Raw genomic sequence first — 72,089 nt, 5'->3', positions numbered from 1 at the left:
TTCTATGTACCTCTTAGTGTTGGGCAACAGCAGAGCAGGTGTATCATGAATCAGTTTAACATCAGCACTACCACTCTAGGTGCCTTCAGGCTTTATGCTTTAGTCTTTTCTTTCTTAGAAGGGTGTGGTGGGTTGACCCTGGCTGGACACCAGTTGCCCACCAAGCCACTCTATCACTCCCCTCCTCAGCAGGACAGGGGAGAAGAAAATAAAATGGAAGAAACTCGTGGGTCAAGATAAAGGAAGTTTAATGAAGGAGAAGCAAAGGTTGCGCACAGAAGCAAAAAAAAAAAAAAACCCAAATATTTATTCTCTATTTCCCATCAGTAGGCAATGTCCAGCCACTTCCTGGGAAGTAGGCCTTCAGTATGCATAGCAGTTGCTCCAGAAGATAAATCTTGTAATAATGAATGCCACACACACACACACACACACACTTTAACTTTTATTGTTGAACAGACATCATATGGTATGGAACATCCCTTTGGTCAGTTTGGGTCAGCTGACCCAATATTTAGTATTCCAGAGTAAGGATATGGTATTTAACATGAAGCTACACCTGTAATGTTTTGCTTTCCTGCTGCTAACTGTCCTATGACTTGCCAAGATGAAAGTTTGCATATGCCCTCTGTAACGGCCTTGGACCATGGAAGACTGAATGTTGAAACATAATGCAATATGAGTAAGGTTGTCTCAGTACTTTCAGAGATGTTGAATGCTTTATCTCTGCTTCTCAATTTTATTTAGAAGAGTAATATTTATTCTGTAATTAAGCTTCTTAAACAGAGCTATCTGGGCACTTTATATCAGTAAAAACTGAAGATTAGTACAACTACTTTCTTGCTAATAAACAAAAGTCAGTTGCCTTTCACCTAAGGTTATTAAATAGTAAAGGCAATTGGGGGGGGACAGGAGGAGAAGAAACACACCATCCACTTTGTTCTCTTACTGAATGAAATTATTATAACTTGGCAAAGTGGTTTAGATTGTCTCAGTCACTGATATACTGCTAGGTCTCTTTGCTTTAGGGCACCTTTTATAAAACAGCCAGTGTTCAGGTCATTCAAACCATGATGCAGGAACACCAGCTGTACTGTTCCTACTTACCGCTGCTAAACGAATAGCACTGTTTTCTACAGCACTTCTATACAAGTATTATCTTTGCCAGAATCTTTTTAACTGATGACACCAGAAATTAAAGTAGCATGACTAAAAGGTATACTAAAGTATGCCTGTCCCTCAAGTTGTTTTCCAAGATAATGCTTCTGGACAACTTGGATCTATATGGTTGACTATACAGTTCTGTAAAAAAACGTACTAATTCAGATACATTTGGAAATATGCATGTTCATTGCTATTGCTCCTTTTGGTTTTTAATTTGCATTTTGCTTATATCTGCTAAAGAACAAATGAATTTTATCTCAATTCTGTCTTCAGTTTGTTGACTGATAGTGCTGTAAAACCTTGAATTTGGCAGATGGTAATCATAGCTTAAAATGTTCAAACTCATTAAATTGCACTGACATAAATAATAGATGACTGAATATTGTGCTCAGAACTTCTCAGGGTCATATCCTAATTACAAAAAGCCCAAGATAGTTTATTTTTCATAGAAGTTTTCCAGAAATAATTTTTGCAACAGGATTCAACTGAAGATACTGTGGTGAAAATTTATTTAATTGATTACTGCTTATGAAAAAGCCTTTGTCTTTAATTAGGGATTGCTTAACTTGGACAGGGAGCTCAAGGACTTCTTTAATGAGCAGGTGGTGCTTGTCTTGAGCCCACTCCCCCCCCCCCCCCCCCCCCCCAACAAGCAAGACATGCACAGGACCATCCAGACAATAATATTGTGTGCAGCTGTGTCATGATGGTAACTCTACCACACTCGGGCATCTGGCCAACATCCCTGGCATGTGTGAATCTTATGAATAATGAGATAGCACACGCCTGCACTTAGCCTAAACTTAAAAGTTTCCATACACTAGGCGTGTAAACTATTTTTGTTTTTCACTGAGTATAAAGGCAGGCAAGCTGTGGGACTGGGCCAGAAGCCTCACCTACAGGTGGATACAACGCGCGCGCGTAGGAATTCTCCCAGTTTCCCAGTTACCGAGAGACTCCTGGCACTGGCTGCAACGGGGTTTCCCAGCTACAGTGTGGGCCTGGATGGTGTTAAGGTGGTAATTGGTGATGTATCCTTTTCTTAATCTCTATAGCGCTTTGCAGTAATGATTTGATGCTTCGCTCCTATTACTTTTTTATCATAATGTGCCTAATAACTAGTACTGTTTTCTTTTATCATATTGCATGCTATTTTCCCTTTATTATATTGTAAAATAATAAACTGCATTTATTCTTATATTTGATTTGGAATTCATTTTTGCTTGGTATCCAGTCAATCAGCAAAACAAACAGTTATAATGAAAAGGAGGGAGCGGGGGAGAGGAATTAAATCCAAAGGGAAGGAAGAAAAGAAAACAAATGATGCACAAGACAATTGCTCACCACCTCCTGACCGATGCCCAGCCAGTCTCCAAGCAGCAATCGGCAAGCCCCAGCCAACCCCCCCAGTTTATATACTCAGCATGATGTCCCATGGTATGGAATTCCTCTTTGGCTAGCTTGGGTCAGCTGTCCTGGCTGTGTCCTCTCCCAATTTCCAGTGCCCCTCCAGCCCTCTGGCTGGCAGGGCCCAAGGAACTGAAAAGTCCTTGACTTAGTATAAACATCACCCAGCAACAACTAAAAACATCAGTGTGTTATCAGCATTGTTCTCACACCAAATCCAAAACACAGCACTGCACCAGCTACTAAGAAGAAAATTAACTCTATCCCAGCTGAAACCAGGACACTTGACAAAAAGCATTTGACTTTGCTTTGCTTGATTTCTTTTTTGTGAAATGTAGAAAATAGTGTCTTCCTATGGCAAAGTGTTGTGAAGGTTAAAAAAAAAATAATGTTTGCAAGCTTTTCTAACCCTCTACTGCTTAGGGCACCGTGGACATACCTTCAAGAGATGGATCAGAATTTGTACATTCATATCTCTGCTGATAATCAACAAGGAGGAAAACGCTAAGAAATCCAGTCCTGTTCTACATAATGTCTGGCTTTCTGGGATGAGATGAACCTTTGGCTTTTTGTGACTTCAGTCTGTGACTACAATGCTGATTAAGGTTTGTAATACATTTGGTTTTAGTATTAATATTGTTTAGGGAGTATTCAAATATTTCTTTCTCATCTTCTGATTGTTTTTCCTTTTTACTGAATAAATAAATAGAAGTAATACAGTCACACTGTTCTTTGCTCTAGTATTGACATGGAAATACATGTTTTATTCTGTAGACTTTTTCTTTGGTTTTGATCACATGATGAGAACTCTGTTAAGCCAGAATTACACTTGTGTTCCAAATGTACCCCTACAAACATCAGAGAGAAAATATTCTGGGTCCTTCAGACTATAACATGGACTGGTTTTGGATCCAGTTCTTAAAGCCTTTCATCTTCCCATTTGATCTTCCCAATTCTTAATATTGTTTGTCAGAACTTCTCAAATCGTAGTCTTGTGAAGGTGTGAAAAAATGCCATTGCAATAGTAAAAGACAATATATCTTATGACTTACATAATACCTGTGTTGTTTGGAGATTAACAGTGCCCATCCTGTAGGTCTGCCTTTACAAAGGAGAAAAATGTGATGCCTCAGCTAAAGCTGTGCAGAGAGACCTGGAACATGGGTCTGACTGTTGCTAGCATCAATCTTTCTCTTCACTATAAAAGAGCACATATCAATTGGTGAGGAGAAATATGAAATCTCAAAGCAATTGAAAAAACAGGTAACTCAGAAACAAAATGTCCTGGTTTCCGCCGAGATGGAGTTAACTTTCTTCTTAGTAGCTGGTACAGTGCTGTGTTTTGGCTCTGATGTGAGAACAATGTTGATAACCGCACTGATGTTTTTAGTTGTTGCTGGGTAATGTTTATACTAAGTCAAGAAATTTTTGGTTCCTTGGGCCCTGCCAGCCAGAGGGCTGGGGGGGGGCACAGGACACTGGGAGGGGACACAGCCAGGACAGCTGACCTGAACCAGCCAAAGAGGTATTCCATACCATGGGACGTCATGCTTGGTATAGAAACTTGGAGGGTTAGCTGGGGGGGATCGTTGCTTGGGGACTGGCTGGGCATCAGTCAGCGGGTGGTGAGCAGTTGTACTGTGCATCACTTGTTTTCCTTTCTCCCTTTTCCTTTGGATTTTATCCTTTTCCTCCACCTTTCCATTATAATTATTATTGTAAATATTGTTATTGTTGTTCTTACCTTTTTTTATTCTGTTTAAATTATTAAATTGTTCTTATCTCAACCTTCAAGTATTACATTCCTTTCCAATTATCCTTCCCACCCCTCCAGGTGTGGGGGGGAGTGAGCAAGCGGCTGTGTGGTACTTAATTACCAGCCAAGGTTAAACCACGACAGTCCAATGTGGGACATGAAGGATTGAGATAACAACAGGCCTAATCAGACTGTGTTAGATTAAATTGTTTTCGGTATTCATTGTATTGGATTAATAATAATTGGCTACAATGCTGGCTTCTCTGCTTTTGAATTTGCTGCCCATGGTCCCAGGGTTGAATTGTCTTGTTTATTTACAGTATGTGTTCCCTGTTGTGTTGTTTGTTTCCTTTGGGACCTGGGCTAAAGTTATTATACTGTTGTACTATATAGTGCAGGTTTATACTATGATGTACTTGGTTATGAAACTAATCTGGTCTGTGTACTTAGTGTTGTTGCCTCTGTGTGCCTGGTGGCCCCTGCGGGGAATGCCAACAACTGTACTTTTGGCTTTGTTTTCCCAGAGAGTCAGTCTATGGGTGGGGTCCACACCTCCCCCCCTTCTTCTCATTTTTAATTAATGAAACATTTAGGATTTTAGGAGACTCTGAGTATCTTTGGTCCACTGGAAGCCCCATAGTGTCAGTCCTGAACCTAGCGATAGGAATACTGAATGCAATCTACATGTCCTGGAACTGGTCGAATTCTAAGCGACAAACTGTAACTGCTGCTCCAGCCCCTGCGGCAGATGCTGCAGCCACTCCAGCCACCGCTCCACCCTCCGCAGCCGCTCCAGCTCCTGTGGCAGGCACTGTATCTGCTCCAGCCCCTGCTCCAGCCCCTGCTCCAGCCCCCACAGCCGGCACTGCAGCTACTCTAGCCCCTGTGGCAGGCATTCCAGCTACTTTGGCCCCTGAAACAAGTAATGAAGAACAACTGGTGTCAGTGTTAGTGGCCCCTGTAGATAAGAAGAAATGGAAACAGAAAGCAACCCGTTTGGTAAAGGAGGATGAAGGAGCAGGCCCATCACAGGAACAAGATGAAGAAAGTGAACAAGAAATAACCTCTCGATCCCTATCTCTGAGTGAACTGTGGGATATGTGGAAAGATTATGCCTGTCAAACAGGTGAACGCATTATCACCTGGTTGCTTTGATGCTGGGATAATGGGGCTCATAGTATAGACTTGGAGGGTAGGGAAGCCAAGCAGCTGGGATCACTTGCTAGAGAAAGGGACATTGATAGGACAATTGGAAAAGGAGCGCAAAACATCAGCCTCTGGAAGCAACTTCTGTCAAGTGTGAAGGAATAGTATCTCTACAAGGAGAATATTACATGTCGCCCAACCAAGTGGACTGCAATAGAGAAGGGTATTCAGTACTTGAGGGCATTAGCTGTGAAAGAGATGATCTATTATAACCTGAATGATCCACAGTCACCCATAGATCCTGATGAAGTCCGATGCACATGACCGATGTGGCGGAAATTGGAACAGAGCGCACCATCAGCATATGCCAACTCATTGGCAGTAATGGGTTGGTCAGACACTACATCACCAACAGTGGATGAAGTGCTTCATCAGCTCCGAGAATATGAAGATAGTGTCTCTACCTCCATCATCTCAGCTGTAGAGAGACTTGTCCAGCAGCTTGACAAGAATATGTCCTACTCTCCACCAATACAGACTCGCATCTCAGTTATCAACCGTAGACGCCCTTCTGTTTGGAGGGGAGAATATAGAAAATACCACGAGGTACTCTGTGGTTTTATCTGCAAGACCACGGAGAGGACATGAGGAAGTGGGATAGAAAACCTACCTCAGACCTGGAGGCATGAGTGCACAAACTACAAGGAAAAACAAGCATAAATAGTCAGTCTTCCAGGAAGGTTGCTGCTCCAGTCTCCAGAGGACAATTTCCCAGAGAGAGTGATAGGACTGACTTAGTCTTGATCCTGTGAAAAGGAATTCTAACCCATTCTGGCAAGACATAAATGAATGGAACCTCTCCATGCTACGTCCGTTTCGCACCACTTGCCATCCTAGTGCGGAGTCCCTAGACCATGATTGCAAAGGTGGTGCCAAAACATTTATTTGTTGTATATCAGTTTTTACTGTTATACACTTAGTATGTTGAATTATTGTAGGTCTTTGTGTTGCTGTTTAGGCACTGGGCACTGTATTCCTTAGCTCTTAAACTGACTTCAGTTACTTTCTGATGGTTATGCCTGTGTGTTGTACTGAAAACAGATTCCTTATTTCATAGAATGGTTTGGGTTGGAAGGGTCTTTAAAGATCATGTAGTTCCAACCTCCCCTGCCATGGGCAGGGACACCTTCTGCTAGACCAGGTTGCTCAAAGCCCCATCCAACCTGGCCTTGAACACTTCCAGGAATGGGGCATCCATAACTTCTCTGGGCAACCTGTTCCAGTGTCTCACCACCCTTACAGTAAAGAATTTCTTCCTAATATCTAATCTAAATCTTCCCCCTTTCAGTTTAAAGCCATTTACCCTTGTCCTATCACTACATGCCCTTGTAAAAAGTCCCTCTCCAGCTTTCTTGTAGACACCCTTTAGGTACTGGAAGGCCACTATAAGGTTTCCCTGGAGCCTTCTCTTCTCCAGACTGAACAACCCCAACTGTCTCAGCCTGTCCTCATAAGAGAGTATCATGGTTTAACCCTAGCTATCTAAATGCTTACTTGACACTTGGATATGGATAAAAATAAGCCTACAATATGTAAAAATAATCCTAGACCGTAGGTCTTCCTCATGGTGTACTTTTCACCTCTTGCCTGTTATGTGATGGTCTTGCACATTTGCAGTGTTCTTATCAGTCTGAGGTAATTTATGCCCTTTCTGGCCATCTGCTTTTCTTGCTTAATTGTTTCTTTTACCCTTATCTGTCCTCTCCTGCTGGAGTGTTCTGCTAAAGTTTTAACATAGAAGGTCAGCAGATAGGCGGATGTCTAACAAAGGATAACAGAACAGACACCGAAGGTCGATGAGTAACATATGGCGGTACATGATATCTACAATTGTTACAGTGGTTAACAAACATTATAATGGTTATTCTTTAATTCTATTCTAAAGTTAGTTCACACTACATCATTTCCCCCCTTTTCATAGGGTCATGCAAATTCCTTTGCATCTTGTTTTTGTGTCATATATATTTACTCGCATCTAAACACCGAAGCATACATTGAAATAATATACATACAAACATCCCAAGGATTATAAAGATAATCATTACAACGAAAGTATGTTTTAGCCATTGGAGATTGGGTAACCAAGAAGTTAACTTGTTCCACATTTTTTCAAATTCCCAAGAAAGATCATCCTTTGTAATTTCATGTAATATTCTGGTTTGTTTCCAAATTTCTTCTAAATCAGTGGAAACTCTTCCACTCTGATCTATGTATTTACAACAACTGGTATTAATAATTGTACATACTCCCCCTTGAGCAGCCAATAATAAATCCAAAGCCATTCTGTTTTGTAATACCACTCGTGACAAGCTAAATATTTCTATTTGCTGTGCCTTTATAGCATTGATTGTTTTGTTTTCCAAGTTTTCTATCATTGCTGATATATTGACTCCTAGGCAATGGGATTCTGGTCAATGATATGCCCTTTTCTCCATACTTGGTCATATGTGTACATATCCAACAATCAGTTTTATTCAGAGTCTACAAGATTCCTTGCACCAGAAATATATGTGCATTCTTATTCCATAAAGTTAAGTACAAATTTGGTAACCACCCGATTATAATTATGACCTGAAGAATCGTAGTCCTGTGGGTCTTGTCGGGGCGACGGCCCATGATTTCTCAGGAGCTTTCTTCACTCTCGATTAGTGGATCCAAGTGGCTTGCTCCCTAATCTTGATAACAGTATGAGTTGTCAGCAACACTTGATAAGGTCCATTCCGTTTTTCCTCTAGGGGTTGTCCTGCTGACGTGCGGAATTAGACTCTATAACTCGAAAGTTATAAAGTAGGTATGTTTATTGCGCGCAGATGCACGGGGGATCGCTCCTTCACAAGCGTGCATGCCCGAAGTGACGAACCATCTCACATTTATACAATAAAACAAATGAATATTCAATTAACGCCTATACATATTCGTTACCTAAACCCGCTTACTCTCGCTTCCTATGTTAATTAGCTTATCAGTCCGTTTCCTGGAATGTGGTGGTCTTGCAGGTTTGTAGGTGATTCATGTTCTTGTGACCATCCGATCTTCTCCAGCAAGGAGACTTAGCACTCCCTCCCTCTAGATAGCCTTGGAATGTCTCTCATCCTTTTCTCATTCTTTTTTAAATAGCCCCTTTGTTAGAGGAAGAAGGGCAGGCATCTCCTCAAAACTGTAGTCGTCTCCTCAAAGCTGTGTGCCTATGTGACCAGACACCGCACCCATGACTAGTCACCATACCCACATTCCTGAGCAGAAATATACAATCACAATCGATGTCCATTGTCCCCATTTCACACTATTTCTCCATATCAATCCCCCCTTTTCTATCAAACTAAGTAAATTCTTTTACTTAAGCAGTCTTCCCGAATGATATAAAGCATCATACATAAGTGTTACCCTTTTAAACATTCTCCAAACCCACAAATATAACACAATGGTTAGTATTAAGGAAATTCCTAAACTGATCAATAAGATCACAATGGGGTGTACCAGAGTGTTCAGAATTCCTGTTGCAGAAGGTGACCAGCCAAAGAGAGTATCCCACCAATTATGGTTTCCATCCTGTTCTACCTTTTTTAAAACTTTCTTGATTCTTGACCTAACTTGACAATCTGTTGTTTGATTAGATGATTCATCTTTTCCACCTGGCCACTCGATTGTGGTCGGTATGAGGTATGTAATTGCCAATCTATTCCTAGATGGTGGCTGATCTGTTGCACTATTCTGGACACAAAATGTGGTCCTCTATCCGAGGACATTACTGCTGGGACTCCAAACCTAGGTATTATCTCTTGGAGTAGTATTTTGGTCACTTCCCGGGCTTTAGCAGTTCTGCACGGGAAGGCTTCTGGCCAACCTGAAAAGGTATCTGTTAGTACCAATAAATATCGATACCCCCCTTTTCTAGGAAGTTCCGAGAAATCGATCTGCCAATGTTGCCCAGGAACATTTCCTCTCCCAATTTTTCCCAACTTTGGCCCCTTGGTAATCTTAGGATTAGTCTGGAGACAAAGGTCACATTGTTGGGTTACTTGTCTAATAGTAGTATACAAATTTCGTGCTATTATGTTTTTAGTGAGATCCTTATATAGAGCTTCTGCCCCCCAGTGCCTTTTTCTATGCTCTTCCCGGACTACTGACCATACCATGTAGGAAGGAATCACTATTCTCCCATGTGAGATTATAGCCCACCCTTCCTCATTATATGATCCCTCTAGGTCAGAAATCAGTTTGCGATCTTCTTTTGTATAGTCTGGTTTACCTTCTAGAGATATTTGTCCATCGGGTGTTAGCGCACCCTCCACCTTGATTGCTTTTCTGGCTGCCTGTTTTGCTTCCCTGTCCGCCAGTTCATTTCCTCTTTCCAATTCCGTGCTCACTTTCTGGTGTGCCTTAATGTGCATAATTGCCACCCTTTCAGGAAGCTGGACCGCATTTAGGAGTTTCAAAATTTCTTCCGCATGTTTGATGATTTTTCCTTGGGAGTTTAACAGTCCCCTTTCTTTCCATATTGCTCCATGAGCATGTACCACTCCAAAGGCATATTTAGAATCAGTCCAAATATTTATAGGTTTTCCCCGAGCTCTCTCCAGAGCTCGAGTAAGGGCTATGATTTCAGCCTTTTGTGCCGAAGTGTCAGCCGGTAGCGGCCCCGATTCTATCACTTCTTCAGAGGTTGTAACAGCATATCCGGAATGTCGCTTTCCATTCAGCATATAGCTGCTCCCATCCGTGAACCAATGTTCAGCTCCATTAATAGGAACATCCTTGAGATCTGTCCGACTAGAATAAGTGGCTTCGATTGTTTCTAGACAGTCATGATCGACTGATTCTCCAATATTCCCATTAAGAAATGAGGCCGGATTGACGATGTTTGTAGTCACGATCTCAACATCATCTTGTTCCACCATTATGGCCTGGTATTTTAGGAATCTCTGAGGGGAGAGCCAATGCCCCCCTTTTGTTTCAAGGACTGCAGACACTGTGTGGGATACTAAGACAGTCATTTTCTGGCCCAGGGTAAACTTCTGGGCCTCCTGGATGTTTAGGATGACAGCTGCTACTGCTCTCAGGCAACCAGGCCATCCTTTTGCAGTGGCATCCAGCTGTTTAGAGAAAAGGACATAAGGAAAGCAAAACCACGCCAGAGAAGGCCCACCGAAGGAGACAAAGACCTTGAGATTTGAAAAAGCGCGCCAAAGGAGAGCCAATAGGAGGAGAAGGTGTACCCTAACGGCCCAGTGGGGAAAGAGCAGGACGAACATCCGGTGAGAAGAGATTGGTCAAGATCCGGGGATAAAAGATGCTGCTTTTAGGACTCATGTGTGCCTGTGATGGAACTAATTGAGTTCTCTGCGCACCCAATGCTGTTTTTGCTTATTGTTTCTCAACCTAAATTGATTGAACCCAAAATAAAATTGTTTTAATTGTTATCGTTTATAACACTTTCTTGAAATTGGCATATTAAAAAGTGATACCGGTATATAATGTTGATTTTCTTAAAGCCTCAGGATCCTGAGACCAGTGATTGAGAACCGTAACTTTCTTTTCCAGATTGATATAAGTTTTTCATTCTCTTCCTGGTAAGATAAAGTCTACAAATGTGACCAGAGGACACAACAGGCTTTAAAACCTGATAGAAAGCTTAGAAATAACTAGATTAATAGTGTAAGAAATGGTCCAGCAGTTCATGTCAATAGAGAGGTTAAAAGGTAAACATTGGGACCTGGATCTAAGGGACAGGAGAAAAAAGGAGTTTCAAAATGACTGTTAACTATTGCACAGGACCCTACACAAGTCTGACATCCAGCCAAGAGATTACCAAATAAGGAAGAAAAGGAAACTGAAGGACAACTGGAGGACAAAGCCTGGGAGGAAGACTGCGAGCCTTCAGCCCAAACGACCCCCAGAGGGACCACGGAGAACTGATACACATGCGCCAGTGGAAGGGGTCAAATTCCGGAAACTAATTGTAATAACCCTGCCTTTCTTAGAAGTAGTGATGAGTATGTATTAGCTTAGGAACATAAAAACCAGCTGCCCGATGTAACACATGTGTGTGCTAGAGGAGCCCTGACCCAGCACCGTTTACATGCCTTTTATTAAATCATATAAAACTAAAAATTGGCTCGGAATTTATAACAATAGGATATGGAAAACTTAGAATAATTAAAACTCTTATTGTATGCACTGATAGAAAGCTTAGAAATAACTCGATTAATAGGATATGGAAAACTTAGAATAATTAAAACTCTCATTGTATGTACAAAGAGGAGCTTCACAGTATGACTTTGCAGATTAGGCCAGGTCCAGGGGCCCTTTGTACTGATAAGATGGACCTGGGATACTCCTGTGCTGATAAAACACTGGTATGTGACCTGTCCTGTTTTTTGGTTTGGAAGAAACTCGACCCCCACAACCACCACCAGGAGACAGTGCACAAGCGCAAATGGGAGGCGACTTATGTTAATGACTTTTCGATAAACTAATTATCCTAACCCAACCTATAACCTATTCTCGGGCATCTGCTGAATCTGTATGAATGTATACTTTAAATCACACGTGCACAAAGCAGTCAGGGCAGCAGGTGCTTTTGGAATTATCCACCGTGATGCCCGCCGGTGAATTAAACATACCTGCTTTATAACCTATCCTGAGTTATAGAGTTTAATTCAGCAGAACAAACCAGAAGTGAAATAACACAAGAACAATGGATATATTTTATTTAGTTATTTTAGTAGCTAATTTGTGACCTTTAAAAGCTTGGTAATACTGCTTATAAACTAGTTTTGACAATTGCTTGCGCAAGGAAAGTCTGCTTTATTGAAAACTCATCAAAATCTCCTATATTCTCATTTCAGTTGTTGATTTAAAGAATCAGTCACCAATATTTATTCATGCGCTGGGTGCATGGGGGATCGCTCCACCAAAGTCATGCACACCGAGGGGATTTTTCAGTCCCCTCTTTATACAAGCAACTCATACCTATTCATTAACTTTCCAGGAAATCATTTACATATTCATTACAACTCCGGGAACTCATTTACATATCTCGCTAAACTAGTGACCATGATTTAAGTCCTTGTCTTTGCCACGCTGTATAAACAACAGGAACTTAGGACCAGATGGCTTTTTAAAGATGACAAATCCAAGGACTTAGCAATTAGTGCATCCATCATGTTAGCAATAAGGGTCCTTGGACGTTTCCCAACTTTTAGATAAACATAAGTACATCATCCTATAGATAAGTGGTACATCATTCATCATTCATTGTGGAGTATGGATTTGTTAATTGATTAGTCTTCACTTTCAGTAATAGTTGCCTAGGAACAGTTTTCCCATGAGCCTGATTAATCCTTTCACCTTTACTGTCTGGCCAACTTTCTCTCTCACCAAAAATCAGTCCAATTCATGCCTTGGGGAAGTAACAAATATTTCACTCCCTATCCCTGTCTTTAATAGCTAAAAATAGCAAAATGTAATAATAAAGTAAATAGGAACATAACTTCTACAGGCACAGTTTTAGTGTACAATCATATTTTTTAAAGTACAAGACAGCGCTATTCTGTTTTTGTATAATGTTTCATAAATACCTGCATATTTTTCATCCCCTCATGAGTGATGAACAGTTTGAAGCAACACCACATAAGCCTTTGACTTTGGCTGTGGAAGTAACAGGTGGAAAGGTCAGTGTGATAAATAACTTAGTCCCAAAATAGGATTACAATCAAAGTTTGCAATTTATTAAGCAAATAGAGGCAAGCAAACAGCACTAGGTGCGCCGGGTGCTCCACCAAGACGCACCCTGTACAAAATTTATTTTTGGTTTATATTTCCTAAACTAATACATATTCATAGCTATTTCTAAGAAAGGGTTGGTTTATGTAAATGGATCCTTGGAATAGGCATGTACTTCGTGGCACATGCTCTTTCTATCTCCGAGGGTCTTCTTAACCCCTATCTGGTGGTCGATGGATGAAGTCAGCAGTCTTCCTCGGCTCACCCTTAGGATGACCCTAGATTTTACACATGTGCCCTGTAAACTTCTCTTACTTAACACTATGCGGTTAGCAGCTCAGCCTGCATATCAGGGTGTGTAACCAGATGTTCTTTGTAAGGTACAGGAACTATATACATTGATCACTCTGTTTTCCTTAAGCGTGTGGTTATACAAGGGTATGTAAGACAGAAGGTTACATTTCATCATGCAGTCTTAGCATTGTTCTATATTGACATGAATCAAATGAACACATTTCACAGTCAGCAAGGGCCAGACTGTTCAGGGAAACAAAAACACAAACATCAGCTGAGTTGTATTCTGGGCACCCCAGTTCTCAGTTATCTTATCTTCCTAATCTTGAAAGCAGATTGTCATCTGGAGTTTGCAAAGTGAGTAGAGCAAGACTGGACTGGAATTGAATACAAATAGGTGAATTAAATTGTGAATGGACATGTGAATTGAATAATTCCCAGTTAATGTGATAATATTAGCAAAATGCATTAAACGGATAGTCTCCTTCAGTTCCTGTTGGCATGGAAGATTTTAAGAATTAAATCAGAGTAGCATTTGTTATCACATCATGTATACATTCTACATAAAATACATTATTTTGAACAGTGTTATCAAGTAGACCTAACAGTACAACAATATTGTACAATTGGAGGCTTAACTTTATTGGCTTAAACTTACAATTTAGCCTGCAGCTTTTCCACACAAACCCCTTTCTTGTGGAAAACAGCTACATATGCACAGTGTGGTGTGATGCTTTTAAAAGCAGGCTTCTGTAGCTACAGGTTTTCTAACCATGGGTAGCTGTAATCTTGGTCCTGTTACAGTCACAGCATGCTATTTGTTCCTGTAAGGAAGCAATTACAAGAGAATATTGTCTTTTTGAAAATGCCGTTTCAAAGCTTTTGTAATTTCTGAGGAAGGTGCGACTCAAATACATCCCGAGTCCCCAGAACCGGCTGCTGATATAAATAAACCCCACACTTGTTTGTTGTTGCAAGTCAATCCCGTGTTGGGGGGGGGGGAAGAGCCTGACTCATCAGTTCTGAACGCGTGGGCTTGGCAACGCGGCCAGAAATCCGGGCGAGAGCCTTTAACCCGTGGCGGCTGAGCTGGCCTCCTCAATAGTGGCAGCTGTCGCGGACGCCAACGGCCGCCCGGCGGGCCACCCTCCACCCCGTCGCGGCGGCGGCGGCGGGCGGTGCTAGGCCCCTGCGACGCCGAGGTTGTTATGGCAACGGGTTGTGCGAGGCCGCGAGGGGGCGCTGTGAGCCACTCTGGGTCGCGACCATCGTGGCGGTGCGTGTGGGGGTGAAACTGAAAGTGAAGGGCTTGGGCCGCGGTGAAGCGGAACTGAGTCGCTGGCTCTTTCCCATGAGTGCCTGAGCTACTCCCGGCCCGAGCATGTCGGATAGTTTCGACCGAGCTCCAGGTGCTGGCCGGGGTCGAGGAGGCAGCGTGGGTGTGTCGGAGAATGGCGGTGGGGCCTGTTTCGGGGGTAGTGGTTTCCACAGTTCAGGCTCGGCTGAGCAGCACAAGTCAGGCGGCCTCTTTCCGCAGCAGGAACCGTTGCGGCCTCCGAGGACGGCGCCGCTGGGCACTGGAAACGCAGGTACTGGCTGCCGTGCAGCGGCCCCCTCCGCTTTTCCGGAGGCCCCTGATGCCGAAGCTGTTGGGGAGCGGCCTCCTAAACTCCGGCGCGTTCCCTTCCTTTGCGTGCACTGCCCTGCTCCTGCTTCGCTTGCTGCTCCGACAACCCCCCACCCCCCCCCATCCCCTTCGCCGTTCTGTTGCGAGTGGGGTCCCGGGACTTACACACACGCGCACACACACACTCCTCCCTTCGGCCTGCTCACAGAGACGCGTCCTTTCTCCCACACCCTACACCTAAGTACTGAGTGGCCACCATGGCCTGAGGGCTAGGGCTCTGCGCATCCCGGGCGCCTGCCTGGCTACTCACGGCACGGTATGGAGATGAGCTGCGTAGTTGGCCTGACAAGTGCACTTTTCCTTAGATGGAGTGCTCATGTTTCTGAGCTATGGACCTGTGCCTAAGTAAAGGTGTGATGTTGCTTTGCAGCCTGCTTAACAACACCTCTCTGTCCGTCCCTCCCTTTCTGTGCCTGCACATCTGTATGTGTGTTTTATCCATTTGTTAATCTGATTGCAAATGGTCTCAGTCTTCCCCTTATTGAAGAGCTCTTTAACTCTGATCTAAAGGTTTACCAAAAAATAAACCCAACCCAACAGTAACATAAAGTATTGTTTGCTGGTTAGCTTTTTCAGGTAGATATCAGATTCTGTTTTCAATAAATTTAGGAGCTAATCTATAAAGATAGATTTGGAAAATGTGGTTTAAAACCCCCGTTACATAGGGTTTTTTTGCAAATGGTGTACGAGAGCGATGATAGTTAAGTGTCTTTCAGGATTATGCTAAAAATTACTCATGTCTTCCATTTATTGACCTTCAAAGCCTTGCCTTTGCATCTGAAATCTATGAAAACCCCACAAAACCAGCAATCATATCAGAAAAATATGTACTAGTTTCTCAGGTTAGCTCTTTTAGAAAACATGTTTTCATAGGGGAGGAGAAGGCTCTTCCCCCCCCTTTTTTTTGTGTCACCTTCACATGAACATTGTGTTTGCTTTCTACATGACAGAAAGGCATCTATAGTTTGCTAAAGTGAAAACTTTATCCACATTTAAGAAGAAACCAAAATATTTGAAGTATATTTCTAGTATAAGTGTATTTAAAATCCAAAAAGTGATGTACTCTGTGAATAAATACTAATTTAGCAATTTCTAAGAAAAGCTGTTAACAAAAACTTTTCAGAACACCTGCAACTTGCAAGAATTCCATCTGGATCGCAAGATAAAGTTTTAGTTCCTGATTCTGGACCAGAAATGGCTGAATCTCAGGTGGCTGTGGCTCCTGTGGTAACATCAAAGTTGTCTGTTAAAGCACCTGAGTTTTATCCATCAGGATACAACCAGAACTTCAATCAGAACTTTGCAGTGAGTGTTTATCTTCTCTTTTTAGTATGTACAAATTTACTTATCTTCAAATTAACAATGTTTTCTTGAGATCTTGTGTATCAGATAACTTGGATGCTGCATTTGCTGAAGAGATTCCAAAAAATTCAGATGACAGCCTCCAGAGACACAGCCAGAATGTTAAGTGATAATGAGTGAATGTTATGCTGCATGTGAGTGCCTTTAGTGTGAGATATTTTGCTAAAGCTTGCTGCACATAACAGCATTCCTTGTTGATTACACCAAGCATTGATTATACCCAACATCAAAGTAAGCTGTCTTTTTGGTGACTGCCTCTGTTGTAGTTACATCTGCACTGCATTTTAAGTAAAAGCTTAGCTGCACTTTTATTCAGATTTCACAGTTTTTTGAAGCAAGTGTGGGAGAAAGCTTGAACTTTAGTTTTTTGAAGCACAGGCTTTGTCTTTCCTAAATTTACTGTGCTATAGGTATGATTGTCCATGACTGCCTAACTTCTATGTACCATTGTGTGTATGTGTCTTTTTAATTCCTTCAGTGATATTGTATTGCCAAAGGGCAAAAAAGCAGGGTTAGGCTTATTCCTAGCAGTTAACCTACCCACATACGTAATATGAAATATATTTGCAGCCAGACTAAGGGTAATCTCAGATCAATATTGTAGGTTTGTTACATGATAAAAGTTGATATTTCTTATTTTCTATTCCCCTTGTCTTCCATATTATTGCTGCACTAATTCTACTCCAGGGAAGATCTATGTGAATTCTTGGAATATCTTTTTGTTATGTTATGCAAGCAGACAAATTCTGGTACTATGTATAAATAGATGGGAACTATTTTACAAATACAATCAAGTGATAATCAACAATTATACTGAAACAAATAGATTTTTAATAACTTGCAGAAAAATACTTTATTTGAATGCTAAACATGGTGGTTTGGTGTTTTGAAGTTTTTTCCTCACAGTAAAATCTATGTTGTCTGGATGTTACCAGCTTTGCCAGCTTACTGAATAAAATCACTATCCTGGATAATACAAGCCCATAGCCAATATACAACTGTTGACAAATGCCAATACGAACATGCTTCAGTGAATGGATAATCTAGGGGGAAAAATGCTACTTTGCCCCAGTATGTTACATGTTTCCTATAAAGAAAAAATGCCATTTTGAATGGCATGCCTGTGCATATGTATAATTACAAAGTTTTGAGGCCAGCAGTGTTGCTTTTTAGGTTTCATAAACTGGGTCCACCTGCAATAAAAATAAGGAATTTAACATACCTTACTATTACACAGATTTTTATCATGAATTTTAGAATTTGAATCAAAACAAAGTTTTGAAAAACTTCTGTTTTTCTGATTTAGAATTAATAATTAGCTTTCACTTATAATGTTGCCTGGAATTTTTAGATCTGAAAACTCACATTGGTTTTGCTATTTATTAGGCAATTATTGTTTTAGAAATAATGTGTTGATATCTTGTTTGATTGTACATTACTGTAATTACTATTTGTGTCCATATAACACTTGATTATTAGATTAATTAATCTCCAGTTAGTTCTGATACTCAAAATTATCGGTTACCTATGAAGATACTTTAAGGCAGGGGTCCTCAAACTATGGCCCGTGGGCTGGATACGGCCCCCCAGGGTCCTCAATCCGGCCCCCGGTATTTACAGAACCCCCCCGCCGGGGGTTGGGGGGGGGAAACCAAGCAGCCGCAGATGACTGCCTGCCACTGCATCCGCGCCGGCCCCCTGGTTAAAAAGTTTGAGGACCCCTGCTTTAAGGGGTACAGCATCCAAGGCATACTAGAATTTTTAGAAAAGGACTGTGGTGGGTTGACCTTGGCTGGATGCCAGGTGCCCACCAAGCTGCTCTATCACTTCCCTCCTCAGAAGAACAGGGAGAGGGGAGAAAATAAGATGGAAAAACCCCAACTTGTGGGTCAAGATAAAGGCAGTTTAATGAAGCAATAGCAAAAGTCACATGTGAGGAAGCGAAGGAAAACAAAAGATGTTATTCTCTGCTTCCCATCAGCAGGTGATGTTTGACCACTTCCCAGGAAGCAGGGCTTCAGTACACATAGCAATTGCTCCAGAAGACAAATGTCATAAATAATGAATGCCCCTTCTTCCTCCTCCTTTCTCTTAGCTTTTATATCTGAGCAGACATCATATGGTATGGAATATCCCTTTGGTCACTTTGGGACAGCTGTCCTGGCTGTCCCCTCCCAAGATCTTGCCCACCCCCAGCCTACTGGTGAGAGGCAGGGGGACTGTTGGTGCGACAGCCTTGATGCCATGGGAGCACTGCTCAGCAGTAGCCAAAACACTGGTGTGTTATCACCACCTTTCTAGCTACCAATACAAAGCACAGCACTGTGAGGGCTGCTATGGGGCTCAGCCAGACCCAATACATCAGGACTTTGGGGAGGAAAGACATCTGTGGTATTCTCTGTTTCTATACAGATGTCTATCCCATAGGAATTTGTGGATGTCTGCAGTAGAATTGGTGACTAGATTTAGGTTTGGATTGCCAGTAGGAAATGTCAGGCTTGTTCTCTGGCATGGGTATATGAAAATAATATGGCTGTCACTCCATCAGAAGGGCATAATGTTCTCACTTATAGTTTTAGGAGTGAGATTTGTATTATCTTAGGTGGAATCTCCCCCCAGCCTCTCTCTTTTTTTTTTTTTTTTTTTTTTCCCCCCCCCCCCCCCGTGTGAACCTATACACTCCTGTTAGCCAACTACTGTTTAAAAATAACCAAGAGGAATTTGCTTTACTTTCCCTTAACTGTTACAATATGTGGTGTTGTCTTCTCTGTTAAATCTTAAAATCTGCCAGTGAGAAACACAAGTGGTTTATGTCTAGAAGTTACTGGAGTAAATCTAATTAGTTTTGATAGTATCAAGTGTTACTAATTTACCAATATACAACATATAATAATGTTTGATTTATTAATTTATGTTCCCTGGAATAGTTACTAAAACCTAGACTGCCTTTGAAGTTGCATATTTAGTATAGGTAGATGAATGTGGTGCTGAGTTTAGCCTCTGTGTTTAGTCTTTTAATTACAAAATGGGAAGAGGAGTATGAATACAGGGACACCAATATACTAAATGGGATTGGAGCCCCTTCCAGAACAAGGATGTTTTCCTCCAAGATTGAATTTTTATCAGGTGAGGTTGAGAAGATACCTTCCTCTGTGCTAAATGAGGATCTTTTAACAACCTGATGGCTGTCAGAAAGAGCAGCAGCTTTTACTAGCTACAGCAACTGTATCCCTTACAACCTGTATGGAGAGGTTTTGAACAGGTGGTTTGGAGAGATGCTAGTTCAGCCATATGTGACTAAGCTGCAGTTGTTGCAAGGTAATGTCCTAGTTCTGTGGAACAAAATAGTTTAACTTTATTGTACAGAACTTTTACTGGGCCATTTGAAATTGCCTAGTAAAAGCTGATTTCCTTTAGAGAAATAGAGTATTTAGCAAGTTACACAGAGGCCTGTTAGCTTTTATTTTTGGCTTCATAAGCTCCAGTTAGAATCGTAGAATACTTTAGGTTGGAAAGGACCTCTGAAGTTCTTCTGGTTCAATCCCCAACTCAAAGCAAAACCAATTTGGATCAGGCTGTTGAAGGCTTTATCCTTATGAGTAGTAACAATTTGCCACCATTTCCTTAAACCCTTTTTTTTTTTTTTTCCTATTTCTGGTGGGACACATTAAGTAACTGTCTTCAGTATTCACTGGGCAAATATTCTACTTAATTAAATATCTGTAGTGGGTTTGTGTGGCAAGGTTTTGATAGCAGAGGGTCTACAGGGGTGGCTTCTGTGAGAAGATGCTAGAAGCTTCCCCTATGTCTGATGGAATCAATGCCAGCTGGCTCCAAGATGGACCCACTGCTGGCCAAAACCAAGTCAATCAGTGATAGTAGTGCCTCTGCGATAGCATATTTAAGAAGGGGGAAAAAAATCTGCACAACAGAATTGCAGCAGAAGAGAGGAGTGAGAATATGTGAGAGCAACAACTCTGCAGACAACAAGGTCAGTGCAGACGGAGGGGGAGGAGGTGCTCCTGTTGCTGGAGCAGAGATTCCCTGGCAGCCTGTGGTGAAGACCATGGTGAGGCAGGCTGTCCCCCTGCAGCCTGTGGAGGTTAACAGTGGAGCAGATATCCACCTGCAGTCTGTGGAGGACCCCACATCAGAGCAGGTGGATGCCCAAAGGAGGCTGTGACCCCATGGGAAGCCCATGCTGGAGCATGTTTTCTGGTGGGACTTGTGACCCTTTGGGGGACCCATGCTGGAGCAGTCTGTTCCTGAAGGACTGCACCCCGTGGGAGGGAGCCACACTGGAGCAGTGTGTGAGGAACTGCAGCCTGTAGGAAGGACTCGTTGGAAAAGTTCATGGAGGACTGTCTCTTGTGGGAGGGACCCCATGCTGGAGCAGGGGAAGAGTGTGAGGAGGAAGAAGCGACAGAGGCAATGTGTGATGAACTGACCGTAACCACCATTTCCTGTTCCCCTGCACTTCTGGGGGGGGGGGGAGGTAGAGAAATCGGGAGTGAAGTTAATCCTGGGAAGAAGGGAGGGGTGGGGTGAAGGTGTTATTAAGTTTTGTTTTTTAGTTCTCATTATCCTACTCTGGTTTGAATGGTAATAAATTAAGCTAATTTCCCGAATTCAAGTCTGTTTTGCCTGTGACATAATTGTTGAGTGATCTCCCTGTTCTTATCTTGACCCATGAGCCTCTTGGTTGTTTGGTTTTTTTCTCCCCTGTCCAACTAAGGAGGGGGAGTGACAGAGTGGCTTTGGTGGGCACCTGGCATCCAGCCAGGGTCAAATTACCACAACGTCATAAGAAATGTTTCTAGTTTTTCTTCAGTTATATTGATGTGTCCCTCATTAGCTTAAGTTGTATACCCTTACAACATGGATCTTTGAAGAATTTTGGAAAATCTGCATTTCCCCCCACACGTTCTTCACAACTTGTGAAATTAATGTCAGTACTTGATTTTCATCAGTGTATAGCTGTCTTGCTCCGCAGTTCATATCCAGGGCTTTTATCTTTCACAGATTCGTGTCGTTTCACAGTAGAGAAGAGACGAAAGCGTTTTGAAGACAGAAAGTAAAGATATCCCCTCATTAAGGGAGGGGTGGTGGGGAAAAGGAGAATATAATTATTGACTTTATAAATATATTCATGTCCACTAAGTAAAGAAGAACTGGTTTATCGTTTTTAGCTCATTTTTTCATTACAGTAGATAGATGTTAAATCTTTTTCATGCTAAATAGTAGATCAGTTGAGAATTCTGATATCCTGTATGTTACCCTTATGTCTTGAATCACTAATTAGAAGTCAGTTCTTTAGCAATCTTTTTTCAGGCTCCTGTTTGTGCTTCTGAGATCTCATATGAGATACTTCTCACAATCTTTTGTATAGTGTGACAAAGTAAATTTTTTGTACTGTTATTACTAGTTACATCACAAAGTATGTTGCTTCCTATGTTATTCCTCTCATATACTAGCATTGTAATAATTCAGAACAGCATTGACTTTAGAGACTGTTGCATACATTCATTTTTGAATGGACAAAATTAGCAGCCTTCTGTTCCATCAGCAGAAGCATAAACATTGATAAAGTGGTATTGTTCCCAGCTCCCCCTTTCTTTAGGGACTAGGTGCATTTAGGTCTGATTTTTAACCTCAGTAACTGCAAATTAATGCAATACCATTTGAATAGTTTCATTTCATGCCTTGTAGTCTTTCATCCATTGCCAAGAGATGCAAATTTGTTGACTTTAAAAGATCAGTTTTCCTGGCTGTGTTTTATACATGGGAATGCTATGCTGTACTGTATTTCTGTAATTTCTCCCCCTCCTGCATATTTTGGAGCATTTTTGCACTCTATGTAAGCTCAAAATATTTTGTTTCCAATTTCAATTATTTTTTCTTCTACAGTTCATATATCTGTAGCACAGATTGTGTGCACATCAGGAAAGAGTGTTGAGCCTCAGTTTGGTAGTTTTATTCTTTACTTTGTTAGTTGATCTTACACCTAATTTGGCAAACTGATTTCTTTTAAATCTGTATTTTGATGTCTTTTGCTGGGAGACCCTAATCTATAAAAACATGTTACCTAGTTCTTTAAGATGATAGGACTACTGGAGCATTCTGATACATTGAGGTCTATGCTCTCTAAAAATGTTTAAGTGAACTGTGTAATGAAAATCACTATCAAATATGCAGAGTATCAGGAGTTACTCAAGACTAAGGACTATATGGTTACTTCAGGAGATAATAAGTGTAACAACTTTATTTTAGGTTCCTTTTAAATAGCTGGTATATTGTTTCACTACTATAGGATTCATCCTTTGAAGATGGATATGATGGCTATCTGACTTTGGCAGAATATGTACAAGACTTCCTAAATCATCTCGCCGAGCAACCAGGTTGTTTTGAAACTGAAATAGAGCAGTTTGCCAAAACACTGAATGGCTGGGTCACTGCAGATGAAACTTTGCAAGAACTTGTTGAACTCGTATATCAGCAGGTAGCCTGTGTATTCTGTCTTATAACACGGATGTTATGCCTCTGTTACCTAGTGTCCAAGACATGCATGCTAGTATTATTATATAATTTTCCCTACATAGTATTTTAACAGTTTGATTTTTTTTTCTTTTTAGACTGAAACGTACAGGGAAAGATTTTTCTCAATAAACTGAAATGATAGCTCAAGTATGGGATACTTGGCTGGTTGATAGATTTCCATGATTTACTCTGTTTCCTTTGCTGTGTATTTGAATCTCCTGGGTCACATACTAGAATTGAAATTACAACAGTTATAAAGGAGTTACATTTGAATTGCTGGATTTATATAGTATGGACTGAAGAAACTCTTAAGCAATGTCAGCTGTACATTTTTATCCTACAAAAAATTCTTCATAATACTTATAAATTTATTTTTTTTAAATACCAAGGAATTAAATATCTACCTACTGTACACATCACCCTTTGGGAAATGCTCTTTTACCGACAGGCTTTGTTCTTCATTTGGAATTATACCTATTTCAGAACAGCGTAGTTGGAAAAAAGGAAAGCTAGTCTGCTGGTAACTAGGTCCAGTCCCATTGATGGCCATGGAAATGAGGACAGAGACCTTGAACTGAACTCTGTACTAATTGGGGAGCCATTGGAAAGAACAGCTTAATGTGTGTTGCTAAGCAAATGAGCTGCTGTTACAATTTTCTGGGCTTGCTGCAGAGAATGAAGTCATGCTTGTGCTTGCTATTTATTACATTGGGGGTGTCACTTTCCTGAGTTGCTTTCAAATTCTGCCTTGAAGAATGTAAACTTTATTTACCTTTTAAGTGCAAATACTTGCAGAATTTTTTTACTGTGAAATAATCTGGGGTATGTAGAAGCTGCATGACTAGTCATTGTACAGAACTGTAGAGTCTTAAGTTTCTTATTATAATTACAGAATTGATGCACGTTTAATTCAGAACAGTTTAGTTAGATGTTAAGATTACCTGTTCTGTGTTTGGCAGCATCATTTTCCCATCCTTTATTTGGACTCATGGAGAATAGTTAATAAAAGATGAAAATATTCCATATAACTTTATTGGAAGAAAAAAAAAGATGAATTTATCCTATTTATAACTTTATATATGTTAAATAGACTCATTTAATGTAAGTCTTTTAATGTTGCCCCTTCTTCTCTACCTATTTAAAATGAGTCCAATGTTAAGGTTGGCTATGCCTTCCTTAACTGAGAAGCATTGAGTGTTATCAGTCTGAAATATAACAGTTTTATGTGAAAAATAAAATATAGCTCAATGCAAAATGCTGTCCTAGTATCCAAAAGCATATGATTTTAGCTGTTATATGTCTGTGTACAATAGTGTTTGAGTGTCAGTCAAATATGCTTATTATTCTTCTGTCGAGCTTCTGCTCAAGTATTTGTTTCCTCGTCCTGGTTTATCACAAAACTTCAATTAAAATTTCTGAAGTATGTTTATAAGCATCTGCTTCAGTGATGTTTGAGCAGATTTATAGATGCTAGGTTTGTGAAGGAAAAAGGCCAAAATGAAAGAAACCCAAGTCCTGTACAGTCTTCTCTTCATCTGGGTATCGGGTATCATAGCCTGTCTATAAGAATGAATTATCTACTTCCCCCTGTTCTTCCTAATCCATTTATGTCTCAACAGAGTGAAGTGCCAGTTCTCTTGTCTTCCAAAAGCTGAACACTCTGACTTCATGGATTAAGAATCTTGACTGTTTAGTTAATACAGTGGATAGTTGCTGTTACAGCAACTAAAATTTCTCAAGATACATATTGGTAGACTAGCCTTCATGTTTAGATTGTAACTTTTTGAGTTGGAGGTAAACTGGGATTACCAAGCAACAGTAATTCAGGGAAGATGTTATTATACTATAATGATTGGTTATGAAGATGATGTGAGGTGGTTTTCTTTGGTCTCTGTGTGCTATGCCAGGTCATAATACCCAAAATTGAATTGTTTCAGTATTTGATGCAACCACAAATACAGACCAACTAATTAGGAAGATAATGGTTTTAAAAAATACACGAGGTTTGAGGAAGTCGGGTGTGGGTTTGGTTGTGTTATTTTTAGGAAAGAGTAATTTAAGTGATGTTTTTTGCCTTATAAAAAGGGAGGCATCTCTTCTAGTCCAAGGAACTGATTGAATCAAAGCACCAAAAAGCTCGTTTGCTATTTCACATGCCTCTTATGGGAAACTAAAGTAGAATTGACTATCTTAAGTAATTAACTTAAGTAATTAAATTTGTTGTATCTTCCAAAGATACCTCAGTTCTTTCCAGCAATGTTATGCACATAGTACAGTTACATTGAGTGTATATTTTCCTCTGCCTGTAGAAGATAACTAGCTATAATGCAATGACATGATAATGGCAAGATGCTTTTTTCAAACATGTTAGAAGGAGAAGTATGCAAGGACATCTATAGCACTAATAGATGATCAAGATGTAAAAGGAACGTTCAAAGATGATAAAGCCAAAGGAGAAATTTAATGAATTATAAGTATCCCTGGTTTTGGGGGTTTTTTTTGGTAGAGTTACTTAGACCAGAACATCTTTTCACTGAAGCTGTATCTGAGAAATAATCTCAAATTCAACTCTTGTTAAAAGAGAGTTCAAAACAAATGAGCAGTAATAAATGGCCAAAATAAGGGGATGTTCTGCTTTAAGTTCTAAGAGAGGTTGAATGTAGACACTCATGAAAAAAGTAATTGGGAATTCATCTCTTGAAATTTTCAAGTATCGGATTTAAAGCAAAATATTTTTCAGACAGTGTGTGTTGTGGAATCTTGTTGCCACCACCTGTTTTTAGATGATAAAAGTATAAATGTTCAACAGTAACTGTATTTGTTTTAGAAAAAAGGACTCATCAAGAGCTATTAACTGTAATGATACAGTTTTAATATCTGAATCAGGAGTTTGCTATTCTGTAGTTTAATTAATCTTCTGCTCTTCAATTATCTAGTCAACTGTTGTTAAACACAGTTTTCCAAAAAGCTTTTAAAGGCATTTCCTGATAACCTAATAATGACTTTTATGAATAATTTATTTTTCCATTTTTATTTTGGAAGGCCACATCTGTCCCAAATTTTTCCTACATGGGAGCACGGTTGTGTAACTATCTATCTCACCATCTAACTATTAGTTCGCAAAGTGGGAACTTCCGACAGTTGTTACTTCAAAGGTCAGTGTCAGCATGTTATTTTAAGTGCATTACTTTCTTAGGTTGTCTTTCTCTTTTTGTATGTAACTCTTAACATAGCATGCAGAGAGGTACATATTTAAAATAGAAGTTTAGATTGAGGATTATTAATGCACAGGTACATACTGGATATCAAATACATATATTTAAAATAATTTTATATTTTTAAATATGGAAATAGGACTCAATTCGGGGTTCTGTAGGCTCTTTTGATCTGTGTATATTAGACTGGTACTGAATTACAGGGTAAATGTAATGCAGTACATAGAGAGAATCCCCAACCCTGGACTGAAAAGCTAGTCAACTTTATACTAAATGCACATACATGTACTGTCCTTGTCCTTTGACTCTTATTTCATTGTGTTTTTTCTTTAATTACTTTTCTGGCTGCAGTTGTGTAAAGATTATTCATTGATTGGCTAACTGACTTTACGCCTATGAAGTAGATGCATAAAATCCAGGATAAATTTCTTCAATTTTCAGTTACTACAGAATTTGAGGGCTTATGGTTTAATAATTATTAGACTTCATAGTTGATAAAAAAAGCAATGTTTTTCAAATGGATGCATTTCCTTTTAAATCTTACTGTATGACATTTGAAGGAGTAGTACACTTCAATACTTAAGAATTCTTTAGAAATTAGCCTTTTTTCTTTAAGGACTTTTGGCTTTCTAAGCTTCAGGCTTGCTCCTTATTTTAAAAGTTTCATTTAGTCCACTTATGTTTAGGAGCAAAGGAATGATAAACTTAAAAGATCATCAAAATGCATTGCTGTTAATTGAGAATGGTACCTTATGGAGAAGCTGATTTCCCCCCCCCCCCCTTATCCCAAAGCAGATGAGTCTTTTTGCCTTCAAAGTTATCACTTTTATCTTGTGGTTGGCTTTGGTGGGTGTTTTGTGTGTGTGTGTTTGTTTTTGTTTAAACTATGTTTGTTACTTGAACAATACATTGAAGGAATTCCCTGTTAATGTTGGATTATCTGACTCCTGGTTTTAGAGCCAATCCAACGGATAACATTCCTTTTGGCACCCTGAAGCCATAAATTTAAAGTTGTTTATGTTTTTATTGCTAATATGGATGGAATTGGGGGGAAAGAGGGAGATAAACAAGCTAACAATATGAATACAGAGAACTCCTGTTTCTCAGCCTAAGTTTCTGCTTCAAATTTTTTTATTTCAACTCCTTAAATTTTTCAGTTTCTCAGTTTCTCTTAATCTATTACATAACCATTGAGAATATGTTGGAGGTTGTCTTGCTTTCCTTCTTATTTCAAATATTTTTTAATTTGGTTTTGAACTGCTATGTGAACTTGTATATTTTTGACACAGGTGTTAAATACTAGAAAATTACCCCACTGCCATGTTATCTTAATCCTCAGTATCTGCATTTATATCTAAATTATGCATCACTTTCACTTAAAATGATGGGATCAAGAATTTATCTAATAAGTGTAAAGGCCTCTAAGACAATGTGGGCAGCACCCTGAAAGGGGGAAAATGTCTTTCAGAGTATACCTACTTTTATTTCTGTTATGTTTGGATGCCCATGTTAAACTTCCTGGACCCATATTCTAATATATAACCTGTGTAACTTAATTGTCTTTTGATTTTTACAGGTTGCAATTTGCTCTATTTCATTCTGCTGTCTTGGACATCTCAGTGCTTGAAAACAATCATGTAATCATATGTATTCATCTAGAAGAATAAAAATCCACATTGTCTTTGTGAAGTCCTCTCACTTCCTTCACAAATGCTGAATGCTAGGAAGTATGATTTAACAGTTTTAATGCAGTGAATAAGTTCTTAGCATTCTATTAAATAAGTAGCATGATACATATGTTGGGATGTCTACAGATTATATGATTTTTGTTTTAATGTCTTCAGGTGTCAAACAGAGTATGAAAACAGAGATGAAGCTGCCAAAGGAGACAAGACTACTAGAAAACAATTTCATGCCTTTGTGTTGTTCTTAGCTGAACTTTACGTTAACCTAGAGGTAAGATGGCAGTTGCATGTCAGATGGTTCTTCATTAATTTTTGTTGTGTTTAGGTAAACACTAAAATGGAATATCATTTGAGATGTGTTTTTTTAAGGGAGAGGGGAATAAAGTAAAAGAACTTTAGAACAGTTTCATTATAATGTGTGTCCAAGAAACAGATAAACAAAAAAGGACAAGATCACCAGAAGAGAAGTCTATAAAGATATTTTTTTTTTAATAAAAAGAAAAATTAGTAAGAATTCATAAAAAGAACCAGCCATAAATCACCTTTGGAATTAAGCTTTTGGTATTTTCTTTTGTCTGGTAAAACTACCATATTATTGCACTTAACCGACATAGGAAATGTTACAACCTAGCAGAAGCAGATCAGTATCAGTAACCCATGTAAATCAATATTCAGCTACTAATAGGAGCTATTATCAAATGCTTGAGGAAGATGTGGGAATCTTCAAAATGAGCAATTAAAAATGCAGACCTTTAAAGAGATTTCTTCAAAGGTTGAGTCCTAGGCTTATACATAAAGCATGAAATCTTATATCTAAATCAGTTTTTTGTATCTGATCTGTACAAAAAACTGTATGTGCACATAATTCTTTTACTCTTATACCTGTGAGTTTGATAAGGTCACTGACTGCTGTAGTGCCCTTAAAAATATATTTTTCACTGGATTATTTCAAAGATTTGATTTAAGCAGACACCATAAAAAAACGTTCTGCTGGCATGAGGAAAGAAAACTCTCTGACTCTTCCATTTTTGTTCATAAGTGGGCCTTGAAATCTAGTTTTCACTTGCTAGAATTAAAAAGGAATTTTTCCAAAGGATTTGGGGGAGGCGGAGCTGCCCAGATTGGAGTATACCATTTATTTTTAAACTGTTTTCTATAATTTTTAAATGTATCGAGTGCCTTCTAGAAGTAAGCTACTCTACAGCTATAGAGAATGCATAATGTAGGATGGGAAAGAGCATGGGATTCTGAGAATTTGGGATGATGTGGACTACTTGCCAGGCATTTTGCAGCTTTTCTTTGCAATTCATTAGCAAAGAAACAAAATGCTATGCAAGCATTGTTATGTATATGTCAGAATACTAAGCATACTACTCAAAGTCTGTGTTCTAGAATAGTTACAGTATTTAGCATATTCTTCCAACTGAAAAGGTCAGCAATGTTAATCACAAATCAAATCATACAGCATTTGAGAGAGAAAATGTGACTAAATTAATTTCTAAACCTGAAGTCTTTTAGATGTGGTTTGTTTTTTTAAAATATATTTTTCAGATTAAAGGAACAAAGGGACAGGTAACACGTGCAGAAATTCTTCAAGAAGGCCTTCGGGAATTACTAAATGCGCTCTTCTCTAATCCTGTGGATAATAATTTGATGTGTGCAGTGAAGCTGCTGAAGGTGAGACAGTAGTTTTAAAAGAAGAAAAATTAGTTTTTAATTCTTTTAAATATATCATCATAGTTCTGAATGAAAGAGGGAAGCTCATGAGCACTACTTGTTTATATAATGTAGATCATAATATATTTTAAATACAAATACTAAGATACTTTGATTTTTTTCTTCTTAAGATTTTTTTTTTTTTCATCTGGAATAAGTAAAAATAGGATACGTGACAGCTGATGGTAGAAAGTGAGGAAAATGAGACATGGTCATATATAGTTCCTGCTGGTGAACCAGTGTGTGTGTGTGTGGGAATCAAAAGCCTATTTCTTTGTGCCACAGGCTAGAATGGATTTCTGGGCCACAGATTCAAGATCCAGCCTAACAGAGTTAGCCACATCACATGATCCCTTCTGTAGGTCAGCACTATAGTATGTGGTTAACAGCTATAAATGAAGTAATATGGAGAGATTTCTAATTATGGGTAATTAGAAATTGATAATTTATTAGGTAAAAGGATGGGAGGGAGTGTGTCAATGCATCCCAAGTAACAGGATGGTCAAATGCAATCTCCATGTCCCACTGATGCGCAACTTCAGAAAGATGAAGTGTAATGATTTTTCACAAGAAATCACTGCAGTATTAAAAAAATGTTACATGTATGCATTTTGTTGTAATGTGACTGTTTCACAGTGTAATTAAATTGCTGGAGAGTTGTTTCAAAATCATGTTTCAAGACTGAAAGGAGGAAAGTGAACTTCTCGGCAACATAAACATTGGACATAGAGTTATTTTAGACTACAGACAGTATGATAAACTATGCGCAAGGTCTATTAATCTGTTTAGTAAAAAGATATAGGAGATTGGGACCTTTGACCCTCTGGTAGTTGCACACTGCATCTAAATGTTATGGATTGTTACAGAATCTCTTCTGTTGACAGTTTCTTAAAGTTTATAATTTGTTTAAAAAAGAATATATTACTAATTCCTTGTCTTTAGTTGACAGGCTCAGTTTTAGAAGATGCCTGGAAAGAAAAAGGAAAGAATGATATGGAGGAAATGATTCAGAGAATTGAAAATGTTGTTTTGGATGCAAACTGTAGCAGGTGAGAAGATAAATTTGTGTGCACTGATTTGTTTTTATATTAAACGGAACACCTTAAAAATCTTCAAGAACAAGGAACATGTCCAAAACTACCTTAAAAATTTACATTTATGAAAAATAAGGTGATATTTGGTCACTTCCTATGTAACAAAAAGTAATTTTCAGTTGGGATGTGTGTGTTTCACTTTTGGGTTTTTTTTATTTTTATCTTTTATTAGAGATGCATGTTTCACTTAATGAGATGGTGGTGTGTGTTTGGTGGTTTTCTTGTTTGTTTTGTTTTTTTAAAAACCTTTAAATGTTGAAATCTCCCTTAAGTGCTTTAGGCTATAAAAGCATGTATAAATAAAAAAATGCAGTACTGGTGATATCTCATAGTTTATATTTAATGCTGTTATATTCAGATTTAAAAGTATAGTATACAAATCACTATAAATGTAAGGGCAAAATGGAATATGCTTTATTTTTCTTCTCCCTGGAGAATATACCTTTTTGGCAGGTTCTTAGTACAAGCTGGAAAAGAATAAATAGTTGGCTAATGTATTCTGTTTCTCAATTTGCAATTAACTGCATGCATGAGGTTATCTTATTCTGCCTGCTGTATTTCATCCTCATTCTTGCAAACTTACTAAAAAACAGATAGAGGGTTCAGATGTTGTGACCTCAACTCTTTCCACACGGAGGGAGGACAGCATGTAGCTTGTAGCATCTGTTGGTTAAAATTTAGCTGTCTCCCAGGGAAGATGAGGAAAAATCTTGCTTCAGGAACCAGAGAAAATAGATAGCACAAGCCCAAGGCTTCAAAGACACAGAAGTATGAACTTCTTTTAATACAGGAAACAACTGATGATTTTTTTTTTTCCTCCCCTTAATGAGACTCACTGAACTTTTCTTCATGGACTTGCTTAAAAGAAGAAAGCAATTTCTTTTATTCTAGGGATTAAATGGATGGTTGTCGCAGCACTCCCCAAACTATCAAGCTGCAACAAGGTCTTTTACCATCTCATACCAACACACTCTTCATGCAGGTCCCTCTGCTGCCTTTTCCTTGTCTTTCCTCACCCAGGGCATACATTCTCTCCTCTCTCTGCTTCTTCTTCCTCTCTTCTTTGGCTGCTCCCTCTTCATTAGCTGCCCAACCTCTCAACAGAACCAGCCACAGCTGCACCTTATCTACATCATCCAACCCACCACCCCTGAAGCCAGCCCACAGCTGTATATTATCAATGCTAATTAACCTGCCTTCATTCCTCTACAGATGGTGACATCTAATGTATTGGAGACATTACTTTTCATTGTTGACTACAGAACTGCAATGTGATTTAGAGAGCTAAAGTTAGGAGCACAAATTAGATGATTAAAATACAATTTGAAGATCACCCCCTATTTTCCTCAGTACTATCCTTTTATAAGAAAAGGATTTATTCCTCAACTTGTGCTGCAGGTTTCATATCTTGATTTTAAAACTATAGCAGTTTCTATTTCATATGGACTCCTGCACCACAGAGGAAGTAGAGGGAGTGAGTGTCTCATAATTGAGAGGGACACATAAAGCATCTAGACTTGCAGGAGAAAAAAACCCCTAACTCAAAATTATCTGCAGACTGGGCCAAATTTTGTCCTTTTTGGAGCTTTTCTTGACATTTAGATATCTAGTATATGCAAGATATAGCCCAATTATTGCTTAGCACAAAACATTCTAACTTTTATGGTGCTTATGTTTATTTCAGAGATGTGAAACACATGCTTCTGAAACTAGTAGAACTACGATCAAGTAACTGGGGTAGAGTTCATGGAACTTCTCCACATACAGAAGCTACCCCTGAAAATGACCCAAACTATTTTATGGTAAGAATGTAGACAACTTCAGTTCCTTAATGTGAATTTAACTTGATTTATAGACAATCATATTGCTGAAAGCTGCAAACAACTGTCTCTGAACGCATATAACTTACTGTATAACTTTATTCTTAGAATGAACCAACATTTTATACTTCTGATGGTGTTCCTTTCACTGCAGCAGATCCAGGTATGTCACAAGCTTAGCATACCTGTCTTCTCAATCTTCTTTAAAAAGTTGTAATTAAGTTTATGTCCTGTTGAAGTACATAAAAAGTTGTTCTTAAAATATCTGAAACTCATACAACTTAAGACAAAATTATGTCAGAATTCCTGGCTTAGTGTAACACATGCCTTATTCTGTATTAAAAGAAGGTAAATGCTTGAAATGGAGAATGTGCATTTGAGTTCATATAGTTCAGAAGAATTTATGCCATAGTCATCGGTGCTCGGTACCTCCAGGAAGCCAGAAATCTTCAAGTCATCTTTTGTTTGTCCTTTGTTAGTAGCAAAAGGATTTGTTTCTGCCTTGGTTGGTTTGTTTTCTATAATCTGAGCACAACATGGCATGACATCATTTGAGGTAAAGACATCTGTGACTACCTTTACAGTTCTCTGGGAAGATAGATATCATTCTTAGAGGTTGATTAATGTCCTGAGAAAACACTGTAGCAGGAGGTTTTTTCTATAATGTTTCATGCCACTTACAGTTTCATTAAATAGGCTATTTTCAAACTGTATAGATGTATGTTAATTTAGAGGGCTAGTCTTGTGTATTACTTGGTCTTATTTTTACTATGCCAGATTACCAAGAAAAATACCAAGAGTTGCTTGAAAGAGTGAATTTGTTTCCAGATTATGAAGAAAATGGAACAGATTTATCAGGACCTGGAGATCAGTATGTTTTCTTTTTGAGTGATAGTTGGTGGTGGTTTTTGTTTGTTTCATTGTTTTGGGTTGGTTTTAACAGTAGTTATTTTTACTGTAGACTTAGGAATCCAATCTTGACAAAAATGAAACTAAATAATATAATTATTATTTAGCTCTACAATGGAAGTTATGTATTTGCTCAGGTTTAAGTTGGTTTGTAATCACACAAGTTTGAAACAAATTTTATATTTATCCGAGTAGGGCAATTAAATTTCAGATATTTTTTGCACATGTACAAACATACTCTCTTCTACGTTTAAAAAAAAACCAAACATGCAAGCAAAATGAAGCAATAGACCTTCAGGTGTTGGTAGTGAGGCAACCTAAATTCAACTGATGCACATACACATCCTAACTAGAAATTACAAAATTTTCAGTGTCTTTCAAAGGGAGGAGGTTATTAAGTTTCTCTCCTCAGGATAAGTAGCATTCCCTCAATTAAATGGCTATTCGATATTTCTGTAGAACAAGAAAAGCAACCTAATGGCAAAAGGGGAAGCAATAGATGGGAATATAGTCTGATTTTCTGACGCTGGTTTATAAGAATTTGATAGGAAAACAGTGAAAGAATTACAGTCTAAAATAAATTGCTCTGAACTTTGTACTCATCTGGTTGAAGGAGGAGTTTCAGATCATTATTTGATACACAAAAATATTTTCAGTGTTGTGTTTTGTGTGATAAGAGTGCTGGTCTGGATTGATGTTTTTATTAGTAAATTAGAAAACTTAGATGACACCTAGCTCAGGGGAGTTGCAGGAGCTTTGGAAGATAAATTAGAGATGTCATCAGAAATCAACAAGCTCATACTGTGGAAAAAACTACCCTCATGAACTGCTGTACTTAGAACAAATTAAATGCAAAATGGAGGCAGATAGCAGTTAAACACAGCAAATCTGAAGTGACATGTGGAAGACTGTGAGTCAACCTTCATGCAAGGTGACTGTGGAACCTTCTTTATTGAAGTCTTAAGAAAAGCTCAGACAAATCTGTCCTGATCCTCTGTCAACTATTTCTCATGACTGACATCAGGGAGAAGGGTTCTATGTTGAGTTCCTTTTAAAGTCTATACTTCTACAGGAAAGGAGGAACAAATAAATATGTAGACCGCTTCTTTAATGTGTATGCCGATTCCCTTGTTTGGAACTAAGGCACAGAAGATAATAAGCTGGGCACCTGAAACTAATGCACACTTTGAGAGTCAATAGCTGCTGACTTATTTTAAGGCCATTTAGCATTATAGACACTATCATGTTCAAGCTACAACTCTGTTGTCCTAGTTTATGGTGATGAATGCTCCAGTTGGACTTAAACAAGGAACACTCAAGTTACTTCCCAATAACTGTGAGGAGAAAGCAAGCTATTCAGTAATCCTCATCACTTCCCAGCTTTATTTTGAAACTCTGTGGTAGTCTCCACTCTGTGCAATACTAATTATCATTAATGGGATCCGGTCTTTTCTCTGACCTAAATGAGACGGATTTTTTCTGAAAGACTCGTTACCATGTAATAGAAGGTAATATAAGGCAGATGCAAAAGGGAGGTAAATTAAGTTTGCCTTCTTTCATATATGAACAAATAGGAATACAGGTTTTTCTATATAAATATATTTTTTCTGACTAGCGTGCAACTGAGAAAGTTGATGCAGTATTTGAACTTGGATGTTAACCAACTATAATTATGCTAATATTATGCTAATTATGTTTTTGTAAATACATCCGTGCAAGTGCATTATTAAATCTTGGAAAGTTTTTATCGTATTATTGTATTTTGCCATCATCTTGGAAACTATTTTCGTCTCTTAATCTGTGGACAGCATAAGATGATCTAAAATGGAGAGTGTAGCAATTTGTATGTATCTATGCTGCTTTAAGGCTTCTGTTTGTTTCCCTAGTACCCATAATTTTTTACTTCTTTGTCACCTTTTAGTAAATGTCATAATTAACTACTACTTATAAAGCTCTGTGTTATATTTGACATCTACATAAATATTTCACTTATTTACTGTTTCTGAAAACCTGTATGTAAACTTAACATTTTTTTGTGGGGTGTGTTTTGTTTTTTTTTTTAAGGTGTTTTGATGACCTTGATGACCAGATGGATCCAGAAATTGAAGAAGCATATGAAAAATTCTGTCTAGAATCAGAACATAAGAGAGAACAGTGAGATGTTACACATTAATGTTAGATTATTAAACCAGTTTAGGTATGGATAGAATACAGGGGGATACAAAAATTGTAGCAAAATAAGGAAGTTTACCTTAGTACTTGGAAAAAGTTATATAATTTCCATTTTGTTAAACAAAATCTGCCAAAACCTGTAAACTTATGCCCTGTAACTTAAAATGCTGTGTATATATCATAGTTTATTTTATGAACAGGTATATGAACAATGTTTTGGCTGTAATAAAATTGATTTTAAAAGTATCATAATGGAAATTAAAATTTAATGGAGAACTGTCCCATAAAATTTCTCTGAGGGGGGATAAAGAGGAAGAATAACTTCATCTAAATTGAATTGCTTGCTTGGTTTAATATACATTAGGACTTATCAGATCTTGTATATGGTAAAAAGGTATTTAACTAAAGAGCATATGATCCAAATACAGACTTATTTTATTTTATTTTTTTAGATCAAAATCATGAAATCATGAGAAGTGGTTTGTGAAGGATTTGTTCAAAGGCTTGCCATTGCTCAGGGCCCCATTTCAAATCATTCTTTAGGGTCATGTGATAGAGAGGGCTTACAATCATACTGTAGTTTGGAATGTGCAAATGTTCAGCCATCCCCAGGAAAGCAGGGCTCCATCACATGTAACGGTTACTTGGGAAGACAAACACCATAATGCCAAATGTCCCCCCCTTCCTCCTTCTTCCCCCAGTTTATATACTCAGCATGATGTCATATGGTATGGAATACCTCTTTGGCTAGCTTGGGTCACCTGTCCTGGCTGTGTCCCCTCCCAAGTTCTTGTGCCCCTCTGGCCCTCTCCCTGGTAAGGCCCAAGGAACTGAAAAGTCCTTGATTTAGTATAAACATCACCCAGCAACAACTGAAAACATCAGTGTCCTATCAACATTGTTCTCACATCAGAGCCAAAACACAGCACTGCACCAGCTACTAAGAAGAAAGTGAACTCTATCCCAGCTGAAACCAGGACACTTCTGCTGCTGTGTTGCCCCATATGATGATGTCATCAATGTATTGCAGATGTCCTGGAGCTTCACCCTCTTCCAGTGCAGCCTGGATCAGTCCATGGCAGATGGTAGGGCTGTTTCCACCCCCGGGGCAGTCAATTCCAGGTGCATTGGATGCCCCTCCAAGTGAATGCAAACTGTGGTCTGCACGCTGCAGCCAAAGGGATTGAGAAAAGCGCATTTGCAATATCATTTGTGGCGTACCACTTGGCTGCCTTTGATTCCAGTTCATATTGAAGTTTTAGCATATCTGGTACAGCAGCACTCAATGGCGGTGTGACTTCATTCAGGCCACAATAGTCCAATGTTAGTCTCCATTCTTCATTAGGCTTTTGCACTGGCTATATGGGGCTACTAAAGGGTGAACGGGTTCTGCTGATCACTCCTTGGCTCTCCAGTTGACAAATCAGCTCCTGGATGGGAATCGGGGAGTCTTGGTTGGTGCGGTATTGCCACTGGTGCGCTGTTGTAGTAGCAAATGGGCACCTGCTGTTCCTCAACTTTCAGTAACCCCACCAGAGACTGGTCTTCTGAAAGGCCAGGCAAAGGAGACAGCTGCTTAATTTCCTCCATTTCCAAGGCAGTTATACCAAAAGCCCACCAATATCCTTTCAGATCCTTGAAGTACTCTCTCCTGAGACAGTCTGTGCCAAGGATACATGGAGCCTCTGGGCCAGTCACAATGGGATGTTTTTGCCACTCATTCCCAGTCAGGCTTATTTCAGCCTCCAATTCAGCTGTTGGGATCCCCCTGTCACTCCAGAAATACTACTTGGTTCTGCCCATTCATAGCTTGATGGCATTAGGGTACACTGTGCACCTGTATCTACTAGAGCTTTATGTTCCTGTGGGTCTGATGTGCCAGGTCATTGGATCCACACAGTCTGATAAACCCAGTTATCCCTGACTGGAGGCAGGGTGCCTCTAATCCTGGACGTAGGATTCCCCACTAGGATGGCGAGTGGTGTGAAGCAGAGATTGTGATGGAGAGGAAGTTCAGCAGAAGTAAGTATAGGGACCTGCACCTAGGGAGGAACAACCCCATGCACCAGTACAGGCTGGGGGTTGACCTGCTGGAAGGCAGCTCAGTGGAGGAGGACCACAGAGGAAGACCTGGTGGACAGCTAGTTGCCCATGGGCCAGCAGTGTGCCCTCGTGGCCAAGGCCAATGGGATCCTGGGGGGCATTAGGAGGAGTGTGGCCAGCAGGTCGAGGGAGGTGATCCTTCCCCTCTACTCTGCCCTGGAGAGTGTACAGGGCTATGAAGTTGATGAGAGGACTGGAGCATCTCCCTGATGAGGAAAGGCTGAGAGGGCTGGGCCTGTTTAGCCTGGAGTAGAGAAGACTGAGAGGGGATCTTATCAATGCCTACAAATATCTTAAGGGCGAATGTCAAGAGGATGGGGCCAGACTCGGCTCTTTTCAGTGGTGCCCAGTGACAGGACATGGGGCAACAGGCACAAACTGCAACACAGGAAGTTCCACCTGAATATGAGGAAGAACTTCTTTACCTTGAGGGTGACAGAGCAGTAGAACAGGCTGCTGAGAGAGGTTGTGGAGTCTCCTTCTCTGGAGATATTCAAAGCCTGCCTGGATGTGGTCCTGTGCAACCTGCTCTAGGTGATGAACCTGCTTTAATAGGTGGTTGGACTAGCTGATCTCCAGAGGTCCCTTTCAACCCTGACTGTTCTGTGAATTATCAACAGTTTCCAAATCCAAAACATAGCCCAATACTAGCTGTTATGAAGAAAATTAACTCTATCCCAGCCCAAACCAGTACAATGCCACATGGCTATATGACAAATAGCATACCTCATCCTTCTCCCTGTTTTGCCATTGGTACTGCTTTAGTAAGATGCATGATTGATGTCATATAATAGAGAAAAGCCTGTCCCAGCACCCTGAGCCCTGCTACTGACAGGGCAGCACACAACTCATAGATCTAGTCATATTGTTGATTTTGATCAGCGCTCAGTGGAAAGGAACAGTATGTTTTTCTTTGCATTTCCCCTTTGATAATACACCTTTAAACATCCATGAAATATTTATTTTCTTATCACAGTTGTAGTCATTGTCAATTGTATTTTTCTTTTCTGCAGACTGCTCTGACTCTTCTACTGAGACCACTTCTTCATTGCTCTACTGTGATTCCTGTTGTGGCTCTCACATTATTTATTATGCACCTTTTCAAGCTTAAGGTTTCATGGTGCTTTCTTCCCTGGATGATGTTCATATCCTGGACTTCTCAGCTCATCTGTGATGGGATTCGTCATGGCCTTTGGATCGGCCCATTTGGAAAGACTCTTCCTTTGCCATTTTGGCTGTATGTAGCAATTACAGCATCTTTTCCTCATCTATGCTCATTTATTATGTATTTAACAGGTAGTAGAAAATTAATGTATATAAAATATGGAATCTGCACTGATGTATAAGGATGATGGATCTTAAAAGTTGTTTATATTATCACTTGAAATAAGCTGAACGTTTATCACTGAAGTTGTTCACTTATGTTCCCTACAGCTTCCAAGTTAGGCATTTTAAGCCTGTGGAGCCAGTTACAGCTCCTATGACAATGCCTTGTGGTCATAGAAACCTATTTCATGAATGGTAATAATTTTATATCTATACATTCCCCTTGTAAAATATGTAGTCTTCCATTATAGTTCATGCATAGCTAGCTGATTTTTAAAGTACTTAGTCTCTCTGTAGTAATTACATTACATTTTACTGTCATGGTGCCATTTATCTGATCACCATTTATTTTGGATTTGTATTCTGCCTTTACATAATACATTTCGTATAGATAGCATTTGTATAGTGCTTCAAAAATGTATAGTACTATATAAATGCTAAGTATTAGTGAGAATTTAGTACTTTATGGCACTTCTAAAAAAATCAATTAGCCTTTTGAATTTATTTGTTTTCCTGTGAACTCTTGTATTCACCTCTTTTAAAAGAAATGCTGTTTGCATTTCACAATGTGCAACTGCATATCTGCACCTCTTTAAATGCTGCTATAATATAGTATTCCTATTAAATTCTATTTCTCTGTAGTTGCTTGGTGAAGAGGGTCCACTGTGGAGAGTCGGCCAAGTCACGACAATCACACCTATATGGCTACATGCCGTGCTCACTTTATTAAACAAACAGGTCATATTTATAACTTAAACCAACCGCTCACAAGACTTTACACACAGGTGATTGGATAAAAGTCTCTGCCCACGCGGGCGTCCGTGTCGCTGATCGGTGAGCATGCTGCAGGCGCCTGATCAGTGTGCCGATGAGAGTGTGCTGATTTCGCGGTTCCCAGGACTTGCTCTGCACCTGGCTTCTTGTTTGTGCAGAGCTTGTTTTCTTTCTCACACTGCTTGTTCCCAGGACAATTTAAAGTTGCTCTGCAGTTTCAACTAACAGGCCTGGGTTGTCCAACCCAGACAATGGTAACATATGTCCTCGGTCCTTTAAAAATCCCTCTACGTTATTGTTATTTAATTTTATTTCATTTTGTTTTATTTTATTTCAGTTATTAAATTGTTCTTATCTCACCACTTGAGTTTTACCTTTTCCCAATTCTCCTGCACATCCCTCTGGGGGGCAGGGAATGAGTGAGAGGCTGCATACTTAGTTGCCGGCATTTGTTAAACCATGACAACTACATACTTAAGCCACCTTTATACCAAACATACAGATTTATACATTCTCATTAAATGCTATCCCCTGTTCCTTAACAGATAGCTATTATTCCATGGGCTTCCTCCACTCCTCCAAATGTCTATAAGAACAGACTATGACTTGGGCCCCACCTGTCAAGATGGGTACTCAGGACAGAAGCAGTATGTTCAGTTGTTGGGCACCAGTAACAGCTTGGCTTGGGTCATCGCTGCACTCATCTGGTTCCTTGCAAAACTCACTCTTTGTTGGTTCAGGTCACTCCTGCTATATTACCTCCTACAATGTACAACTCACACAACAGATTATTTTTCCCCCAAGGTTAAATCTCCTTGAGGCACACACCAGGTCTCCCCATCCTTCCACATTACCCACCAAGTACACCCAGGTCCTTGAGCAAAGACAATCCTGTGAACAGGTTTGCCTTTTCCCATGGGAGGAGCAATCCACACTGCCTTCCCCAGCCACTTCCCTATGTGCACTATGGGGACCTTATCTCCTCCCACAGTATGTATGGGTTTTGTTTGGGCAGGACCAGGACAGTTAGCAGATCCGCTGGTGTTAACCAGCCAAGTGACACAGTACATGTGTCAGACCCTGATAGGTTTTTGTGTCCTTCTTCTTGCTCGCTATTTGCTGTTGCTGTAGGTGCCCGTATGCTGTGGTTCTAAGTTCCGGTTCTTCACACCCTGTTTACAGACCTGACAATTTGTGGCTGTCTTAAAGGTACACGGCTAAGTCTTTGAAGTCAACTAACTTGTCTGCAGACCCGCTGCAGACCCCAACATGGTTATACGAAGCTTATTACTGCTTTTACAGTGCAAAGTGAGTCTAAAAAGTGTGGAACACTAATCTCAAACATACTTTGCATTGATAAAATACTTATGCATTTGTGGTAGTCTTTATCTAGGGAAATAGATTGTTCTATTGACATATTTTTTCAGTTAGGCTGATGCTTTAAAATAAGATATGAAATGTCATCAGAAAAATAAAAAGCTCTGGTTAACAGATTATCATAACACAAAAGTGAAACACTTAAAAAAAAAGTATGCTGCTTAAAAATGATGTGTGGCTTGTATAACTTAGAGTGATTAATTTTATGAAGCCAGGAAGAGTGACCTCATGGTTGTGATAAATAACTTAGTCCCAAAATAGGATTACAATCAAAGTTTGCAATTCATTAAGCAAATAGAGGCAAGCAAACAGCACTGGGTGCACCAGGAGTCTCCGCTCCACCAAGACGCGCCCTGTACAAAATGTATTTTTGGTTTATATTTCCTAAACTAACTTTCTCGAAAGGTCTGTAAGATGTTTTTCTCCCCCCCCATGGCTACTTGTCGAAACACTTTCTTATTTATCTTCTGACAAGTTAAGCAACCCTGTGTGATTTGCTTTGCTATTTCAAAAATCCCAATGCAGCCAAATTATTTAAGGAAATGATCACGTAACACCTTTGTACCCCAATGTGTTTGTGCATGCAAACGTTCCAATATTTGCCTAGCGTAGGCTTTTGGCAACATCTCTCGCCCATCAGGCAGTGTCCATTTTCCTCGTTCTAACTTAGCTCCTATTCTCTCCAATTTTGTTTGTTCCTCAGGGGTAAACTTCTTTTCTTATTCCTCTCGTCTTTCTTCCTTCTGTACTACGTTAATTTTAACGACCTGAGTCCTCAAGGCTGCTTCCTGGGCTTCTTTATCTGCTAAATTATTTCCTCTGGTTTGGTAATCTAATCCCTTTTGGTGTCGTCTTACATGTACCACTGCTATCTCCCTTGGTTCTTTTAATGCCCTTAAAATTCTTACTATTAATTCCTGATGTATAAGATTCCTCCCTTGAGTATTAATTAAACCTCTTTCTTCCCAATTTTTTCCAAAAGTGTGGAGCACCCCATATGCATATTTAGAAACTGTAAATATAGTCCCACTTTTTCCCTTTAATAATTCCAGGGCCCTACACAGGGCATACAGCTCACAAGCCTGAGCTGACCATGATGGACTCAAAGGTCCTGATTCCACAGGTTCTAGGTCCTTATTAATTATTGCATATGCTGATTTTCTTTTCCCTTCCACTACCCGGGAGGAGCCATCTGTAAACAGTGCTTCTCCTTTCTCCAATTCAGTATCCCTTAAATCTGGCCTTACCTTAGTCCGGGTTTCAATTACCTCTAAACAGTTGTGTTGTAATTTCTCCGATGGTTCTCCAAACAAAAACTGTGCTGGACTCTGTGCAGAGGTTACCCTCAGTTCTAAGTCAGGGGAGTCAATTAGTATTGCTTCATACTTTAGGATCCGGCTATCTGTTAACCATTTCTCCGCTTTCTGTTGTAAAACACTTCTGACATTGTGTGGAGCATACACCTTTAAAGGAGCACTAAAGGTAATCTTCCTAACTTCCTCTATTAGTAATGCTGTAGCGACCAAAGCTTGGAGACAAGCAGGCCATCCTCTACTTACTGGATCAAGTAACTTAGAACAATACCCCGCGGGTTTCTTAATTCCTGCCCAGTCTTGAGTAAGGACTCCATATGCTGTCTGGTTTGATGTATTCACAAAAAGATAAAAAGGTTTTCCCAGATCTGGGAGGCTCAATACAGGCACTTGTATTAATGCCCTTTTTATTTCCTCAAATTTCTGATCATCTTCTGTGAACCACTTAAGTTGGTTATTAGTTAATTTCTCATATAAGAATTTAACCTTTTTGCTGTAGCTTTCAAGCCATGGTCTACAATATCCTAATAATCCCAGTATCTGCCGAATTTCCTTTTTAGTTTGTGGGGGTCTTAAGGATAGGATCCCAGATACCCTGTCAGGATCCAACTTCTTTCTTCCCTTACTCGGCCAATGCCCTAAATATTTCACTTCCTGTTCTACAAACTGTAATTTTGATCGAGACACCTTTAATCCCTTTTCTCCTAGAAAATTTAACAATGTAATAGTAGTTTCTCGGGTTCCTTCTTCATTTTCTCCTGCTACTAATAGATCATCCACATATTGCAATAATTTTACCTCCCTGGGTAATGTAAAATCTTGTAAGATTTTCTCTAAAGTTTGTCCACATAAATTTGGTGATTCTGTAAACCCCAGTGGTAGTACAGTCCATCTTAATTGTTGTTTTCGTCCCGTTTCAGGGTCCTCCCACTCAAAGGCAAAATAATCTCTGGATCCCTCATCCAGGGGGCAGGCCCAAAAGGCATCTTTCAAATCTATTACACTATACCAAGTATGTTTGGGAGATATATGACTCAGTAAAGTATAAGGATTTGCCACCACAGGGAATTTAGTGATTGTTCGCTGATTTACAGCTCTCATGTCCTGTACCATCCTATATGACCCATCAGATTTCTTTACAGGGAGGATGGGTGTATTATGAGGTGACATACATGGTTCTAAAGTTCCTTTTTCCAGAGGTCTGTCAACTACAAGTTTTAATCCCTTTCGACCCTCCATTGGTATAGGGTATTGTTTGACTCTAATTGGACAATGCGGATCTATTATTTGAACTTTTATGGGGTCCATTTCTATCCAGTTTCCCCCTCCTTATACCATACTGAAGAGTTAATGGCTTCTTCATCCTCTTGTGTTAAAATGTATAATTTAATCTGCAATTTTTCCCCTTGACTCTGAATGCTCAAGTTTAGTTTCAAAATCAAATCCCTTCCTAATAAGTTGTACTCCACTTCAGGGAGCAAAAGTAAATCATTAAGACAAATTTTTTCTCTGTTTCTACTTCTACATCTTTCAAGACAGGTACTTTAAAAGGCTCTCCTTTTGCCCCTACTACTGACATATAACTCTTCCCTTTTTCTATTCCTTTGGGAAGTTTTCTAATAGTGGGATTTTCAGCCCCTGTGCCCACTAAGAATAAAACTTCCTCTTTATGGGGACCAATTAATAATTTTATCAAGGGCTCTGTTGATGTTGAAGTCCCCAAAAGATATAGCCCCTGACACCTCTATTCTTTGAATATTTTCTCATCCTGTTCCCGCTTGCGACAGTTCTTCTGAACTTGTCCCTTCTTATTGCAATAGTAACAGATGGGAATTGTGGATCTTTCTCGATAAGATTGTCCCCTGGGTGTTTTCTCTATTCCTTTTTCCCTTCTCTCTCCAGACGGGGTCTTATTTCTCTGGCTTTCTCTTACTGCTGCTACAAAGATTTTGGCTTTTGCTTTTTGTTTTTCCTCATCTCTCCTAACATATACTTTCTGTGCTTCCCTAAGTAACTCTTCTAATCCTCTCTCTTGCCAGTCTTCCAACTTTTCTAATTTCCTTCTTATGTCCCCCCAGGATCTAGCCACAAATTGTGTTCTAAGGAGTACGGTTCCGACCACTGTATTCAGGTCAATTCCAGAATACATTTGTAGGCTTTTCCTTAATCTCTCCAACCATTCTGTTGGAGATTCATCTTTCCCTTGTTGTTCGTTATATGCTTTATTAATGTTTTGCCCTCGGGGAACCGCTTCCCTTATTCCCTGTATGATTAATGTTCTCAAGTCCCTCATATTCTGTCTTCCTTGGGGTTGTTGATGATCCCAGTGGGGATCTACATTTGGCCATTTTTGGTCTCCCGGGGGTCCTGCCTGATTCTGTCTTTCCCAAATTCTCATTCCAGCTTGCCTAATCATTCCCTTCTCCTCAGCAGTAAATAAGATCCCTAAAATGGACTGTATTTCTTCCCATGTATAAGTATTGGGGCCTAAGAATTGGTCCAGTTTTTCAGCTACTCCGAAGGGATCATCTAATAGGGTCTCCATTTCTTTCTTGAAATGTCTTACATCTGTAGTATTTAATGGGACTGCCACAAACCCGATGCCTCCCTGATTGCCTCTGAGGGATACCTCTCGTAAGGGATATAAAAGAAGCTCCCTCAGATACGGCAGTCCTACTTCTCGTACGTGCAGCTGGAGGTCGATCTAATTCCGGTGCTGTTGGTAGTGGAGGCAGGGGCAACGGTGGTACTGGTGGAGATACCACGGCCACCGGAGGGGGAGCTGCCGCCGGGGGTGGTTTGTTAAGATATGGTGGTGGTAGGTTATCTAATGGCTACCATTTATCATCTTTTTCTCTTTTCTGTTTTTCTTCTGCTGCTTTTAGTGTAAGTATTGAGGCTGGAAAAGGACATGAAGTCCTGATCCATAATCCTGCATAATCACTTTCCTCCTGACTAAAAGGTTCCTTTGAATTAACATGTATATTTAAGGCCTGGCAAATCCAGTCTTCAAAGGAACCAAAAACAGGCCAAAAGACATGTGGTCTTATAGGCTCCTTCGGCCATTCTACCATACAATACTGGATCATTTTTAATTTACTTTTTCCTTTTCTGGGGCCCCTGTTGTTCCAATTTCTAATCATTATTCCTTATGGACTTTCTGGTGGTATGTCTGGTAATTTGCTCCCTTTCTCCTGGTCCCTGGTCTTCGATTTTGTCTGACCCATCTAGGAATTTTACTGTGGCAATTCCTACAGCCCTTGGTTACTTTAGTAGGAGTGCCTTGCAGGGGGTTTAGGACCCATCACCCACCCACGAATCCTATAGGAATCGCTTCGGTCCTTCACTGGCCAAGTCCCTCGTGGGAGATTGGAACCGTGGTTAGAAGACCTCCACAATCGCTTTGGAACAAAGTTCTGTCTCAGTCACACTCTTACACACACAGGCAACCAAATCCCACCCAACCGAACGGTACGCGCCTTAAATACTTACGACTCTGTCATCTTCGTTTGGATCTTTGCGCGCAGAATTACGGGCAAAATATAGTGCTGCAGCCGGCAAGGGAGCTCATAAAAAAAAATCAAATTCTTTGCTTGCCTTTATTCAGGTTCAGGATGGCGTTAGTCCCGACCCGACTCGAACAGGAGCCACCAAATGGTGGGGTGCCCCTCCTTGATCAAGTCAGAATTCAGGAACCAAAGCCTTCCCGGACGAGCCCCCAATTGTGATAAATAACTTAGTCCCAAAATAGGATTACAATCAAAGTTTGCAATTTATTAAGCAAATAGAGGCAAGAAAACAGCACTGGGTGCGCCGGGAGTCTCCGCTCCACCAAGACGTACAAAATTTTGTACAAAATGTATTTTTGGTTTATATTTCCTAAACTAATACATATTCATAGCTATTTCTAAGAAAGGGTTGGTTTATGTAAATGGATCCTTGGAATAGGCATGTACTTCGTGGCACATGCTCTTTCTATCTCCGAGGGTCTTCTTAACCCCTATCTGGTGGTCGATGGATGAAGTCAGCAGTCTTCCTCGGCTCACCCTTAGGATGACCCTAGATTTTACACATGTGCCCTGTAAACTTCTCTTACTTAACACTATGCGGTTAGCAGCTCAGCCTGCATATCAGGGTGTGTAACCAGATGTTCTTTGTAAGGTACAGGAACTATATACATTGATCACTCTGTTTTCCTTAAGCGTGTGGTTATACAAGGGTATGTAAGACAGAAGGTTGCATTTCATCATGCGGTCCTAGCATTGTTCTATATTGACACGAATCAAATGAACACATTTCACATGGTTAACAAACTGGCTGGATAATAATAAATAGAAGTATTTCCTCTGCTACTACAGATTTTCTATGTGTTTATAGGTGAGTCAGAATTCCTACATAATTCTGTTCCTTTACAAAAGCATAATAAGATAATAGCACTGCTATGCCTTTACAGACATACTATAAAGATAAAACATTTATAATTCTGAAGCATTCAGATGCTACTGTGAAAAGTGCCATCTAAATCTTTCAAGTTGGCAAAATCATACATTTTCTTAAAATAAAACCTGCATCTCACATGGGACTGAAAACACCTCTGCAAATATCTTCATTGTTCAACAAATGGATTTTTGCCTTCCTTCAAGGACTATTTAACTCACACGATGAATGAAGCAAGGATCCTGTCCACAGCTCTTCTATGTCATTTTTGTTTTGCTTCCATTCAAGTTTTCCTTCTGTGCTCAGAACCAGGGCAACTCATCTTGTACCCCTTTGGATCCGGTGCGCTTTCAGGCATGCAGATGAGCACAGCAAGCAAGTCCACTGACTCAGTGGCTCTCTCAGGCTCTACAAAGCACAGCCACACACAGTGTTCCCACGGAGGGCTTTGCCCTCTCCCCTGAGTCACGCTACTACCTTCAGCGGACTTTTGTTATGAAATAACTACCTTTTGCACAGACACAAGGAGAAACTGCAAACACCTTCAAACTTAATCCTACTTGCTGCATTCGCATAAGTCTCAGCCTTTCCCAATAACTACTCTCCCTAATTTAGGAACTAAATAGAAGGGACTTAGGAGTGACAGCATATTTCAAATATTAAAGCACCTTCTGGCATGTTTCCTCCTCATTTCCAGCACGTTCAACTCAATCTCCCCTTAAAGAAAAATAGAAAAGAGTCTTTATAAAATATATTACTGCTTTTTAAACTATTACTATAAAGCGAATGGAGCCTATCTGCTAAGTTAAAACCTTTTCAAAAACGGCAATTTTTTTTTTTTTCATTTCAGTGAACTTTGCACCAAGAAAAGGAACAAATTTTTCGGGCTTCCTTGGCAAGGCAAAGGCACTTCTGCAAATGAGTACATCTTATCGAAGTGTTCCTCAACATTTTCTGATCTATTGGCAATCAATAGAGTCATCTCATGCTGAGGCAACACTGCACTTTGCCTGCAGGCCTCCATTTTCTTCTGTTAATTTTGTGTGGCTGCAAGTAATGTAGGAAGCTCTTGAGGACAATGCACAGCCCGAGAGCCCTGGGAAGAGATCTTTGTAGAAGGAAAACAAGTGCATGAAAGAAAGAAACTGAATATTCTAATTAAGTTTAAAGAAATCTTTTGCTATCTACATTTTAGTGTATCCTCATATAAACTTTTAATCTTTAACACAAAATAAACATAATTTAAGTGCTTATTTAGTATGGAAATTCTTCATCATTTAAATGCATAAGTAACAAAGATGAGGTGTGACTTATAATACTAGAACAGGGGTCCTCAAACTTTTTAAACAGGGGGCCGGTTCACTGTCCCTCAGACACTGTCAGGGGCCGGACTATAGTTTGGAAAAAAATGAACAAATTCCTATGCACACTGCACATATTTTATTTGTAGTAGTGCACAAAAAGCAGGGAAAAGAATGCAATATTTAAAATGAAGAACAACTGTAATCAACAAAACCAAATAATATTTCAATGTGAACTATGGGCCTGCTTTTGGCTAATGAGATGGTCAATGTTAGGTTCCATATTTGTCACTGCCAGTCGTAGCAAGTGATGCAAGTGTTCATCAGTTAGTCTGGATCTGATTGGAAATTTCAGATGTTTCATTCGGGAAAAAGTCTGCTCACAGACATAGGTGCTGCCAAAGATGGTTGCAATTTTGAGTCCATGGTTCCTGAGATTATGATATGTCTCTGAGGGGAGAGATGCATAGGAATTAGTAAGGCTTCTTGATTGGAATGCATCTTTCAGCGAGTCACAAGTCTGTAGTTCAGCCAATTCCATTTGGTAAATCGGATCAACAGTTTCAATGTCAACAGAAAATGGGTTCCAGAAAAGCCGTCTGTCCTGTTTGTGGAGATGAAGCTCCTTAAATCTAATTTGAAACTCCTTTTGCAACGTTTCTAGTACATCCATACATGTTTTGTTTGGGAATGCAACTGCTGGTTTTTCTGCAGACAGGTTTTGAGTTGTGGGGAGATGGCAGAAGTTTTCCTCCTTTACTTGGTTAATGAGCAGGTCTAATTTGACTTGAAATGCTTTCACATGTGAATACATATCACAGATGAGCTTCCCCTTTCCTTGAAGTTGGACATTGAAATTGTTGAGTAGCTCTGTTACATCTGTCAGAAACGCAAGGTGCCATTTCCATTCTGCACCTTTGAGCTCTGGTACTTCTTTGTTTTTAGAAAGCACAAAATCATAAACCTGTGGAAGCAAGTCATAAAATCGTTTCAAAACTCTCCCTCGACTCAGCCAACGGACTTCTGTGTGGTACAGAATATCTTCATAGGCAACATCTAGCTCAGACAGAAATTCCTGACACTGTCTGTGGTTTAGTGCGTGAGCTCTAATGAAGTTAACACAAGAAAGCACAATTTTCATGACAGAGTCCAGCTTCAGTGATTTACAACACAGGGCTTGCTGGTGGATGATGCGGCGTATGGCTATTGGATGTGAATGGCTGTGTTTGTCCATCTCTTTGTTAATGTGTGCAACCACTCCTTTCACGGACCCCACCACGCTAGGAGCACCATCAGTTGTCACACTGAATAGTTTACCCCAGTCCAGCTCCAAATCGTTCATAGTTTGGCAAACTTTCTCATGGATATCCTCTCCTGTAGTTGTTCCTTTGGTGCTTTTCAGTGCAGCAAGCTCCTCTGTGACTTCGAAAGAATCATTTGTCCCACGAATGAAAATTAGAAGTTGTGCAGAATCACGAACATCATTGCTTTCGTCGAGTGCCAGTGAGAAATAGCAAAGTTTTTTTGAGGAGTTTTGCAACTGCAGATTCAAATTTTCCCCCATTTCTTCAGTCCTTCATGTAATTGTAGGTCCTGAAAGACTCACTGTACTAAATAAATCCGCCCTCTCTGGACACACCTCTTTGGCCACAGAAAGAAGGCATTCTTTAACAAATTCTCCCTCTGTGAATGCTCTGCCAGTGCGCGCTATGAGCTTGGCAACTTGATAGCTTGCTCAAAGTGATGATATATTGAGCTGCTTTTGCTTCACAAACGTATTTTGCTGAGTTGTCAATCCATGTTTCAGTCTTAATATTTTATCTTTTCTCACTTGTCCGACCAAAGAATCATATTTACCTTTATGTTGAGTTTCGTAGTGTCGACGCAAATTGTATTCCTTTGACACAGACACTGAATTCTGGCATATCAGACAAACAGCTCGCTCTTTGTACTCCGTGAAAAAATAATCAGAAGTCCACTTTTCTTGGAACACCCCGCACTCGGAGTCAATTGTTCTTTTTTTTGACATGATGGTGCGCGCGCTTCCCACTGGTGCTGGCTTGCTTGTCCTGCCTGGGAGCTGGAGGGAGGGAGGGAGAGATGGGGGAGCCGCCCCCCTCGCTGATGCCGCCGCCCCCCTCCTCAGCCCGGCCGCGCAGTCTGGACAGGGTGGCCAGAAGGGACTGAAGGTGTTATAGTTTACCTGTCCAATTAAATGACAGAGACTGGCCGATTAGAAAATTTGATTTATTAAAGCAAGCGACAAGTAAGCAGAACAGCGCTGGGCGGCCGGGGAGTCTCCTGCTCCACCAACGGCACGCAAATTCAAGCAAGCTGAGCAGCTCTTTTTTATCTTCCCCGAGGTCGCTTCTGACATCTTCAGTACGCCCCTCTGCTGCTTCTGTTATCGTGGCTTCTTGTCAGACAGGACGTTCCCATGTTTGGTGCAGCAAGATAACATTGTGGACATGTCTCTTCTTGTTAAACAGGAAGTTCTTAAGACCACCACAATGGGTTCGTTCCTCCTGCTTAACTTGGTTGATCAGCAAATTACCTTTAGTTACTTATTACAATTCCCCCCTTCTTTTATTTATAAATAATTTGCTGATCAAACCTAGACAATACCTCACAAGCTGCATCTAATTCAGGATTTTCATTTGGTATGATTTTCATCTCTAGTTCCAATTGCTTCATCACCATTAGCTGCACTTCTTCCAACCTGCTTTTCACAAAAGTTACAAATTTATTAATGATACAGGGTCCGAAAGTCAGAACCAATAACAACATTATGAGGGGTCCCGCCAAAGTAGAAATTAAAGTAGTCAGCCAGGGTGACTGTGGTTGTAAAATTCTTTACCTTTAGCTTTTTCTTTTTACCTTTTTGTTCTTTAATAACTCTGTTGGGTCCCACTGCTTGTGGCGTTTATAGTTCATGTTTCTGAATAAATATTAAGACCCTTCTATCAGCTCCAGGTTCCCAATATCTTATTCCCCAGGTTCGTCCTAATAGCCATCCGTGGTCATTAGGCTGCAGGATTTCTAGTATAACATGCTTACAGTTGCCAAGATGGGGGCCCTCTACGTGTCTATCCCAGCTAGGAGCTGGCGGATTGCATCCTCTGGGTCCCCATGTTATATTTAAGAATCTATTTTTAATGGCTACGTCCCAGTTTGAAGCTATGGTTTCACATCCCCAATATGCACAGTAATAGTGATTAAGGAAATTGCAATAGCTTTTCCCTGGATTCGAACTGGGGCAGAGATAAAATGGTTTTATTGCTCTTTCTCGTTGACCGGGTGGGTCTAGTTCAGAAAAGACTAAATCTTCCAATTTAACTTGGAATTTTGGGGATCCGGCTGTCACGTTATACCGAACTTCTATTGAATATTCCCATCAACCTAAGGTCCAATTGAAGGGTTGATGTTCATTTTTTTTTAAAGTCATGGTAATCAATACCATTAATAGGATAGTAGCTTTCATTTCCCCACTGTTCAGTACCTCTCTGCCTTTCCTCGTCTACTCTTTTGCAGAGAACAACGGGATATCAATATCTTCTCGGCAGCAGCAGGTAGTCTTCAGGGGAATTTTACTGTTATCCTGTCAATAATTTCCAAGGTCTAAAGAGTTAGTTATCTCTTAAATATATTTCCACCTGTTTGCTTGTTGTGCCCGTTTCCAGGCGAATCTTATAGTACGCTGTCTTAAAACTCTATACCAGTCTGTTTCATATACTTCCCAAAGTTCAGGTACTGACAGTTCCCATCCACAAAATAATTTACGAATTTCCACTTGATCCTCTGGTCCCCTGGTACGTATCAAATCATTGTGACATTTCATACAGTAAGGTTGTCTCTTAAATGAAACACAGGACCAATCCCTATCACAATTTAGACATCGGCAAACAACCTAACATAAATGTCCGGAAGTAGGGTGTTTTAAGTTGGGTATTCCCCGGAGATCTCCTCTTCTGGGTGATTCGGGTATCTCCGTCTCTGTGTTGTTTTGCGGTCAGCCAGCAATGGTGAGACAGATAGCGATGTCCCAATAACGTCCTTCACACCGCCCCGTGGCTCAACATTGCTGCTCCGTGGGTGGCATAGATAGAGATAGAGAAAAGATTCTGCCAACTATACAAACGAGGTTAACAATCTTTATCTAAGCATTAAACCCATTTACCATTATCAATAAACAATAACAGGCAATAACTAAAAATGACTAACAATAACTATAAATCCCTAACAAACGTTAGCTAACAATTCAAAACTCAAACATGTCATAAGCTAATTTCAAAACATTATCATAACAGGATTACATAACAAAACAAAATAAAACATTTCTTAGCATATATAAGGTTTGTTTGTGGGGGTTAAGAATCAAGAGCCAAGAGGTGGGCATTTAAAAGGGTAAATTTTCATGCCTCTTTAAGGTTAGGCCGCGCATGTGTTTTCATTGTGCAGTTTTGGTCAGGGCATTAGCCTGAATCTTGACCAGGAGGGTCACGGACCAATTTGTTTGTCTCGCCACAAACAATCCTTATCATTTTGGAAAAGATGAGAGCAGGAGACGACACACTTTGTATGGTTTTGCTGTTCAGCCTTTGTCTCATCGTGACTACAGTAACCATCAGTATGTGCTTTTGTGAGTGTTTTTGGTCACGCCGGTACAGAAGAGTGCGATCTCTTCCTCGCAGTCCGCCCCAAGTAGTGGAACCCATGGGATACCAAAGCAGAGTGCGAGAGACTGTTATATAAACAAAAGAAACCTGTTGATCTCCAGCAAAGTTACCATGTGACTTGTCATTGGTTTCTGTTCATCTTTGTTACCTCGTGAAGAAAAATACCAAGGACCAGAGACAGACTATCGTGGAGGGAACAGATGGAGTTACCACCCCGACATTATTCAGGACTGTGCTGGACTCACGAGTGAAGAAGCCTGTTTTCCACGTCACATGAGACTTTGCTGGACTGTTATTCTGTTATTCAACTTCTAGTTCATGTTTGTTAATAAATGGTTTTTTGTTGTTTACTGGTTGTCAAATGGTTCATCGAAGTTACTTTGCGTCAAACACATGGTTTCCAAAATAAATTCAAAGGGTTGGGTAATACATATAATAATAACCTACAAAAACAAAAGCTAAAACCAACACTTATAACTATACATTCCACTTAAGTAATAAATGAACTATAAATACTATAGTTTCGTTAAACATTCCTTTTTTTTTTTTTTTTTATTATATGCGTCACTATCATGGCTAGACTATAGGGATTTCACATGCGCGGTCTTTCCAGATTTTTCCAATACATTCTGTGGGGTTTAAAATTGTGCATGCGCATGTTCAAAGGCATACACGTTAAAAAATGTCTGCTGAGTGTCCAGATGAAGTCCTGGACCCGTTTCCCGAGCTTACCACTCCGGTAAGTTTGTTAATGGTAACATTTATGGCACTATGGCCAAATGACAGGTCCTTGCTTGCAATGCAATGTTTTCTCACCATCAGACCGCCACGTCACCTGCCAGGGAGGAAGGGTCTGGAGTGCGCATTTCCCCCTCTGAACATCCCGTAAGGTGAGTGTTTTTTAGACGTCTAACCTGTATGGTTCATTATAAAGGGGAATCAAAACCTTTTTTTTTTTCATTGTTTAGGCAGAGGGTGCGTTTTTCAACTGTCACACGTCAAGAACTTATGGCGGAGGTGGAAAAGTATAAAAGACGTTACCACATCCTCGTCTGTGCGTTCCTGACGGTTGTTTTCTTTGCTATTCTATTTGTATTCTTAATCAGTCTACATTGTTATATGAATTGTTAATAGTTAATTATTCCCAGATTCTTGTTTGCTATTAAATTGTTATTGTGTTAACTATATAATCTGTATTTTCGACTGTACATTTCGGCGTACTACTCGAATTTGTTTAACGCCATTGGGTGAAATCATAGTAGCAAATTGCATGTTAGTTATAACGTGTTGAATTAATCTTATAAAACATGGAACAGCACATGACAAAAACAATAAGGTGGCTAATCCACATAACAAATAAAATAGGATTCGTTTTACCCAGGGGCTCCTGGGACGCCAGGAAAACAAATCAATAATCCAGTCTTTCCGAGTTTGGACGAGAACATGGGCTAACTTCCCTGTCTCTGATGTGATTTGTTTAACTGACGTACGGAATTAAACTCTATAACTCGAAAGTTATAAAGTAGGTATGTTTATTGCGCGCAGATGCACGGGGGATCGCTCCACCCCAAGCCTTCAGTACGCCCCTCTGCTGCTTCTGTTATCGTGGCTTCTTGTCAGACAGGACGTTCCCATGTTTGGTGCAGCAAGATAACATTGTGGACATGTCTCTTCTTGTTAAATAGGAAGTTCTTAAGACCACCACAATGGGTTCGTTCCTCATACTTAACTTGGTTGATCAGTAAATTACCTTTAGTTACTTATTATAAAGGGACTTTGCCGCGCCGGGGCTCTGGCGATTCGCCCGAGTTGGCTGGACCTCGCAGTGCAGAGGCTGCCGACTGAGCTTGCCCGGCAGAGGAGATGCCCGCGCCTCTCGCCCGCCGCGCACCGAAGAGGAGGAGGAGGAGGAAGAGGAGGAGGACGGGGCGGCGGCGGCGCTGTTTGTAGCCGACAGGCGCCCCCTGGCGGGGGCAGGTCGAGGACGAGGCGCTGGTTCCAGCCCAGTCCCGGCGGGCGCGTGGGGGCTGCGGAGGCCGGCGCGGATGCAGTGGCAGGCAGTCATCTGCGGCTGCTTGGTTTCCAACCACAACCCTCGGCGGGGGAAGTTCTGTAAATACCGGGGGCCGGATTGAGGACCCTGGGGGGCCGTATCCAGCCCGCGGGCCGTAGTTTGAGGACCCCTGTACTAGAAGAAGCTTGTCAGTGCTAAGTTTCCTATCTGTGTTCTTTTGTTAATTATCATTTTGCACACGTTAAACTCATTGGATTAAATAGCCACACAATAAATTTACAGTGACAGTTCATGAAGCACCCTCCTGGCTACTCCAAGATATATAGCAAGAGTCAAACTTTCAGGGTACCTCTAAACATTTCCTGCATAAATATGGACATTTCAATTTGCAGATACAATTGTGCCCCTGCTTATTTGAGTACAGTGTGCAATCAGATAGGCTTGAATGTTTTGTGCATATATTTTTAGGCCTGCCAAAAATCTGTTTCAAGTTCAGTTATGTGATTTAATGGATCATTCCTTTATGGTCCTCTTGACCATAAAAATCTCTTTCTTAGAGTATCCTGGTTTCAGCTGGACACACTAAAGTGAGCAGAAAGAGAAGTCCAAGGTATTTCAGTAATTTTCACCAAAAATTCTGCAGGTGTTTTTATCTTCTGAATTGTCATTACAGTATTTGGTGCATTCTCAAAGTTTGCATGTTCTACTTTGTGAACTGACAGTCTGCTTTCACAGAACTGACATAAAGAGGAAATTTAGAAAATGGTGCTTTTCCCTTTTGAAAATCATAAGGTAATAAAAAACTCTGGGATTGCTACATACAAGCTGACTTGTTGTATAATTTGAAATGAAAAATGATTCCACATACATAGGTATATAAAAATACAATTATACATTTTCCATATTAAAAAAACATTAGAATCTTTGAACTTGGTTACTCTCCAAAAATGAGTAATACTTGAAAGTATGTCCTTGAGAATCACAAAATGCCATAAGGCTGTTTATTCTTCCTTTGCATCATTCACCTATGTGCTCGACTTGCTTCTTGTTGTTCTGCTTTTTTAATGCACCAGAGTCTAGAAAACATTGTGACCACTGCATGTGTATCCAAGTTTATAATTTTTGAGGCAGATCTGAGCAAAAATGTCTGCATTGTCTTTTCTCTTCATGTCTCCATTTTCTTCTTTAGTGGTCTCTTGAACAAAAGTCCAGCCTGCAGAAGAGAAAAAAAGTGACTAAGTATACAACCCATACTGGTAGCATTCATATGCTGGTTCTTACTACTATTTTAATACTTTCAATATAGTAAAAAGTCATTTAATATTTTATCAGTGAAGTACAACATTTTTTTCCTGGAATGGAAACACTAGAGAGACATACCATGAAAGCAGACAAAAGGAGTACAGTTAATATCTAGTGAGTGATTGCTGAATTATTGTTATGCTCACATAATGTCAAAGGCTAAACCAATTAATATTAGTTAGTACTCAGTTGAATAAATAATACTTTATACTTGTCAAATTTTTCAAGAGATCATGCATGTTGAAATTATAAACTGTAACCTTCTAACACAAGTATAAACTGAATATTTAGCTTGGAGAAGAGTGCCCACTTGTGGCAATACTTACACAACAGGCCTAGCATCTCTTGCACCAAGAAAACCTGGTTATCAAAGGCCACAGCCAAAGCTAATAAACAAAAAACCCCAAACCCTTAATAGTACTAAAATTTCTTTTTTATTATTATTTTCATAACATACTGGCAGTACAGGTTTTAATTGGTTAGCATTGCATGTTACGCTTCAGAAAAATGTAGTGTTATTAGTTATTTTGTCATTTCTACAAGATTTCACTCTACTTATTAGATACTATTAGTGTCTATGAGGTTCTAGTTATGAGAAGGACATGGCATAGGAGTTAAGCATATTTGTTCATTTTCGTGAAGACAAGAATGTGCAGCTTACCTTCCACAAAGCAAATATAAGCAGTGCAAGAACCAAGAGTCCAGCAAAGATACTCAGGAGGATAACCCATAAGGGGACTGTACCCGGTAGGAGTTCTTTGGAACTCTGAAAGTTTCTCTGAAAGTGTTCAGAATGTAAGAAATAAGTAACCTGTCCCTCTAAAACATCAAAAGACTAGCACAATTTCTATCAGTATGCACTGATTTTCCAGGGTACCACTTCATTCTAAGAAGAGGAGGGAACTGAGAAAATTTCCAACATAAAGCCTTGTATTTACATAACATCTTGCGCTTTGTAGGTGCATTCATTTAATGAGGACTGGTCCTGCTATAAGTCAGTAATCATTGTTATATAGAGGATTCAGTACCAAAACCATGAGTAGTTGAAGTGTATGTTAGGGAGTTTCTTTCGTATATTCTTTATCGCTCAATGCCTGCCTCCCCGAAAGGTAGCAGTGACTAACAAGCTTCTAACTCAATTAAGTGTAAAAGGCTGTGTTGATACTAATTTAATTTTAAAGCAGGCTTATCTGGTGTAAACTAAACTAAGGAATATTCACATTTAAATGAAAATGACCATATATGAGTTTGAATTATTTTAACTTAACTTAAGGAGACAACTTTATAGTTCCAAAAAGTATTAGAGTGCTGAACACTAAGCATTCAACTTGAAATTATGTCCTTTAAAAAATTAATTCTGAGATTCTTTGGTTTGGTAAGGCAGCTGTCATTAATTGCAAGCCTCTCAGTTGTGTTTTCCCTCCTGGATTTAATTTCAACCTATCACTTAAAAGAAATGCCTGGATACAGTACCAGCTAATTAAGTTGACATGTGATGTTTGTATCTTGGACAAGATCTAATTCACGCTGAATGTTACTTTGCTCTAAATTTGGGGGTCATTAATTGTAATAACACATAATAAGACTTGTGCTTAAACATGTACATTGTAGTAAATAAGCCCCTGCATGTACAAGTTATCACAGAAAAGCAATGCATTAGCCACCATAAACCTCTTGGAATAAAAAGTATTAAAGGATAAATAACAAGTCTAAGAAAATTTCTTTCTACATTTCTCATTATATCTGATACCACTACTATAATGTTATATACAAGTTCTTATTAATAGCCTATGAATAAACAACTCTGGATTTTAATAGGAGCTTATTAGTGCAATGTTGTTTCAGATGTAGCATGTAAGAAAATGGCAGGGAGCTTCTGGAAAAGAAAAGATCCTTTTTCAAATATATGTCCTGGGTAATGAAATGGAAAGAAATAATAAAGAAAATACAATGTATAAAGTAAGTTCACTTCTAAATGACCCAGGACAATTTCAAAAATACTATTGATTCACTAAAAGAAGAAATTTAATTATGCTTTCATTTTACACAGATACAGAAAGCATTTATACTGCAACAGGCAGAAATACTTCAGACGGTACTTTTCACCCAGGTGCGTTGGAGGGTAACAGGATTTCAGTATCATCAGTTGGCTAATTCTGACATTTTCTACTGTAATATGAAATCACTTACTTGTAATGTACTTATCCTACTCTAAATACAACAGCTAACAATCAGTTCACTAGTAATGAATGATAACAAATGATTCAATAGTAGAATAAATCCTATGAAAAAGTAAATCCATGAATTATCATGTTCTTACCTCCAGTTTTTGATGGTCATTTCTTAAAATCAGTGATTAGCTTTCACCCCTAAGTAATGCTTTCACAACAAAGGTTAAGCTGCGAATATTTGCCTGGAAGAAGAGAGAAATGCCTACGGTTCACAATTAGGTATTCTGAAGCAGAAAGCTTTGTAGAAGAGAGAAGGATGAAAGCAAAACTTAATGCTAAAGTTTTGGGAGAGATGCTGAAAAATACAAGTCAGAGAAGCTGCTCATCTGTGTCACCTTCAGCACACACATCACTGTTTGCAAGACAGCAATACAGTGTTGAAAGAGTAGAAAGCAGAGATTTCAAAGAAATACTAATCAATCCTGAAATACTACTTTGGCCACAGGGAGAGATTCTGGCTTTCTAAAAGTCTGCTGTATCTCCCCTCCTGTCCTGTTATTTTCCAGAGAAAAACAAAGACACAGAACAGGAACTCAATATCAAATATTCATCAACTGAGGAAAATAGACAACATACTGGTGTTTGTCATAGCCATAAGACAATACTGAGGTGTGCTCTGAAGTGTACTCTCTCTCCTCTGCTCTTTTTGATCAAAAAACCCCTTTCTAGACCTAAGAAAACTTCCCAGATTAAAACTTATTTTAAAATTATATACTTCTATGTACCCCCTCCTTACATCTGCTGAATTAGAATTTGTGGGTGCATAAGTAACTAGTAAAAAAGAAGGATCATCAATACAGAATAAGGGGTGGGGGTTTTTTTATGTGTTTTGAAATTCCTAAGTTTTAAGTACCTACTTTAAGGATAATAAAATGCATGCAAGTTAGTTTTGAGGAAATTTAAAAATAGCCAGAAAAATTATTTCAAATACTAGAGGACTATGGAAACTTAAGAAAATTAAAGATGCAATTTCAATAGACATTACAAACGGTGGCTTAAGTTTCTCAAACCCAAGAGTATTCTGAATGCAAATGGTATTTACTTACTTTTATGATGGCAGGTTTCCATACTCTTAATGAAACATTCACTTGAGATATGTCAGATGGGACCAGGGCACAATTAATAGATGCACAGCTGCATGTATCACAGTCCTGTTTAAAAGCCACCAGCATGAGTTAATAGTAAGAGATTTTTCACATTACTAAAATAAAAACATGTAAACTGGAATGTATGGATTTGCTGTGACATCAACACTAAGTTGGTATTAATTACTGGGGCTTTTCACATAAAAATGACACTGCAGTATATAAACTGAATTGAGATGTTCATGCTGTGGTAGAATAGTCCCAGTTTTTGCAGGCTCGCTTAGCCTTGAGGAAGCTCTGTTACTGTAGGTGCACAGCAAAAGGAATCAGTAGAGCTCCTAAAGGAGGCACAGCCTGTAACAGCAAGAAGCGTTTTTCTGCCATCACAGCTATGGCTTCTCTGCAGTGTTTCTAATCTAAACCCTGGACACCCTTAATCACTCCCATAAATCTTAACCCTTGACCCTGATGCGTATTAAAGCAACAGGTAAAGCTTGATACTAATGTAGATTTGCTTCTTGACAAATTTTGGCTATTTGCTGTTTAATGAGGTGATTAATCTTTTCTACTTGTCCACTTGCTTGTGGTCTGTATGGAGTATGCAATCGCCAATCGATTTGCAGTGCTTTACTTATTGCTTGTACAATTTGTGCACAGAAATGGGAGCCCCTGTCCGATGATATGCTTTTAGGGACTCCAAATAGTGGTATAATTTTGTTTAGCAAAACTTTAACCACTTCTCGTGATTTGTCAAGTGCTGATACAAAGAATTTAATCCCCAGTGTGTCTTATCATGTTCTGTTTTCACAAAATGCCACATTAATTTCCCTGGTAGCATTAACTGACCCGTTTTCAATTGGCCCCATCCACTGTCTAGCAACTTACCTCCATTTTCGTGTATCCATTGGTAATCTGACTCTTCATACTCAACCTTTTTCTCTGCATCTAATTTTTCTGGTACCAGTGCAGCTACCGGTATTTCTTTGCTTCTTGCAGCAGCTAATTTAGCTTCTGTGTCAGCTTTTCTGCTACCTATTTCTGGAACAGTGTTACCTTTCAGGTGTCCCCGGCAATGCATTATAGCCACCTGTGACGGGAGTTGGATGACTTCTAACAATCGTAGAATTTCTTCAGCATATTTTACAGCTTTTCCTTGGGCAGTTAAAAGTCCTTGTTCTTTCCAGATCGTTCCATGTGCGTGAACAATGGCAAAGGCATATTTAGAATCAGTCCAAATGTTAATTTATTTACCTTTTGCCAGTTCTAGAGCTCGAATGAGATCTATCAGTTCTGCTTTCTGAGCTGAAGTTCCTGCAGGCAAAGGATTTGATTCAATCACCTGTTCTGTTGTGGTAATTTCATAGCCCGCCATTCTCACGCCTTGTCTCACAAAACTGCTCCCATCTGAAAACCAATCTTCTGCTTCTGGGAGAGGTTCTTCCTTGAGGTCTGGACGGCTGGAATAGACTGCTTCAATGGTGTCCAGGCAGTCATGACAGGTTCAGCTGAGGTTTTTCCTTCTAGGAAGGAAGCTGGGTTGACAATATTAGTCACTTGAATAGTTATGTCTTCTGATTCGGCCAGGATTGCCTGGTATTTCAGAAATCAAGAGGGTGATAACCAATGATTTCCTTTCCGCTCCAACACTGCTGACACTGTGTGAGAAACCAGTACAGTTATTTTCTGTCCTAGTGCTGCAATGGAGAGACGGGACGCTGCTTGATGCAAGCAAATGTCAATTTATTGTACACAATCACGAGTTTATATATGTTTTCAGAAGCTGCACGCTTTAAACAGATTGGTTCTTTAAGCTAAGCATTGCAGGCTAGGCAATTCCTGATTGGTGGTTAACTACAAACAAAGGACACTTTTAGTAAGTGTTTACAGTCATCAATTAACAGCAAGGTGTTACCTTGGCCCATCTGTGCCTCATTCCCTTATCTTTTCTCAGCCTGACTCATCCTGTTGGTTGTTATTTACTCACCCTCCTTGTCCTCCCAGGGTTTGTGGCCTACAGGCTCGAGCATATTCCTTTCAGCTGACTGATTGGTGCTTAAGGTCCTGATTTCCAGGCCCCCTCCTGCGTCTCCCCCTTCTTGTTTTTGAGCAATCCAAATCCCGTTTGCATGTTCTCATTGTAAGCATTGAAACAAACAAGGAACACCTAATACTAAAACCAACAATACTGTCAATACCATCAATGCTCCTTTGGTTATACTTTGTAACCATCCCCCTAACCCAAGGCTTGAAAGCCAGTCCGTTAACCCGTTCTCAGTCTTTATGGCCTGTACATTTTTTTCTTAACTCAGCAAGCTGCTTATGAATAGAGTTCGAGTGATCAGTCACATTCACACAACACTTTCCTTAGTGCTGTTCACTCTAGGCTACTCTCTACTGTTCATGCTGTTTCCTTATCTTCTAGAGGTGAGATCACATTCCTCCTTTGTTTCTGTCTCATCCTAGTTTCTTCTCATACTCCCTCAAAGTTATTTAACTCTTTGCTGCAGGATCGCAGCTGCACATCGTCAAAGCAAGGCCAAAGTTGCACATTATCAATGTCAAAACAACCCACTGTCTCTGTTCCGTACAATTTTACAATTTCCCCTTTTTGTTTTTGAACAGCTAGTACCAGGTTTGACATGTTCTGCAGGGCCCTTGCAAACATGACAGCAACCAAGGCAATAGCAAACAAACAACACTGCCAATTGAGTGAATGGATGCCAAAAAGGCTGACATTTTCTCAGATTTTGATAACACGTTGCTGCAATGGGGCGCCTAAAATCCACGCAGCACATACCATCAAAATCCTCACAGCCATGTCCTTGAGCCAACAACAAAAGCCAATAGTTGCTCTGTTTTGTATGTAATGGTGGCAATTTTGACTCACATACTGAACTGCCTACCAAACAAGGTGATTTAACTCTTTAATGCTTTCCCTGCTGTTACTCTGGATAAGAGAAGAACCGCTGCAATACGTTCCCATCACAGCCTCCTACTACATTAGCATCTGCAGAAAGAAAATTATCGACATTCAAAGTGTAAACAATATCAACTTCTTTTGGATTAACATTATACAGAAGTAATCAATTATCCCAAATATCAAGGCTTTCAGAAAGATTCTTCATTCCCCACATACATTCACTTTTTTGCAACAATGTCTGCAAGTCAGTTTCAAGGACTGGTTCAGTCAAAAAGTTCAAAACATAGCATGCTTTCTCTGAACGTGCCTCTGGGGTCATTCCCTTCATTCCCTCACTCTTTTTTTTTCTTCTTTTTTTTATATATATATGCGCAACCAGAGACACTTTACCGTAACAGAGAAGCCCATATTTACATCTCTGAGCCCGGACACAAACCGCAGCTGCATGTGTTATAGATTTGCTAATAAGTTAAGATTGATTGACTTTATTTGATTGATTATTTGATTTTATAAAATTATTTTATAGAATAGAAATATAGAAGGATAAGAAATATATTTTAATGAAACTTATAGTTGCACAGTAAAAGCTGCTATGAGATCCTCTGTATATCCCGTACCACGGCTAGAAGAAGGGGCTAGAACCATTGTTAAAACTTAGGTAATAACTTTGGGGTTTGAAAGGTTTCTTTGTATTTGACCAGTCTTCTGTATGTAGAAGGTGTATTGAAATGTCAGAATATGAGATGAATGGAAACCGGGGAGAGTCGACTGGAACAGCTTGTAGTTACCTGCCAAGAAATCGTGAACTTTAGTAAAAGGTAATTCCGGCAGGGGGAGATCGCGACCACCGACTCATACACCACCTACCCAAATCGTACCCCAGACCCATTTCTAGACCTTTCTAAGCTCTACTGCGCAGAATCGGATATAGGAGGAGAATATGTTAATGATTTACGGGGAATATTATGATTATGCATGAATACTTAATGAATATGTATGAAAAAGTTCTATATATGGTGTTTAATTTTGAGACTTGGTGTGCGTTGATCGTGAGAAGACTCGCTCACGCACCCGGCCGTTAATAAAGAAGTGTCTGCTTATCTACATCACATTGGTGTCGATAAGTTTTTCATTCCGAGATTTCGGTAACACATGCACCACCAGGCTCAGGGCAGAAATCATTCATGCAGTTACATAGCTATATATCACTACAAGCATACAGACACCTATTAAACACCATGAACCATGCTCATCTTTCCTACTCTCCTTCACAATACCCAGCTGTTCTCTCATCTCTTGTTAGGTCAAATATTCTCCAGCTTCCTCTCCTGTATCTCTCTTCAGACATTCTCTGTCCTCCTCTTTTTTGCTTGTTAATTGCGACGAGGCAAAGGTTGTCTGTAGCTGGGTGACCATGACCTGATTTATGTTACGAACAACTAAACGCTGAATACAGGAAAAAAGGCATGGGAGACATAAGGCAAACATCAATAAGGGGGTTAAAGATTATTATAATAAATCCTGTAATACTTTTGATCCACGGCCCAAAGTTTCCCAGCTGTGAGAAGAGACCAAAGGCATCCCGCCCCTGGCTCTGCTGCAGATCTTTGTTTTAAGGCTTTTAAGTTTTGTATGCTTTTGTGAATTGATTCAGAGTGGTCACTCAGATTCACATAACACATCCTATCAAAGTCTTCACACTTGTGTCCCTGTGCTAATAGTAAAAATCAATAGCAACTCGGTTCTGTAGCAACATATGATGGACAGAATCAACATCTGTTAATAAGCCAGAAAAAAAAAGAATAGTATTTGTAGTATTATTTTTTTTTGCAAGCTAGCAGCCTAATTTACTAAGCAAGTTAAGAGCGTGTACTATTCTTACAGAAGAGGTTAGAGAAGCAAAAAAAATGTGTTATGCTGCATTCCAGAACTCAGCCTGAGAGTTACAGTCTGCTGTGAGTTCTGCGTTATAATCATTTGACACATGTTGGGGTTGCGATTGTGAAAGTTGCCCGTTTACAATTTTCATTGGCATTATCACAGCTAGTTGTTTTAAAAGCAACCCTTGAGCTTCCTGATGTTCGACTTGTTGCAAAATATTCTGAAGCCAATCAATCAAGTTAGTATTAAAGTTAGTGACTCTCTAGGACCCTGCAAGACTGTGGCAAGACTCCCGCATCCCAACTGCCTTAATAGCCATCTCATTCATTTGCAAAAGGTTGTCCCTGGGATACCTTGCCCGAGTCACAGAATCGGCACAATCATTTTCTCCAGCCAACTGCTCATAGTTAACAGCAATTCCCCGATTAAGGTTTTCAATCAAGGCCACTACACATAGCTCACAAAAATCAGATAACCACATCATATACTGTATCAGAGTTAGTACCATACAAAGCAATAACTTCCAGTCATGCAGTGTGAGTGTATAAGGCTCTGCCATCACTTCAAGAAGGGACATAGCAAATGAATTATGAATCCTCCCTTCCCGCACTGCTTTGCTTAACTCTTTAACAGCCTCGTATTGCACAGGCTGCCACTCTCGAGGTTGATTTGTCTGACAAAATACTGAACATGCCATAGCAACTCCCAAATCCCCTCGCTTAAGCATTTCCCACTTGCATTCCTGCCACCGATCCCTCAGACCCCCTTTTCACCCTCCCCGAAAATACAGTCAATGCATCGGAGAGACCGGAGGGGGGGGGTGGGGGGAAGAGTCTAGCTCCTTTCCCAGATCTATAGGACCTGGATCAAAAGGTTTATCAGTGTCAATGGAATCATTGTCCGAGTTGTCCTGTTCCCGTGCTTGGTCCTGTGTTGTGAGGGTCGCTGCAGTCAGTGACAGAAGCTTTGGGGGCAGAGGAGGTGTGGACGGAATCGCCATCACTGACGGTGTCTTGAGAAGAGTCGCGCTGTCGGTGGAATTTACAGCCTCCCCTGGTTTAGCACCGTTAGTAGAATTAGTCCACACTTGGCAAAGAGTAGTCAGAATTTGCCACCAAGGTCCTAAATGCATTCCCGACCTTTGCAAACCTTTGGAACCTTCTCTCTGATAAGAAAATATGAATTTTGTAATCACTTACAGCATCTTCTCTGCAATGTTATGATGGGTTTTCAAATTTCATCTTGAGAAGCATTACCAATACTATTACACTGGCCTTTATTATAAATCTATGAAATGTTATGTTTTGGGGTGGGGTTTTTTAACATTCTGAAAAGCAATCTAGATTATTATCTCAATTGTCAAACCAGATTGTTGCCATCAGCTGAGTTTGTGACTGAAACAATTATTTTAAAAGTAAAAAAAAAAAAAGTAATAGACGCTTAGATCTAAAGAATAAGCTCCTGACTTGTAATTATGAACTCTGAGGGCAAATGCTCTGACAATAAAGATAGAAATTTGTCTACCTCAATTCTTGTATAAACTTGTGAGGAAGAAAAAAAACCCTACAGCTGTACATGTGGGAAGCTCCTACATAACTACGGTCATGCACTCTAGGCCAGAGGGAGAATTTCACAACAGAGCACATTACAGCATCTTTCATTTCTGGTACTGCTTTGCAAGGAAGTTTAGGCATTCAACCAGAATTCCTTCTTCAACCTTAGGTGGGAGGTATAGGTCAATATCTGACATCCAACTTCCTGGGGGATTTAACAGTTTATCAATTAGGCAGCAATGATTCAATTCACTAGTCTTCACTGGGTTTTATTTTGTTCCAGACAACAGGATTTTCCTCCCAGCCTGGCCGTAATACTTTTCCCAAAATAAAGGAAAGACATAGCAATGGTTAAGGTTTTGTTAGGATTTAGTTAGGATTGACTACTTCAAGTTACTGGGTTTAGTTTTCTTTTACAATTTGAATGGATAATTCAGGTTTTGTAATTTTATTTATTTTTATATAGTTTATATAATTTATATAATTTTAATATATTTTATATAATTTAGTTTATTGTACTTTTACGTTGGCATAGCTGCAAATAATGCTAGAAATATGTATATTTTGTATTATGCACAAGGGCTTTGTTTGTTTTAGTTTTTTAAAACAGCATGTTACAGGTGAAATAATATTCTGAAATGCTGAGCTTTGGCATGTGCTTCTGTTTGTGCTTTCAGCAAGAGAAGTCAGGAATACCTTCAGCAAAATTAAGTTCTGTATGATTCTGATCTTGAATCTAGCTGCTGACTTCTTGAAGTGCTAGAATCAAGTCCAAATTCAGAGTTATTTTCATATGAGCCTATGTGCAGATTTGGGATGTACAAGAGAGTTTATAATCAAACTGACTTCTGAAAGCTAGCGTGTAGAGCTCTATGGGAGCAGGGACTGTATCTCTGTGGTGCCTACTTGAGGGCCTAACAGCATTACTGCAATAAAAACAAGAGTACTATTGAATATGGCATTTATTTTTACACAGCACTCTCAAGAGAAGAAATGCTACTGAAAAAGCACTGTATAAAAAGGGGGCAAATATATCTTTGTTCCAGTAGCAATCAGTGAAAACCCTAAGGGAATGACTCTGCTAGGTATACAAAGAAGCTGCAGTTAAAATCTTGTAGGTTATAGTTATGAATAGAGCACTACCAGTAAGCTATATTATAGTATAAGTCAGTTCACATTAGTGCAAAATATCTATTTGGATAGCTTTGAGTGCAGCCATGTTGGTGTTAAAACCTTACCATGGTCAGGTCTTCCTATAAACATGAGGTTATCTTCACTGGCATTTAAAATTACACTATATTCTGCCAGCCCTGTACCCTGCACTTTATACCATGCACAGAATTGGTTGGCAGTAGCATCTTCTGACACCAGCTCTGGCTATTCCCCATCACGTGTTGGAAAACCAAATGCAACATTTCAGCAGGAGCATGCTGGGGGAGGAACTTGGCTGTGAATAGGAAGTCACGGCAGCTACTGCCACCTGAAAAATAGCTACTTTCATGGAGCTTCCTCTTTTTTTTTTTCCTTTTCTTTTTTTTTTCCTTTTTTTTTTCCTTCTAACTCCTCCATTTTTTAACAGTGGTACTTAAAGTTTTAGGCTACCAACTTTAACAATTCTATAATATAGAATCAGATTACCCTAATCTTAAGGCACAAAACTCCATCTTTCAGCAAGTCTCAGTGTTCTGCAGAATTGAAAGACAGATTCTTTGTAACCTGACTTGCGTGTATTACCCTTTATATCCAAAACTGTGGTGCAACAAAAGTTTGCATGTTAAAGATTAAAGAAAATGAAGGTATGAAAATGCATCTCAAAATCCATAGCTAATTGCCTCAACTTTTTATTGCCTTTAGAGGTAATAAAGTGTACATAATTTTCACAGCCTCCGAAAAGTTGAGTTCTGTCTTTTAAATCAACCTTTCTGCCCTCATTTATGATTGATTATTCATAGGCAACCACTGGCTTTGGTGTGCTAGCAGTTTTTAAAATGTATTATTTGCCTCTTTTTCTTAAAGCAGTAGAAATGAAATGTTTAAAACAGAACTGTTATAAAGATACATCAGGATGCTAATTTTTGTAACAACTGATAAGATCAAATTGCATAGTTTGTTTTTAAAAAAACAGGCCTAAGGTATTAAAAAAACCCACCATCCCTGCTGATTTAGTCATCAGCCTATTCTTAACTCCCTTTCTTCAAGTATCTTCAAAGGACACTTAATGGAAGAGATCAAGATTGAGTTTTCAGAGCTTAAGGGGGGTGGTTAGCATTGTCTGTTTTCATTACATTTAATTAATAATTAGTTTTAGCAGTTTCCTCTTTCTAATGTTTTTGATGGAGCAAATAAATGCATTAGTCTGTAAAACTACAAATTCCTTTGACAGCTACGGGGAAAGTGAGCTGAGAGAAAGGCCAAAAAACATATTTTAAAGTTGAGCAATTTAAAAGCTTCATTCCTGAGTGCAACTGTAGCAGTTTCATGAGTGACAGCCGAAGCCAACACCTTTATTTCCCAGCACAGCAGCACCTGGGCAAGCCGGGCAGGCTGGGAGCTGCTCCTTCCCAACAGCCGTCTCTTGGCTGCCATCTCCTGAGTAGGCTCCTTATAACACAACCCTTCCGCCAGTTTATTTCATGATAATCTTCCATTGGTTACTGTTTTCATAGTATGCATCGGGCTGAGCTTCTCTTGAGAATAGAACAAATGAAAGATTTTGAGCCAGAAAACTCTTAAGCAATGCTAGTATATGAACATTCTTCCAGACAAAGGGATCAGTGTATTCAAATATTGCCAGCCAAGACCAAGACATCTTTTCAGGACAAATTCTCACTCTGAAGAGATGTGCTTCCCTCCCATAAACATCACTCATCTGGCAGATCTCTACTCAAGTCACATGTTTACCCTCTGGTCTTCAGTATCTGTTCCTGGGAACATCTGTCTGTACCTGGAGCTATCATCTCTGCAGCATGCTGTGACACAGCTGGAAGAGCCACAGAGAGGTGCGATAAACCTCTCAAGGTTAATAGCCAAGGCAGAGAAACAGCTGAACTCGTCCCAGAAAGCTAGGACTGCATTGTATATTGATCTGAAGCTGCCTATCATCCCACTCATGGACCTCACCAGAACACAGTTTAGTCCTCATCCAGCAGCCTAGTCCTGTGTGTGCAGAAACCAGGACATGTGAAGCCACATCGTTCCTTGACATGCAGTCAGATGCAGCTGGGATTCATCCCCTGGCCTGGAAATTTGGAAGCACTTCTAGACATAGCCTTAGGCAACTATCTTAGAACAGAGTAATTTGCCCTCTTAAGATAAGATCTCCCTAGCAGAGAGAGTAGGCCTACAGAGGGAGCTGGAACACTGAACTCTGAGTATGGACTTAAATTTCAGTGACAGACATTTTAAAAACACAGAATGGTTAGGGTTGAAAGGGACCTCTGAAGATCATCTAGTCCAAACCCTGCTAAAGCAGGTTCATCTAGATCAGGTTGCAGAGTCCCATCCAAGTGGGTATCGAATGTCTCCAGAGAAGGAGACTCCACAACCTCTCTGGGAAGCCTGTTCCAGTGCTCTGTCACTCTCAAAGTGACAGAGCTTTGAGCTCTGCGCAGTGACAGAGCTTTTACCTCTAAGTATGCACATCATCTCTCCTAAGGGCGTTTCCATTTTGCTTTTAGATGCCACCTGAAGAACCTGAAGTTACACAATACTGATACATCATTGTTCCAGAACAAAGCAGTATTTGCCTCATGCACAGCTAGGGACAAAAGATTACATTTCATTGTTTTGACCATGGTAGCATACACACATTGTAACACTCAGCTGTGACTCAGTACATCATCTCTTCCATTCGTTGTTCCTGGTAATTGTGGGGAAGTACACAATTATTCTTTCTCTTCTTTTCTGCACCCTCCTTCCCAGCTGCATTGTTGATGGGGAAGGTACACTTAAGGTCACCCTGGAGAAATTTTCCAGGAGACTGCAGCACTAGAGAAGCACTAGTGCAACACAGTGAATCCATAGGAATTGCCCCTGATCATAGGTCACCAAATATAATTTAACTTTTCTAAATACCACTAGTTTTCTGTATCAAAGCAGAGCACCAGTATGCAAGCACTGCATAGGTTTTATTTCATTCATAAACCATCCACCTCAAGGCAAATTAGGCATTTATTTTTATTTTTATGAAAATAATACACTAATTAGTTGCATGGTAACAGCAAACATGAACATGGAAAAATGAATACCAAAAATGGGAAAGTTTGCATATTAGTTTTCTTTTTTCTTTTTTCCCCCTCTAAACCCAAAAAGAATTATTTGACAGAGGAAGTGATCTGTACTCAAGGTTCTGTACAATTAATGGTAAAAATGACATTCAAATAGTAGGGAGCTTCTCTCCAACCTCCAAAGCAAAGGAAAAATCAACCTTGAACTTGCTCAGCTCTGCCTAGATAACAGGGCCCACACGGTTTGGAGGCTGTGTATGTGTATGCACACAAGGAGCATCTGTTGTCCTGCAAAGCAAGGACTTGCTCACTTCCATTGAGGAAGGTACATCAGTAAGCTAATGAGCACAGTTTAACCATGCTTCTGCTTGAAGTTGTCTGTTTCACTGAGTTTTACTTAAGATGGATACTTTAACCATCACTAAGTATTAAAACTGATTGATATAACTGGGAAAAAAAAAGATCATTGCCTGATTTTCTGGTTCTATTTTGTGCAGCTAGCAGCTGTTTGTAGATTTTTACTGCAGACACAATGAAATGGTTTATACAGCTGAGGCTTAAGTGTTGTGTGATATAATGATATATAAGCTTGAGCAAATCACTTTTTATTTCTCTTTACCTCATTTCCCTTCATTTATATCTATCTTGTCTACATTGATAATGAATACTAGATAAAATTACCTCTCAGTATGAGTAAAAATGCCATACACAATTGGACTTTGAACTTTTAGTACCTAAACACTATCATAGCACAGAACAATAATATAAATAAAATTATCTTACTCAGATGAGCAGACCATTGTTTCCAGAGGAAGCACAGGCATACTATGTCATTCTTTTTCTCTTTAACTATGTTTCAAAAGAGTAACAAGAGAAAAACTATTAAAAACATAAATGCAAATATAAATAAATATAAAAACTGCAAAAAGTTCAATAGATGCACTTTCCTTTGGAAAAACTAATCCACTTTGATGGCTTTGAATCCTAACCGGTCTAAAGTCAAACTACTAAAATATTAAACTTATTCTTATAGTTGCCTTTTTGTAATAATAGCTGGCTTTTTTTTCCCCTGCAGCACCACACAATTACACAGCCAAAAAAAGCTCCTTCAATATTAATCATGTCTAGACATCATTAAGTAGTTACAGCTTTGCATGTTATTGCTAATCAAAGTTTGTTGCTAGTAGAGTATTAGATCTAACTTTGAATCGAGGTCTGTCCATATTTTTTTAATGTAATGTCTTGTAATATCAGCTGCACAGTAAAAATGTTTCTGTGAGACACAGCTACTGGAAAGTAACCACTAATTAAAAGTTAATAACTCTCAGGTATAGTTTATATTTTCTTCTCTGTCTGTACCAAAATGTTTAATCTACTTCAAGTAGCCTTCATGTTACAAGAATGTCAAAATAGCATAAATCTTGCAAACTATTTCTGCATTTATATAAAATTAAACTCATGATTTTAAGGTTAAAAAAAATATATCCAATTGTCCTGTTGTGACCTCCCATGCAGACAGTGAACACAGACTACCAATGTAAATGCATTAAAGCAGTATATATTAGAGGACTAAATACCTTGCAACCAAGAATTTTAGGGAAGATTGTTTTAAAAACTGACTCCATATTAAGAAGTATAAAGAGATGGTTTCAAAGGAGAGTCAATAACACTTAAACCCCCTACTTATTACTCATTCATTTAATTCAGTCTTAATTAAATTGTTCAGATTGAAATGTCTATTACAACTGCTTGAAAACACATAGATTCTCTGTAAAACAGCTCAAAGCTAAACCACAACGCTCATTAGGAACACTTTATTTT

General features: G+C 39.5%; 1 protein-coding gene and 1 pseudogene across 2 annotated transcripts; one reads left to right on the top strand and one right to left on the bottom strand.

Annotated features, from left to right (window-relative positions):
• The first annotated feature begins 14,810 nt into the window (after positions 1–14,810).
• Positions 14,811–36,025, top strand: LOC130141867 (polyadenylate-binding protein-interacting protein 1-like). Of its 2 annotated transcripts, XM_056323110.1 has the most exons (11): positions 14,811–15,141; positions 16,363–16,544; positions 22,912–23,100; positions 26,181–26,293; positions 28,198–28,309; positions 29,590–29,715; positions 30,697–30,803; positions 32,533–32,650; positions 32,777–32,831; positions 33,446–33,539; positions 35,642–36,025. In XM_056323110.1, exons 1-11 carry the CDS (start codon positions 14,934–14,936, stop codon positions 35,733–35,735), a joined length of 1,398 nt encoding a protein of 465 aa, XP_056179085.1. In that variant the 5' UTR covers positions 14,811–14,933; the 3' UTR covers positions 35,736–36,025. The 2 variants fall into 2 exon arrangements, with proteins under 2 accessions (XP_056179085.1, XP_056179086.1); XM_056323111.1 differs by lacking the exon at positions 33,446–33,539.
• Positions 36,026–72,087: 36,062 nt separating this feature from the next.
• Positions 72,088–72,089, bottom strand: part of LOC130141932 (molybdopterin synthase catalytic subunit-like) — a 5,942-nt pseudogene continuing 5,940 nt past the window's right edge.

The sequence above is a fragment of the Falco biarmicus genome, chromosome W, assembly GCF_023638135.1.
Source record: "Falco biarmicus isolate bFalBia1 chromosome W, bFalBia1.pri, whole genome shotgun sequence".
NCBI classification, from domain to species: domain Eukaryota; kingdom Metazoa; phylum Chordata; class Aves; order Falconiformes; family Falconidae; genus Falco; species Falco biarmicus.
Note: the sequence above shows the minus strand (reverse complement) of the source record. Positions and strands in the feature narration are given on the sequence as shown.

Bases quoted from the DNA above. Each gene is read 5' to 3' on its own strand.
- LOC130141867 (XM_056323110.1), top strand. From the start codon at position 14,934: ATGTCGGATAGTTTCGACCGAGCTCCAGGTGCTGGCCGGGGTCGAGGA. The intron at 15,142-16,362 runs GTACTGGCTGCC...AAAACTTTTCAG, and splicing joins GCTGGGCACTGGAAACGCAG to AACACCTGCAACTTGCAAGA. The intron at 29,716-30,696 runs GTGAGACAGTAG...CCTTGTCTTTAG, and splicing joins GTGCAGTGAAGCTGCTGAAG to TTGACAGGCTCAGTTTTAGA.